Raw genomic sequence first — 72,089 nt, 5'->3', positions numbered from 1 at the left:
ATATCGTATAAGTAATGTATTTAATCACTTTTAAGGACTTAAATACATAAAACAATATAAGTATATTCACAAAAGATAGCTATATTTGAATTCTCATTCCATTTTTCACAAGATTTCTATACGTATATCTAGAGTACATGTACTCGTATCATACCTAACCTCTATATGTATTTACTATTGGTATATACACATCAAATCACCACCAACCAGCCCTTGTTCAATGCCTTATGTATAAGGTAACTACTTTTGTTATCTAGTATGACAATTTCACATGATTAAAAGATTTTTTCACAAAATTACAAACTTATACACCTTTTACACCACCATTTATACTCCATTCCATTTTCATTTTACTACACATTTCCTTTAACTAAAACACACACACTTTTAAGAGCCTTAACCTCCATAACCATTCAGCTAATATCCATGAAGATCTAGCCATAAAAACATCACTTAATCACCATAAGAAAACTCTTACAAAAACACTTCAAGAATCCTTCCAAGAACACAAGTTTACTTCCAATCTTTCATCCAATTCCATCACCCTTTTGGTTCTAGGTTCTTACTCCTCTTTTACAGCAATCTTGTCCAAGTAACTTGAGGTAGTAACTTTGTTCATAACCTTATTCGATTCATATATATATAGCTATCTTATTTTGTGGTATAAAATTTTAACAACAAGAACATAGTTTGAATGTTTTCAAACTTGTTTGCAAACTAAATAGATCCTTCTAACTTAACTTTTAAAATACTTCAAGACCTATAATATAACTTAAATATATGCTAATTTAACAAGGTATAACTTGGTTTTTCAAAGAACATCTTAAAAACTGTTTTTACGACGTCGGAGTGCAACCGGGGGCTGTTTTGGGTTGGATAATTAAAAACCATCTTAAACTTTGAATTGGAGGTTTATTTTCTGGAAAAATGATTTTTACTATGAATATGATAACACATAAAAATTTCATGATTTAACTCAAAGTATAAGTATTTTTAGAAAAATAATCATTTAAGGTTGTTTACATGATGGAAAATGATTAACTTCATAAGTTTCACTAAAGTTTGACCTATGACCTATGATTTTGAATACAAACTAAGGTATTTACAGTTCATAGTCTTAAAGAGGGACTCGATCCAAGGAAGTGTCAAGTTGAACCAACGAAAACGGAGTTGTAACGAAGAAACTACGACCAAAACAAAATCGGATATCCAAGACTAGTTTAGCTACGAAAATAATTGGAGAAAATTAAATAAATCACATCTTTTTAAAATAACATGATATTTTATATATATGTACTCATAATTTAATTTTATATGGTTCAGGATCACCCGTAAACAATACGAGAAGATTAATCATAAGATCCCATGATTGTACGCAACACGTCATTTGACAACACCGGTACTTTATGTACGCAACACGTCATTTGACAACACCGGTACCGTGGGTCAAGATTAATCTCGACCAATACATATACGATGGGGGTTTTATTTATTTCATTGGGGGTTTATTAAACACCTAAAAATGAACCATTAAAATTGAATTACTAACATCGGACTGCTAACTACGGACTAAGAAATTATTAAAAGTATTAAAAGTATAATAAGTATATATATGTGACGATTGTTTTAAAAAGAAAAGGTATTGATATATTATATATGGATAGGTTCGTGATATCAATCGGAGACCAAGTCGAAATTACATATCTTCAAGACAAAAGTGAGTATATAGTCCCACTTTTAAACTCTAAATATTTTGGGATGAGAATACATGTATTTTATGTTTTACATTATGGACACAAGTAACTGAAAAATATATTCTACGTTGAGTTGTACCACTGGCATACTTCCCTGTAGCTTGGTAACTAATATTTACAGTGGTATTGTAAACGCGAATCATGTTGATAGATCTATCGGGCCTGACAACCCCAACCGGACTGGACGACCAGTATTCAACGGTTGCACAGCACTTCGTTTTGTGACTACACTTGGTACGGTGTAGTAAGATTTCATATTAAAGGGAATATGCGACGTGATTAAATGTTAAGTATGGTTACCAAGTGCTCAACCACTTAGAATATTTTTATTAAACTGTTTATATACGAAATCTTGTGGTCTATATATATATATTGCTGCCGGCATTAAACCTATATCTCACCAACTTTATGTTGACCTTTTTAAAACATGTCTATTCTCAGGTGATTACTAAAAGCTTCCGCTGCATCATGTTGAATCTAAGCAGGATCTTGCGTACTCATATTTGTGTCAAAAATAAAACTGCATATCCGAGGATTTCTGTTGTGAAATATGCTAGAAACCGTGTTGTTATCATTATTTGTAAAGTTTGTAAGTCGAAGATTATCGCTAAACGATAATCATCTTTTTATTGTCTAAAGCTTGTAACAAAAATAATGGTTATGGTTTGTAATGTATAATATATGCAGTTTTTCTTTTAAAAATGTCGCATATAGAGGTCAATACCTCGCAATGAAATCATACGTTATCTAACACGTTCTTATGGTTAAGGACGGGTTATGACATGTGGTATCAGAGCGGTGGTCTTAGCGAACCAGGTTTGCATTAGTGTGTCTAACCGAGAAGTCGTTAGGATACATTAGTAAGTCTGGACTTTGACCGGGTCTGATTTTGAAAACCATTGCTTATCACTGTTGGTTAAAATTTATATGTAAATATTATGTTGTACTAATGGGTTAGTTGTTATGTGATAGATGTCGGGCTCGAAACTTATTATCACATTCAGCGACTCCGAATCAGAATCCTCAGATGGTGTTCCAGTCATTAACTTATCCGATGACGAAAGTAGTATCTTTGGGGAAGACTCACAAATTCAGGATGAACCAACTATAGAAAAATCGGAAAGTGAACCCGAGGAAGAAATACTAGAAATTACGAAAGAAAAGTTCGATCAAGGAAAGAAACGAAAAGCTAATGAATTAGAAAATTTAAATCCCGAGTTTAGTGAGGATGTTGTGGCACCAATTCCACTAGACACTACCACCCCTATTCCCGCTATTCCTATTCGTGCTGTCCCGGCATCCAGTTCTTCAGCCCCACCGCCAAAATATAGGCAGACAGCTAGGATAAGCGTTAGGCCATTCATTGGAACTAAACGTCCTAGAAAATAGACCAAACGATGCGCTGCCGTATTAAACCATGGGATCATATAATGTTTTGTATAATATTATTAGTGTGGTTTGCTTAATGTTCGATGTAAGATAAGCATATGTAAAATAGTGAAGTATGAAATGCAATAATTTTCCATGGTTAAGTATTATTTAGATGGTAGTAATTGGTTCTGTACTAAGCTATTAAGTATGAACATTAACGGGTAGGTATTACCCTAGATATAATTATAAAATGCTAATAAGAAGAAAAGGCTTTTATAATAATACCTGGTTCATATTATTAACAAGCTATAATGTACTATAAATATACACTACATCTATAATATTCCATGTGAATAATTATTTTCTTTCATTAGGAAATGGCGCGATTGAATCGAATGACGGAACAAGAAGTCGAGGAATTCATCAACCAGCGAGTGAACGACAGAATGCTATGGGTCGAGGCTGCAAGAGGTGCTGCAGTTAACCCAAATCCTCGTGTGGGGTGCACTTACAAAACTTTTCAAGCTTGCAAGCCCTCATCATTCAGTGGAACAGAAGGACCGATCGGTTTAACCCGGTGGATAGAAAAGATGGAGACTGTGTTCAAAATCAGTGGTTGTGATGAAAAAGACATGACCAAGTATGCATCGTGCACTTTACAAGATAGTGCACTCACGTGGTGGAAAAATTACGTGAAGGCTGTAGGAGGAGATGTAGCTTATGATACTCCATGGGAAGAATTCAAAACGATGTTAATCAACGAGTATTGTCCAAGGAATGAGGTTAGGAAGTTAGAAGATGAGTTATGAAGTTTGAAGGTTGTTGGTACTGAAATCACCAACTACAATCAGCGATTCATGGAATTAGTTTTGCTATGTCCTGAATTGGTTCCAACCGAAGCACGGAAGATTGAAATGTACAAAGATGGGTTGCCCACAAAGGTTAAGGCAAACGTTACAGCATCGAAACCTAAGACAATTCATGAAGCTATAACCATGGCAAACGAGCTAATGGATCAGGTCATCTTGGATAAGAAAGCATTCACTACTGATGTGAAGGTATCGAGTAACAAAAGAAAGTGGAACGGAAATTATGATCGAGGTAACCAACAACAATCTTTTAAGAAACCAGAAACCACGAAAGGTGCGGGTAGTGGTTCAGGCTATGGTTACAAAGGACAAAGTCCTTTATGCAACCGATGTCACAAACATCACTTTGGTTACTGTAGTGTGTTGTGCACCAAATGTAATCGACAGGGTCATCTTGCTGAAGATTGTAAGGCTCTCGTTACAAATGGTACCAAGACTCCTGCCACCAATGCAAATAGAACTGCTTTGGCTACCATTACTTGTTATGGGTGTGGAAAATAAGGTCACTATAAGAGCCAGTGTCCGAATCCAGAGAAGAATAATGGATCTGCACGTGGAAGAGCATTTGTTATTAATGCTAGAGAGGCGTGTGAAGACCCGGAGCTTGTTACGGGTACGTTTACCATTAATAACTTATCCGCATCTATTATATTTGATACTGGTGCCAATAGAAGTTACGTGAGTAGAGGCTTTTACGCTAAATTGAATTGTTCATCATTACCTCTAGATGCTAAGTACATGATTGAGTTAGCTAATGGTAAACTAATTAAAGCCGATAAAATTTGCCGTGATTGTAAAATAAATTTAGCCGGAGAAACATTTAAAATTGACTTAATACCCGTAGAATTAGGAAGTTTTGATGTAATAGTCGGCATGGACTGGATGTCCAAAGTAGGAGCTGAAGTTGTGTGTGCCAAGAAGGCAATTCGCATTCCTTGTAAGGATAAAATGCCGGTGATGATTTATGGAGAGAAGGGTAACTCAAAGCTAAAACTCATTAGCTGTTTGAAAGCCAAGAAGTGTTTAGAAAAGGGATGTTATGCTATTCTAGCACATGTTAATAAAGTCGAAAAGAAAGAAAAAGAGAAGTGCATCAACGACGTGCCTGTGGCAAGAGATTTTCCTGAAGTTTTTCCGGAAGAGTTGCCGGGATTACCTCCATTTAGATCTGTAGAATTTCAAATAGATTTAGTACCAGGAGCTGCACCAGTTGCCCGTGCTCCATATAGACTTACACCGTCCGAGTTAAAAGAACTTCAGAGTCAGTTAAAAGAATTACTGGATCGTGGATTCATACGACCAAGTACTTCACCGTGGGGAGCTCCGATTCTATTTGTTAAAAAGAAAGATGGATCTTTTAGGATGTGTATAGATTATCGTGAATTAAATAAGTTAACTATCAAAAATCGGTATCCACTACCGAGAATTGACGACTTATTTGATCAACTGCAAGGATCATGTGTGTACTCAAAAATTGACCTAAGGTCGGGCTATCATCAATTACGTGTCAAAGAAGAAGATATACCGAAAACTGCTTTTCGGACACGTTACGGTCATTACGAATTTTTGGTCATGCCGTTTGGATTGACGAATGCGCCAGCTGTATTCATGGACCTCATGAATCGAGTTTGTAGTCCATATTTAGATAAGTTTGTAATTGTTTTCATTGATGACATTCTTATCTATTCCAAGAGTGAGCAAGAGCATGAGCAGCATTTAATTTTAATATTAGAGTTGTTGAGAAAAGAACAGCTATACGCTAAATTTTCTAAGTGTGCTTTCTGGTTGGAAGAAGTGCAATTTCTTGGCCACGTTGTTAGTAGCAAAGGAATTCAGGTTGATCCAGCAAAAATTGAAGCCATTGAAAAATGGGAGACTCCTAAGACACCAATGCAGATACGCCAATTTTTGGGTTTAGCCGGTTATTATAGAAGGTTTATTCAAGATTTTTCCCGAATAGCTAAGCCGTTGACAGCGTTAACGCAAAAAGGGAAGAAATATGAATGGACTTCTGAGCAGGAGAGTGCATTTCAATTACTGAAAAAGAAGTTGACTACGGCGCCTATTTTATCGTTACCAGAAGGGAACGATGATTTTGAAATATATTGTGACGCTTCGCGACAAGGTTTTGGTTGTGTTCTTATGCAACGAAAGAAAGTTATTGCATACGCATCCCGACAATTGAAGATTCACGAGCGGAATTATACGACTCATGATCTAGAACTGGGAGCAGTCGTGTTTGCATTGAAGATATGGAGACACTACTTGTATGGGGTTAAATGCACTGTGTTTACTGATCATAAAAGCCTTCAACATATTTTTGATCAGAAACAGCTGAACATGAGGCAACGTAGGTGGGTCGAGTTAATAAACGACTATGATTGTGAAATTCGTTATCATCCCGGGAAAGCGAATGTGGTGGCTGACGCTTTAAGCAGAAAGGAACGAGAACCAATTCGAGTACGAGCAATGAACATAAAAATTCGCATGAATCTCAACTCACAAATCAAAGAGGCTCAACGAGAAGCTCTTACTAAAGAAAACATAGGAAATGAAATAATGAAGAAGTATGGGAAACAACTCATTATGCGGGAAGATGGAATTCGATATTTTGCAAACCGTATTTGGGTACCAAAGTTGGGTGGATTAAGGAAGTTAATATTGAATGAGGCACATAAGACAAGATACTCGATACATCCTGGAGTTGGAAAGATGTATCAAGATCTTAAGACGCATTATTGGTGGCCTAATTTAAAGACAGACGTTGCAACATATGTTGGGGAATGTTTAACTTGTTCCAAAGTCAAAGCAGAACACCAGAAGCCGTCAGGATTACTTCAACAACCAGAAATCCCAGAATGGAAATGGGACGGTATTACCATGGATTTCATCACAAAGTTACCAAAGACTGCCTGGGGATACGACACCATTTGGGTGATTGTTGATCGTCTCACCAAATCTGCACATTTCTTGCCTATAAAGGAAACGGATAGAATGGAGAAACTATTACGATTGTATATAAAGGAAATTGTTTCAAGGCATGGAATACCTATTTCCATTATATCTGATCGTGATAGTAGATTTACCTCAAAGTTCTGGCAATCACTACAGGAGGCACTAGGAACTCGTTTGGATATGAGTACTGCATATCATCCGCAAACCGACGGGCAAAGTGAAAGAACAATTCAGACTCTTGAAGACATGCTCAGGGCATGTGTGATCGATTTTGGAAACGGATGGGATAAATATCTACCGTTAGCAGAATTCTCGTATAATAATAGTTATCATGCGAGCATTAAAGCTGCACCATTCGAAGCACTGTATGGAAGGAAGTGTAGATCTACTATCTGTTGGAATGAAGTAGGAGATCGACAATTAACTGGTCCCGAGATCATACATGAAACTACTGAAAAGATAGTACAAATTAAGGAGAGATTGAAAACAGCCCGTAGTCGCCAAAAGAGCTACGCCGATGTCCGAAGGAAACCATTAGAGTTTTAGATCGGTGACATGGTTATGTTAAAGGTGTCACCATGGAAAGGTGTAATACGCTTCGGAAAAAGGGGTAAACTGAACCCAAGATATGTAGGCCCGTTCAAGATCATCGAACGCATTGGACCGGTAGCTTATCGACTCGAGTTACCGCAACAACTCGCCGGAGTACATAATACCTTTCACGTTTCAAACCTTAAGAAGTGTCTTGCAAAGGAAGACCTCACCATTCCTCTTGAAGAAATCCATGTCGACGAGAAACTACAATTCATCGAAGAACCAATCGAAATCATGGATCGTGAAGTTAAACGGCTCAAGCAGAGCAACATACCGATCGTTAAGGTTCGTTGGAATGCTCGAAGGGGTCCCGAGTTTACTTGGGAACGAGAGGATCAAATGAAACAAAAGTATCCACACTTGTTTCCCGATGACGCAAAATAGGTACAATTTTAAAATTTCGGGACGAAATTTATTTAACGGGTAGGTACTGTAATGACCCGCACTTTTTCGATCATTCTATGCTTATAAGATTAATATTTACATAAATTAAACCTTACCAACATGACAAGCAATCCAAATTGTTGAGACTTATGCCTTCGAAAAGAGTTTTACACAACGTTTGACCGTCTAGTTTGACCGATGATATCACGAACTATATAACATATGATAATTATACGTTTGTGTATATATATGTATATATACATATTTAACATGATTAATGAATGTTTTAATATCTTATTTTGTATCAATAACAATAAGTTATAAGTATATTTTGAAACTACTAACTTAAGTTTTCAAAACGATAACCATACGTAACGTTATTTGACATAAATACTTATGACCTATAATGTTTATACATATATCGTATAAGTAATGTATTTAATCACTTTTAAGGACTTAAATACATAAAACAATATAAGTATATTCACAAAAGATAGCTATATTTGAATTCTCATTCCATTTTTCACAAGATTTATATACGTATATCTAGAGTACATGTACTCGTATCATACCTAACCTCTATACGTATTTACTATTGGTATATACACATCAAATCACCACCAATCAGCCCTTGTTCAATGCCTTATGTATAAGGTAACTACTTTTGTTATCTAGTATGACAATTTCACATGATTAAAAGATTTTTTCACAAAATTACAAACTTATACACCTTTTACACCACCATTTATACTCCATTCCATTTTCATTTTACTACACATTTCCTTTAACTAAAACACACACACTTTTAAGAGCCTTAACCTCCATAACCATTCAGCTAATATCCATGAAGATCTAGCCATAAAAACATCACTTAATCACCATAAGAAAACTCTTACAAAAACACTTCAAGAATCCTTCCAAGAACACAAGTTTACTTCCAATCTTTCATCCAATTCCATCACCCTTTTGGTTCTAGGTTCTTACTCCTCTTTTACAGCAATCTTGTCCAAGTAACTTGAGGTAGTAACTTTGTTCATAACCTTATTCGATTCATATATATATAGCTATCTTATTTTGTGGTATAAAATTTTAACAACAAGAACATAGTTTGGATGTTTTCAAACTTGTTTGCAAACTAAATAGATCCTTCTAACTTAACTTTTAAAATACTTCAAGACCTGTAATATAACTTAAATATATGCTAATTTAACAAGGTATAACTTGGTTTTTCAAAGAACATCTTAAAAACTGTTTTTACGACGTCGGAGTGCAACCGGGGGCTGTTTTGGGTTGGATAATTAAAAACCATCTTAAACTTTGAATTGGAGGTTTATTTTCTGGAAAAATGATTTTTACTATGAATATGATAACACATAAAAATTTCATGATTTAACTCAAAGTATAAGTATTTTTAGAAAAATAATCATTTAAGGTTGTTTACATGATGGAAAATGATTAACTTCATAAGTTTCACTAAAGTTTGACCTATGACCTGTGATTTCGAATACAAACTAAGGTATTTACAGTTCATAGTCTTAAAGAGGGACTCTATCCAAGGAAGTGGCAAGTTGAACCAACGAAAACGGAGTTGTAACGAAGAAACTACGACCAAAACAAAATCGGATATCCAAGACTAGTTTAGCTACGAAAATAATTGGAGAAAATTAAATAAATCACATCTTTTTAAAATAACATGATATTTTATATATATGTACTCATAATTTAATTTTATATGGTTCAGGATCACCCGTAAACAATACGAGAAGATTAATCATAAGATCCCATGATTGTACGCAACACGTCATTTGACAACACCGGTACTTTATGTACGCAACACGTCATTTGACAACACCGGTACCGTGGGTCAAGATTAATCTCGACCAATACATATACGATGGGGGTTTTATTTATTTCATTGAGGGTTTATTAAACACCTAAAAATGAACCATTAAAATTGAATTACTAACATCGGACTACTAACTACGGACTAAGAAATTATTAAAAGTATTAAAAGTATAATAAGTATATATATGTGACGATTGTTTTAAAAAGAAAAGGTATTGATATATTATATATGGATAGGTTCGTGATATCAATCGGAGACCAAGTCGAAATTACATATCTTCAAGATAAAAGTGAGTATATAGTCCCACTTTTAAACTCTAAATATTTTGGGATGAGAATACATGTATTTTATGTTTTACATTATGGACACAAGTAACTGAAAAATATATTCTACGTTGAGTTGTACCACTGGCATACTTCCCTGTAGCTTGGTAACTAATATTTACAGCGGTATTGTAAACGCGAATCCTGTTGATAGATCTATCGGGCCTGACAACCCCAACCGGACTGGACGACCAGTATTCAACGGTTGCACAGTACTTCATTTTGTGACTACACTTGGTACGATGTAGTAAGATTTCATATTAAAGGGAATATGCGACGTGATTAAATGTTAAGTATGGTTATCAAGTGCTCAACCACTTAGAATATTTTTATTAAACTGTTTATATACGAAATCTTGTGGTCTATATATATATATTGCTGCCGGCATTAAACCTATATCTCACCAACTTTATGTTGACCTTTTTAAAACATGTCTATTCTCAGGTGATTACTAAAAGCTTCCGCTGCATCATGTTGAATCTAAGCAGGATCTTGCGTACTCATATTTGTGTCAAAAATAAAACTGCATATCCGAGGATTTGTGTTGTGAAATATGCTAGAAACCGTGTTGTTATCATTATTTGTAAAGTTTGTAAGTCGAAGATTATCGCTAAACGATAATCATCTTTTTATTGTCTAAAGCTTGTAACAAAAATAATGGTTATGGTTTGTAATGTATAATATATGCAGTTTTTCTTTTAAAAATGTCGCATATAGAGGTCAATACCTCGCAATGAAATCATACATTATCTAACACGTTCTTATGGTTAAGGACGGGTTATGACAGTATAGATGAGGAAGCAATGACGAACGCGGCAAGACATAGTATGTATGAGCAGTGGAACTCCGAGCGAGTATACGAGGATTATAGGCGACGCCAACACGATAGCTGGTTAGTTCATCAGCACCAAATCATGAGCCAGCTATCATATCAGGTACCAAATAACTATGTACCTACTCGACCTGCTCATTTTCCGCCACATAGCCCCGATATCCGACCACCCTTTAACCGGTATGACTATAACCAAGCCTATCAGAACACCTATAACCAACAATGGAACCCGCCCGATGAGATGAACTGGAACCCCTATCCAGACTGATTTAGTTCCATTTGGTTATTTTTATGATTATTATATTTTTATCTTTTGACTTTTTCATGTTTAAACTTATGTTATTGGATAAATTTGTGTAATTTTTATTATTTTATTATTATTGTGTACTAATATTTCATATTTAGAATTTGAAAGTGGGATATTAAGTCCCATTTCAAATTGCCATGCATGATTATACTTGTATGTATGTATATTGTCGATTGTTCAAAACAGGGTAAAACAGCGCATTTTCAAAGACTGGCATTAAGTTCAGCAAAAGCTACTAATTTTGACGACAAGATGACAAATAAATGTGATGTAACAACAGACGAAATGAACAAATGCTATGCACCATTTATCATTCAGCAAACAAACGCCAATATATTTGGAAACTTTGGTAAAATTTAATCATTTCTACGCTAATCACCCTCAATAATTTAAATTGTACTGATTTCTTGCAAATGAGGGCATTGCAAGATCTTAAGTGTGGGAAAGGGTTAAATTCTTTCGGATTTTTAAAATTTTTATCTTTATACACTTGGTTACCATTAAAAATACTAGTAAAGCAGTAGTTGTATTAGAATCTAGTGCTCTCTGATAATAAAGAATAGCCCTAGTCTTATATACTGACTACCCAATTCTAGTAAAATTTTTCAAAATTTTCAATTAAATGAACTTAAAATCATGTTTATACATATTTATGAACGATAAAACTAGGTTTTAACACCGAAATTATTGTTACCTCGGAAAGGACATAAATTGAGAAACAAACCAAAATGTTGAAATTCATTTAAAATGGAATAGAGGACGATAAAGAGGAAAATAAAAGCCAAGTGTGGGAAAATTTACCAAGTTATCTTAAACATATGTCACATATATTTGTAACAAATAACTGAAAATACTTTTGCTTTGGACTAAACTAAACCATTTTACCTGATGAAAGAAAAGAAGAGATGGATCTACACGATGAATCAATTCCATCATTAAAAGGAAGTAAAGTCTTCCGAAAAAGACACGCGCTTCTTGATTTAGGTCAAGAAGTTGTCGTCCAGACCAGCTGTAGGTTGACGAAAAATCTAGAAAAGTCATCACTAAAATCAGCAGGAAATCCACGGACCTCAGCATTAAACAGGGTCGCCAAGTGGTCAGATTTATCCTAACCATGAGAAGGATTTATCTCGTACAATGGGGGGGCACCATGCAAATTAGCTGGATAAGACTAATGAATCAGATCCCCAGAAAGGATAATCTCCTTAAAGATTAAAAATCAGCTTTTAAGACTGATATTACTCAATCCTAGAGATTGACCTTAAAGATTGAGAATTACAAACTCATGGAATTCGATAATATCTAAACTCGAGCTTGAACGAGAAAATCTTTTGATCAAATTAAAATCGATTTGTTTTCTGAAAACCCATTTTCGATGCGTTCATTACCATTGAACGTAAAATCCTAGGAATTCACCTGGAATTCATTAGGTCACCTGAACCAAATCGGGTGTCAACCGTAAGAACGGTGGTTGCATAGTGGTCAAAGACAGGACCTTGTGCCAGATCGAAAAATCATAAGGGTGAGCTTTACTATTGCTCCTACCAAGGAGAGTAATTGCATCCGACACGTTATAGACCATAATTAAAAGCATGTCAGGGGACATTGCCTTAACAGTTGCTTGTTCAACGCTTTCCTTTACAACCGGACGGTAGTTTATCGAAAGGTAATATACGGGACAAGTAAACTGGATGTGTTGCTTTCCAAATACAAGGTTAGCAAGTGGGTGACACAAAACCGCAAGTTTTGAGCTAAAATTTTCAAATCTGAAACCCACCAAAACCACAAAAATATTTTGCAAACACCGGTGAAGGGTTATTCTGGAAAACTTATCTAGGGTAAAAGCTAGATTAAATTTTCAAAAGATCAAATATTTTCATAAAGATTCAATTTCCTTAAGGATCTACATTTTCATAGTCATGTGGGACTGTAAACCGCCTTTCAAATGTGCACTTTGCTTTGGAAACCGAAAGTAAATCGGCTATTTGATTACAAGTGTCGTTGACCTAAACCCGAGGCAACTGTGGATGACACACCCACCTTTAACCATGGTTCTATCGTTACTATCATTGTTTATACCACCGTATAGAAATCACTGATGTACAAAGTGTGAAGAATAAAGAAGTGATTCTAGTATTTCAAAACGATATTGCTTGAGGACAAGCAACGCTCAAGTGTGGGAATATTTGATAATGCTAAAAATGAACATATATTTCATAGCATTATTCCTCAAGAAAGACAAGCTTTTAGTTGCAATTGTTCTATTTACAAGTGATATTCGTTTAAATAATAAAAGGTGAAGACAAAAGACAGATTCGACGAATTGAAGACGCAAACGACCAAAAAGCTCAAAAGTACAAAATACAATCAAAGAGGTTCCAATTATTGATAAGAAACGTCTCGAAATTACAAGAGTACAAGATTCAAAACGCAAAGTACAAGATATTAAATTGTACGCAAGGACGTTCGAAAATCCGGAACCGGGACCGGAGTCAACTCTCAACGCTCGACGCAACGGACTAAAAATTACAAGTCAACTATGCACATAAATATAATATAATATTTAAATAATTCTTATAATTATTTAATATATTATATTATTTATAAAACCGTCGGCAGAAGAAAACAACCAAAAATGAGCCTCCCCAGCTGGCCATGCGATCGCATGGCCTGGAAGGCATAAATCCATGCGATCGCATGAGCCCCAGTTCCAGCCCACATGCCTATAAAAATCGAGCTTTGGTGCACCAAAAATCATCCATCTTTCTCTTTTCTCATACGTAAAACCTATATATATATTTATAATTTATATTTTAATTTTAATTATAATTCTAATAATAAGGGTATGTTAGCGAATGTTGTAAGGGTGTAAGTCGAAATTCTGTCCGTGTAACGCTACGCTATTTTTAATCATTGTAAGTTATGTTCAACCTTTTTACATTAATGTCTCGTAGCTAAGTTATTATTATGCTTATTTAATCCGAAGTAATCATGATGTTGGGCTAATTACTAAAATTGGGTAATTGGGCTTTGTACCATAATTGGGGTTTGGACAAAAGAACGACGCTTGTGGAAATTAGACTATGAGCTATTAATGGGCTTTATATTTGTTTAATTAAATGATAGTTTGTTAATGTTAATATAAAGATTTACAATTGGGCGTCCCTATAAATTACCATATACACTCGATCGGACACGATGGGCGGGGTATTTATATGTACGAATAATCGTTCATTTAACCGGACACGGGAATGGATTAATAGCCACTAGAATAATTAAAACAGGGGTGAAATTATGTAAAAGGACACTTGGTATAATTGATAACAAAATATTAAAACCTTGGGTTACACTCAGTCGACATCCTGGTGTAATTATTTAACAAAGTATTAAAATCTTGTTACAGTTTAAGTCCTCAATTAGTTAGAATATTTAACTTCGGGTATAAGGATAATTTGACGAGGACACTCGCACTTTATATTTATGACTGATGGACTGTTATGGACAAAAACCAGACGGACATATTAAATAATCCAGGACAAAGGACAATTAACCCATGGGCATAAAACTAAAATCAACACGTCAAACATCATGATTACGGAAGTTTAAATAAGCATAATTCTTTTATTTCATATTTAATTTCCTTTATTTTATATTTAATTGCACTTCTAATTATCTCATTTTTATTGTTATTGTATTGCACTTTTAATTATCGTACTTTTTAATTATCGCAAGTTTATTTTATCGCACTTTTATTATTCGCAATTTCATTATCGTTATTTACTTTATGCTTTAATTTAAGTCTTGTATTTATTTTTAATATTTTACATTTGGTTTTAACTGCGACTAAAGTTTTAAAATCGACAAACCGGTCATTAAACGGTAAAAACCCCCCCTTTTATAATAATAATATTACTTATATATATATATATTTGTATTTTTATAAAAGTAAACTAATATAGCGTTAAGCTTTGTTTAAAAAGATTCCCCGTGGAACGAACCGGACTTACTAAAAACTACACTACTGTACGATTAGGTACACTGCCTATAAGTGTTGTAGCAAGGTTTAAGTATATCCATTCTATAAATAAATAAATAAATATCTTGTGTAAAATTGTATCGTATTTAATAGTATTTCCTGCAAAAATATAAGCTATTTCGTATACCACGCTGCAGACATCATGTATATATTATTTGGAACAACCATAGACACTCTATATGCAGTAATGTGGGAGTTAGCTATACAGGGTTGAGGTTGATTTCAAAAATATATATACTTTGAGTTGTGATCTAGCCTGAGACGTGTATACACTGGGTCGTGGATTGATTCAAGATAATATATATCAATTTTTTCTGTACATCTAACTTTGGACAACTAGTTGTAGGTTACTAACGAGGACAGCTGACTTAATAAACTTAAAACATCAAAATGTATTAAAAGTGTTGTAAATATATTTTGAAAATACTTTGAAATATATGTACATATTTGTTATAGGTTCGTGAATCGACCAGTGGCCAAGTCTTACTTCCCGACGAAGTAAAAATCTGTGAAAGTGAGTTATAGTCCCACTTTTAAAATCTAATATTTTGGGATGAGAATACATGTAGTTTTATAAATGTTTTACGAAATAGACACAAGTAATTGAAACTACATTATATGGGTGAATGATCGAAGCCGAATATGCCCCTTTTGCTTGGTAGCCTAAGAATTAGTAAACCGATCTACTAATTGACGCGAATCCTAAAGATAGATCTATTGGGCTAACGACCCCATCCAAAGTACCGGATGCTTTAGTACTTCGAATTCATTTTTATCATGTCCGAAGGATTTCCCAGAATGATAGGGGATATTCTTATATGCATCTTGTTAATGTCGGTTACCAGGTGTTCACCATATGAATGATTTTTATCTCTATGTATGGGATGTATATTGAAATATGAAATCTTGTGGTCTATTATTATGATTTGATAATATATAGGTTAAACCTATAACTCACCAACATTTTTGTTGACGTTTTAAGCATGTTTATTTTCAGGTGATTATTAAGAGCTTCCGTTGTTGCATACTAAAATAAGGACAAGATTTGGAGTCCATGCTTGTATGATATTATGTAAAAACTGCATTCAAGAAACTTATTTTTGATGTAATATATTCTTATTGTAAACCATTATGTAATGGTCGTGTGTAAACGGTATATTTTAGATTATCATTATTTGATAATCTACGTAATGCTTTTTAAACCTTTATAGATAAAATAAAGGTTATGGTTGTTTTAAAAATGAATGCAGTCTTTGAAAAACGTCTCATATAGAGGTCAAAACCTCGCGACGAAATCAATTAATATGGAACGTTTATAATTAATATGAACGGGACATTTCAACAAACAACACCGGTGCACCCCACGGCGAAGAACTCGGTCTTATAAACCCTCTTTCTAACAATTCTTTTATCTGAGACATCATCTCTCTGATTTCAGAAGGTGCTAGCCTATAAGGAGCCTTAGCTACTGGAGTTGTTCCAGGAACCAACTCAATCTTATACTCTACTTCCCTTACCAGCGGCAACCCCGGTAATTCGTCAGGAAACACCTCAGAAAATTCCGAAACCACCGGAATATCAGTAACAGATCTCTTCTCTATCTTAGCATCAATAAAATAAGCCATAAAAGACTCACACCCCTTCGAAAGTGACATCTTCGCCTTCATCATAGAAATCAACGGAAAACTGAACCTACTTCGTTCCCCTCGGGCCACAATACGGGTTCCATCGGTCAAACGAAAAGTCACAATCTTCTTATCACACTTAATGTGGGCCTTATGTAGGCTCATCCAGTTCATCCCTAATACTAAATCAAAACTAGGGATAGGCAACACTAAACATGACATAGCAAGCGGTCTACCATCAATTTCTATACTATCTCCAGACACATACATTGTGATTAGAACCGTCTTACCATCAGCTACCTCTACTCTAATAGGCTCAGGCAGCACAGTAGCAGGTAACCCTAACTTAGTACAGAAATCTATAGACATAAACGTCCTATTTGCACCCGAATCAAACAATACTCTAGCAGGTATTGAGTTGATCAAGAACATACTGGTTATGACATCATCATTATTAGTTGTGGCCTCAACTGTCATCTGAAAGGCCCTGGCTTTCGCAGTCGGCGGGTTCTTTCTCTTCTGTCCACTTGAGGCTGTAGAACCCCCGACAGATGTCGAACGCGCCCCTGACCCTGCCCCGGAACTTGCGCCCTTAGACGCCTGACAACTTGCTGAGCGATGACCCGGCTGATGACAACTCCAACACACATTCTCCCTGAAGGAACACCCCTGAGATTCATGACCTACCATTCCACATCTGAAACATCTTCTTGTTGCCTCTGAACACTGACCACTATGTGAAGAATTACAACCTTTACACCATTCTTTCTTTCCAGAACCTGAACCTGAACCACCTTGATTACCCTTACCCTTTTGTCTAAACCCAAAAGATTTCTTGGACTTAGAACCTGACTGACTGGTAGCTTGACTAACCTGCGATGCACTGTTTCCCCAATTCATACCTCTAGCCACTCTAACATCACTTTCAACCATCTTGGCCATCACAAAAGCTTGAGACAATGTCGGTGCTGACCTCATAAAGGTTCTATACTCCGGCAAGATCATATTCACATGCTGGATTCGAGATTGTTCATCCGGCACCCATTGTTGCACAAACTTTAACTTTTCCATGTATTTCTCAATCACTTCATCAATTGACATCTGCGGTGTCATCCGCATTTCAAGAAACTCCATCTTAATTATGTTCATGTCAAACACATTGCAATACTGCTTACATACTTTTGCGTAAAACTGCTCCCAGGTGATCATTCTAACTTGCTCTAGTGGAACACTAGCTATCACATAATCCCACCACACCATTGCTCTATCTTTCAATAACCTGCTTGCATAAGTCACCTTTAGTTCTGGCTCAAAATGACAAGCCTCAAATGCCTTTTCAACCTCCCGTAACCAATTGAGAGTCAAAGTTGGGTCAGGACTTCCCGAAAACGGAGACGGTCCACAATCTCGAATTGTTTAAAAGTGCATCTCTTTGGTGGCTGGTATTGTTGTTGGAATTGCTGTTGTGGAAATGGTTGTTGATATATGGGTGGCTGAACTTGATTCATCATCATGGGATTTTGATATTGGTAGTTAAACTGTGGTGGCATAACATGTTGAGGGAATTGGTTCTGTAATGGGTATTGGTACTGGTTCTGGTGTATTTGTGGTATGGTTTGTGACTGAGCAGTGGCAAAACCTGGTGGTGTATCCTCATTACCCGACTGTCTAGCTAACTAAAGCTCAGTAATCTTTTCCTAAGCTTCCTTAAGCTTACTTTGAAGCTCATACACATAATCATCCTCGTAAATCTCTACCTCATCCTCCACATCTGGAGCACTGAACGTTCCGGGGTGGATCGAGTTTGTAGCGTTCGCATCCCTGTCATCTGCCATCTAAGCTACAAAACACTCGCACAAAAGCTTAGTGGAAAACTGTTAGTTTACTAAACACTAACATGCACCAAATCCTACATTCACTTAGCCCCACTCCACGGACATGTTTGACTTAACTCAGGGTTTAGGAACAAATACGTGCACATACTTGCTGCTAAACTAGGCTCTAATACCAAGTTGTAACACCCTGATTTTATATATATATATATATATATATATATATATATATATATATATATATATATATATATCACAGTGGAAGAGTATTTAATTACCAAAGTAACCTTAGTTAATATTTACAAACCATAGTTAAGAAATCAATCTAGTTATCATCCATTACAACTTCTCAAAACATCGGTGTTACATATTTACAGTACAAAAGAGAAAACATCAGAGTTCAGCGTCTAGTCAAACATGTCTTCATCCCGTCCGTAACACCCTTCTAACCAACAGTACCTAAACTAGCAATGGGTGAAAATGTGAGGGAATTAGCACAACTGCTAAGTGAATGGATACTATCTAACAGACCAAGCATAAGCAACTGAACATGCAAGGGGTCACAACTATGCTAACGTCTTGAACTAGCATACGACAACAACTGACAATCTGAGGATCGGTGGCTTGTACGAGCACACGACTTAGTTGATCAAGCTACAGTCTACCGATAGTCCGCTTTACTGATTCCACTGCATAACCGTCCAGACGCAACATATGCGTCCTTCTATGCTATACCGAATAATTAGTAACATCATGACCCAACCAGGCTACCACGGTCGACCTCACATCAACCCAACTTTTCCGCCTAGGTGGGTTCCCAACCTTGCCGCCTCGGTTGGTGTCCAACTAACAGTGCGCACATAAGATCACAGATAAACAGTCATGCAATCGTCCTAGCTAGCATGGAAATATCTAACTACGCATGGTAATCATACTGAACATAAACATAATATAAGGAGTCTGAACAAGTAGCGTGTCAGCTGCTTAATACTCTATCCGGAGATAAACCCACTCACCGAATACCGGCAACTAGCTTAGATAATCTATCACTGAGCGGCTTCCTTATTCTTATCACCTGAACATAAGGCAAATCAAGTTAGTTTCTGTCTGTTAACACAAAACAGCACAGTACAGTAAATCAGTCACAAAAAGCGCCGCTAAAAGTCCACCTAACACTTATGCATTTTCAGAATTTACATCTTGATCATCATAAGTCACGCGGACAGCATAACGGCTAGGAAACAACACTTAGTAAAATATTCTGCCCACAAAGACACTCGGCCGACTGACTCACACAGTCGGTCGATTGTGTCCACACACACACGGTCGTGTGTCCTCTCACTCGGTCGACTGAGTAAAATAAAGCATCTGGTCAGAACTCGGACATACTCGGTCGAGTGTGTCACTCAACCGGTCAATCGTCTACAAGGTCGGTCGAGTGTCAAGAGACACTCGGCCGAGTGTGTTCATCTGATGAAGAAGATGAACACGGCTACGGGTTTAACCCAAAATTTGCCATTTCTTGCTCTAGTACCCGTTTCTTACCTCAAAACTGACCAAATCGACTACACTAAACATCAATAAACACAAACCCACAAGATTTTGACACTAACAACATCAAAATCAACCATTTTGACTCAATTTGTACTTTTAACAAACTTGACACAAAAACCTCAATTTCTCAAAGATTAGAGCTTGAAATTCTTTGATTCTTACCTCAATAGACTCTGTAAATTGTAAAGAACGAGATGATACAATAGATTCGAGCTCTAGAACACTAATTGGAAATATAGGGTTTGAGAATGAAGAAGAAATGGGTACGGTTTGTTTTAGGAATTTTCTAGAGATATGGAGAATAATGAGAGAAGGGAGCTGCACAATACACTTAATTGTGTTAAAATCCCATACCCCATCACACACGGGTATTTATCAGTTATCTGATAACTTCTGTACTTAATTTGACTGCCCTAACAGAGTCCAAATTAAATAAACGAACCTGTTCTGTGACCCTTGTCACAAACTGGTCTTAACTAATTAATAAAATAATATTACACATATAAATAAAATAAAGGCATAAATAATCGCACAAATATGCTTAAGGGCACAATAGTCATCTTACTTCTAGGCCAGATCTGAGGATGTTACAATCAACACAATAGTTAACGAATTAGGTGCTGATGTATTCTCCTCTATTATCCGACTTCAAGCATTTTACCTTCAAATCAGAAGATAATTCAACATCAAATTTCCATTTCTTAAAAGCTTCAAATACATCAGATTTATTATTAAGAAAGTAAACTCATACCTTACTTGTTGAATCATCGATGAAAGTAACATAATAGCGTGCTCCTCCCAATGAAGAAACAGGATTAGGCCCGAACACATCCGTGTGTACTAGCTCCAACTTCTGAGCCTTTAAAGTTCTGCCTGCTTTTGCAAAGGTGACCTTCTTCTTCTTTCCTAGAACACATGACTCGCAAAAGTCCGATTCAACTCTCTTTAGACCAGAAATTTTACCATTAGACACTAGCATTTTCATTCCTTTGTCACTCATGTGACCTAAACGTTGGTGCCACTGACTGGTTAAGCTTTGATGATTGGAAACTGCATTTACTTCATTAGCTGGAACTTCTACCATATAAAGAGTGCCTCTCTTCTTACCATTGGCTATTACTAAGTTTCCCTTTATTACTTTCCACTGACCTTCACCAAATAGCACACTATATCCATGATCATCAAGCTGTCCAACAGAGATTAGTTTCTTCTTTAGGCCAGGAATAACTCGGACATTTTCCAAGGTCCAATTAGTGCCCAAAGAGGTCTTCAGCTCTAAATCTCCAATCCTTATAATATCAAGACAATGATCATTAGCCAAACGAACTTTACCAAGATTACCTGTTCGTAGATTCTTCATCAAGTGTGGACTTGAAATAGCATAAAATGATGCTCCTGAATCCATAACCCAAGCATCAGTTGTATTCTCAATGCAGCAAACAAGGATGTTATCATAATCATCTGTTGCAGCTGCAACATTAACTTTCCTTGGCTTTGATGATGTTACTGGCTTAGTGTAACACTGGCAAATTTTTTTTTTTAAACACAGCGGAAGACTTTATTAACAAACACACTATAAGTCGCGTCATTACATTAATCTGAGTAATTAAGTTTAAGTTTACACAACTGATAGTGCTCCAAATGAACATATATTTAGTATCAATATCCCTCCGATATGTAAAGATTTCAGTTGCAATTGTTCCATTTTCATGTAATATTCATTTATATTAAATAAGTGCGAAGACAAAAGGCGAAAACAACGAATTGAAGACGCAAAGGTCCAAAAAGCTCAAAAGTACAAGATACAATTAAAAAGGTTCAATTTATTGATAAGGAACGTCTAAAAATGACAAGAGTACAAGTTACGAAACGCAAAGTACAAAATATCTCAGCGTACGCAAGGACGTTCGAAAATCCGGAACCGGTACATGAACCAACTCTCAACGCTCGACGCAACGAAAAAAAAATTACGAGTCTACTATGTATATAAATATAATATAATATATAAATAATTATAAAAATTATTTATATATTATATATATTTAAATAAAAACCGTCGGCAGCCTTGGATCTTGAACTTGTGGGCTGGTTTTGGAACCTCCGCGACTTGCGGAGCTTGAAGGCCAAAATGGCCGCAACTCGCGGAGCAGTGAATTTCAGTTCTGGCTATAAAAGCTCTCGAGTTCTGCATGTAAAAAAATAATAATAATAATACTCCGTGTGTAATAATAATAATAATAAACAAATATATATATATATATATATATTATATATATATATATATTAGTGGTATATTAGATTAGATTGGGTTATGTAAATGTTATTTTTCGGGTTTTAAAGTCGGAACTCTGTCCATGTAACACTACGCGATAAATACTCAATGTAAGCTATGTTTCTCCTTTTTAAATTAATGTCTCGTAGCTAAGTTATTATTATGCTTATTTAAAACGAAGTAATCATGATGTTGGGCTAATTACTAAAATTGGGTAATTGGGCTTTGTACCATAATTGGGGTTTGGACAAAAGAACGACACTTGTGGAAATGAGACTATGGGCTATTAATGGGCTTTATATTTGTTTAACTAAATGATAGTTTGTTAATGTTAATATAAAGATTTACAATTAGGCATCCCTATAAATTACCATATACACTCGATCGGACACGATGGGCGGGGTATTTATATGTACGAATAATCGTTCATTTAACCGGACACGGGAATGGATTAATAGCTACTAGAATAATTAAAACAGGGGTGAAATTATGTACAAAGGACACTTGGTATAATTGATAACAAAATATTAAAACCTTGGGTTACACTCAGTCGACATCCTGGTGTAATTATTAAACAAAGTATTAAAATCTTATTACAGTTTAAATCCCCAATTAGTTGGAATATTTAACTTCGGGTATAAGGATAATTTGACGAGGACACTCGCATTTTATATTTATGACCGATGGACTGTTATGGACAAAAACCAGACGGACATATTAAATAATCCAGGACAAAGGACAATTAACCCATGGGCATAAAACTAAAATCAACACGTCAACCATCATGGTTACGGAAGTTTAAATAAGCATAATATATTTTATTTCATATTTCCTCGTACTTTTATTTATTGTCATTTTAATTATTGTTATTTATTTTATTGTTATTTAAATATCATCATTTACTATACGCTTCGCTTAAAATATAAATCGACAAACCGGTCATTAAACGGTAAACCCCCTTTTATATATTATTATATATAATTATATATATTTTGTACAAATATAGTTGTTTAAAAATATAGTGTGCAATAAGCCCGCTCCCTGTGGAACGAACCGGACTTACTAAAAACTATACTACTCTACGATTAGGTACACTGCCTATAGTGTTGTAGCAAGGTTTAGGTATATCCCATTTGTAAATAAATAATTAAAACTTGTGTAATCTGTATCGCTTTTCGTATCAAAAATATAATACTATTTCGTACCCCCACGCTACATCATCAAGTTTTTGGCGCCGCTGCCGGGGAGTCGGCAAAACTCTATATTTTTAATTCATTTCTGTATAAATATATATTATTTTTAGAAAAACAATATAAAATCCTAAAAAAAAAAAAAAAAAAGTCGAATTTCAAACTGTACCAGAGTTGAATTCTGGAACCCCGCGACTCGCGGGGTTTGCAGCTTCGGGAACCGCGACTCGCTGAGCCGTCTGACACGAACCTGGTCCAGCAATTAATACGATTTAGGTTTTAATTATTTATTATTATTATTATTAAACCTAATTAGGTTTTATATATAATATTATTTAGTTTAAGTTTTTAATTAATTTGTAATATTAAATTTTAATTAGTTTTATTTATATATAAAAATTAATAGTTTTAATAAATAAATAATATAAAAATAATATTTTTATAAAAATTGTACTTTTTACAACTTTTTGTATATTTTTATATTTTGTCCCTTTTTAATCATTTTAGCGTAATATTTGTATTTTTTTGCTCATATTTAGTTTTAAACTTAGTTTTTGCCATAGTTATTTTTACTTCTAGATTTTTAGGCTTTGCCGTAAAATCCCTTAAGTGCTATTTCTTTAGACTAAGATTTAGGTGCTTTAGAATTTTGCGACGATTTTAAAATTTTTAGTGCCTTTTAAGTCACGACGCTCTATTTTCTTATTTTTATTTTTCGACGTTTTTCGACGCGCATTCTTTTTCTTTCTTATTTCTCGACGCTTTAGTTTTTAGGACTTAGAAATTTTCTCTATTTCTTATCTAATATCTCAAACGGAAAGAAAAATTATTTAAGTTGTTAAATTAATGGACGTTGACAATTTTCTGCTTCGTAGTAATAGTTGGATTTGTTAGTGGCTGAGTTGTGAGCTTCCGATTTAAAGGGTTCTGGCTCCCTGCTGCATCTTTTGGCTATTCGAAACGTGGGCAAAAGCAGAAAAGTCTATTAATTGGACAACTTATATAAGTTTTTCTATTTTTATAACTAATAGGATAATTAGTAAATGCACCACATTGTAGCTAAAATTTGGCCATCGCAATAAAATGGAAAATTTTGAAAACAAGGCTATGGAAACTCTTTTTGATATCCAAAATCAATTAAATCAATACTCTCAAACAGGTGTTAATGACAATTCGTTCGGTCAATCTTGGATCACGAATGATGAAACAATAACTGGTTGTGAAATCTGTGGAGATTATCACTCAACATGGGAATGTTATTATTACGTTCCTATGGAAAATTACGCACCCACGGAACCTGAATGGAATGATTATAAAGAATACAATTCAAATTGGGATTATTCCCAAGAATATTTCCAAACTCAACAACCAGTAGGCGAGGAAAATTACGTGTCTAAAAATTTATTAGACAATATGAAAATCAAACTCAAAGAACTCAATTCTCAAAATGAACAAATGAGAGAGTTTGTAAACCGGCAAGCTGAAACTCTATCAGACTACACACCTGTTGATCTGAGGAGTATTGTGCAAGAAAATCTCATATCATCGAATTTTGATGAATTCGAGAGCTCCGAAATCACCAATTATCCCGATGATACTTTTTATTCAGTCTTACCAATTTCACAACATATCGACACATTAGCCTCTACCGACGAAATCATCGATCCATCAATGGATAAAGAAGAAGTAAGGGTGACAAATTGGTACTCTTGGGAATACGATAACGTTGAAAATTTTACCCCCGAGGCCAAACCTAACTTCACCATTCCACAACCTTCCAACCCAATATTCTCAATAGACGAGTCATCTACCAAAGATGAACTACAAGCTGTAATAGATAATGACACCTCGGATTTCACCCAATCGGGTAATAGAGGTAAAAACTTTGATCTCGAGAATAAAAGGAAGGAAATGTTAGGAATTGCCCGCCCTATAATATGTATGTCGATGTATATCGATCCATTTGACCAAGAACCAGAAAAGAGACATATCTATTTACTAAAAGCTACACTTAAAAAAGAATTAAGTAGTGATATTCGGGTGGGTCTAAACTTTAAACCCATTGATATAATATATACCACCCGAGATGTAAATAACTGGCTCACTATTTTAATTCGTGGAACTTATTCTACCGACTTCACATGTCGTCAACTAAGTGTGGGGAAGTCTAACCCCACTTAACGTTAAATTAGGGGTTCGGGTTAGAGCATAACTCGTTAACAAAAATGCATGATAAGTTAGGGTAAAAGACGCATTTTCAAAGATTAGCAAACAGTTCATAAAAGCAGCCATTTTTGAATAAAAACATGTGTGATAAAACAAGAAAGAATAAACGATGAGACGCACCATCTATCATTCGACGAACTTTGTAATTACAAACTGGGTATTTTCAATCACTTTTCTACACTAATCACCCTCATAAATTTATAATTAGAGTCTGATTTCATGCAAATGAGGGCATTGCATGATCTTAAGTGTGGGGAAGGGTTATAAATTCTTTCGGGTTTACACTTGGTTTTATTTGCCAAATTTTGTGAAAATTTGAAAAATTTTCAACTAAATGAATTCAAAATCATGTTTATACATATTTATGAACGGTGAAAACTAGGTGTTAATACCGAAATTATCGTTACCTCGGAAAGGACATAAATTGAGAAACAACTAAAACGCTTGAATTTATTTATTAGGATATAAAAAGACGCATGAAAAAAACCAAGTGTGGGGAGAATATACCAAGTTATTCAATAAAAAATTATCTATCACATGTTTCTGTAAAGTTTATTGCAGGTGCTTTTGTTTTGGACTAAATTAACTATTTTACCCGATTTACTGTAATGAAAGATGGATCTACACGATGAATCAATTCCATCATTAAAAGGAAGTAAAGTCTTCCGAAAAAGACACGCGCTTCTTGATTTAGGTCAAGAAGTTGTCGTCCAGACCAGTTGTAGGTTGACGAAAAATCTAGAAAAGTCATCACTAAAATCAGCAGGAAATCCACGGACCTCAGCATCAAACAGGGTCGCCATGTGGTCAGACTTATCCTAACCTTGAGAGGATCTGTCTCGTAAAATGGGGAGGGCGCCGTGCAAATTAGCTTGATAAGACTAATGAATCAGATCCCCAGAAAGGATAATCTCCTTAAAGATTAAAAATCAGCTCTTAAGCCTGATATTACTCAATCCTTGAGATTGACCTTAAAGATTGAGAATTACAAACTCATGGAATTCAATGATATCTAAACTCGAGCTTGAACGAGAAAATATTTTGATCAAATTATAAACCGATTTGTTTTCTGAAAACCCATTTTCAATGCGTTCATTACCATTGAACGTAAAATCCTAGGAATTCACCTGGAATTCATTAGGTCACCTGAACCAAATCGGGTGTCAACCGTAAGAACGGTGGTTGCATAGCATGGTCGGAGACAGGACCTTTTGCCAAGACCGAAAAACTATAGGGTGATCTTTACTATTGCTCCTACAAAGGATAGTATTGCATCCGACACATTAAAGACCATAATCAAAAGCATGTCACGGGACATTGCCTTAACAGTTGCTTGTTCATCGCTTTCCTTTACAACCGGACGGTAGTTTACCGAAAGGTAATATACGGGACAAGTAAACTGGACGTGTTGCTTTCCTAATACAAGGTTAGCAAGTGGGTGACACAAAACCATAAGTTTTGAGCTAAAATTTTCAAATCTGAAACCCACCAACCCACAAAAATATTTTGCAAACACCGGTGAAGGGTTATTCCGGAAAACCTGTCTAGGGTAAAATCTAGCATGAATTTTCAAAAGATCAAATGTTTTTATAAAGAACCAATTTCCTAACGGATCTAAATTTTCATAGTCATGTGGGACTGTAAACCACAAATGCTACTATCATTGTTTATACCGCCGTATCAAAATCACTGATGTACAAAGTGTGAAGAATAAAGAAGTGATTCTAGTGTGTTTTATTTCAAGACTGTATTGCTTGAGGACAAGCAACGTTCAAGTGTGGGGATATTTGATAGTGCTCCAAATGAACATATATTTAGTATCAATATCCCTCCGATATGTAAAGATTTCAGTTGCAATTGTTCCATTTTCATGTAATATTCATTTATATTAAATAAGTGCGAAGACAAAAGGCGAAAACAACGAATTGAAGACGCAAAGGTCCAAAAAGCTCAAAATTACAAGATACAATTAAAAAGGTTCAATTTATTGATAAGGAACGTCTAAAAATGACAAGAGTACAAGTTACGAAACGCAAAGTACAAAATATCTCAGCGTACGCAAGGACGTTCGAAAATCCGGAACCGGTACATGAACCAACTCTCAACGCTCGACGCAACGGAAAAAAAATTACGAGTCTACTATGTATATAAATATAATATAATATATAAATAATTATAAAAATTATTTATATATTATATATATTTAAATAAAAACCGTCGGCAGCCTTGGATCTTGAACTTGTGGGCTGGTTTTGGAACCTCCGCGACTTGCGGAGCTTGAAGGCCAAAATGGCCGCAACTCGCGGAGCAGTGAATTTCAGTTCTGGCTATAAAAGCTCTCGAGTTCTGCATGTAAAAAAAATAATAATAATAATACTCCGTGTGTAATAATAATAATAATAAACAAATATATATATATATATATATATATATATATATATATATATATATTATATATATATAGATTAGTGGTATATTAGATTAGATTGGGTTATGTAAATGTTATTTTTCGGGTTTTAAAGTCGGAACTCTGTCCATGTAACACTACGCGATAAATACTCAATGTAAGCTATGTTTCTCCTTTTTAAATTAATGTCCATCGTCGTTTTTATCGTCGTTCTAGTTTTATCTTATTATTATCATTATTATTATCTTTATCAATAAAAGGGATTTATCATTAAAACTTGTTATTTTTTTTTATTATTACTATCGTTATTATCGTTAAAGTTATAATTAGTATTATTATTATTATTATCCAATTATTATTATTATTATTATTATTATTATTATTATTATTAGTATTATTATTATTATTATCATTATTAATATATATATCATTATTTAAAAATGGATATTGTCATTGTTATTATTATTATTACTATATTATCATTAAGATAATTATTAGTATTATCGTTAAAAATGTTATAGTAACTATCATTATTAATATTAGTGTAATTAAAACAAATATTTGTAACAACTAATTATTTTGATTACTATTATTATCATTATTATGAACACGATATAAAAGACGATTAAAAGCTATTAAATGAAACGATTAGGAAATAATGAGTAAGAGTATCATGATGAAATTAAAATATTATAAGATATTGATTTAGATAAAATTATCGTTCTTATTATTTTTATCATTACTATTATTATTAAAAATATCGTTAGTATTAAAACTATCATTTTAACAAAAATTATCATTTTAATAGAAATGTCATTGTTACTATAAAATATTATTATTATTATTATTTTAAATAGAATTATTATTTTAAAGATAATATTAAAAATTATCGTAAATATTAAAGTTATCATAATTAGAATTATCGTTTTATCATAATGTCATCTTAGTAATTATAAATATTGATATTTTTATAATAATAATTATTATTACAAAATAATACAACTTTTACTTACTATCATTATAGATATTATTTTATCAAATAAATATGTGATACAAACATATTTTACTATGTGTAATAACTTACTTTAATAATACCTATCATATTATCTTTATGATATTAAATGAACCCTATAAATTTTATTACTTAAAATATATAAAAGTATATTATATTATATAAATTTAATATAAAATTTTATTTATTAATAAATAAATTATATAATTTACTCTAATAAATCTTTTAAAAATATTTAAAAATATAAAACGACGATATTTAAACTATATATTAATCATGTATAGATTTTTGGAAATTATTTTGAGTCAAATTTACTTTTGTTGACTTTTGCATATTAGTCTCGAGCATTAGGATTGTGGTACACTATGACTTGGCCTAATTTGTTAGACAAATATTGACCAACACATAATTATATATAATTAATTTAGGTTCGTGAATCCGAGGCCAACCTTGCACTTGTTCAATGACGTTATATTTATTTTTACTACAAAATACAGTATGGTGAGTTTCATTTGCCTTTTTACCCTTTATATTTTTGGGACTGAGAATACATGCGCTTTTATAAATGTTTGATGAAATAGACACAAGTAATTGAAACTACATTCTATGGTTGAATTATCGAAATCGAATATGCCCCTTTTTATTAAAGTCTGGTAATCTAAGAATTAGGGAACAGACACCCTAATTGACGCGAATCCTAAAGATAGATCTATTGGGCCTAACAAACCCCATCCAAAGTACCGGATGCTTTAGTACTTCGAAATTTATATCATGTCCGAAGGAGGATCCCGGAATGATAGGGGATATTCTTATATGTATCTAGTTAATGTCGGTTACCAGGTGTTCACCATATGAATGATTATTTTTGTCTCTATGCATGGGACGTATATTTATGAGAACTGGAAATGAAATTCTTGTGGTCTATTAAAATGATGGAAATAAATGATTATGATAAACTAATGAACTCACCAACCTTTTGGTTGACACTTTAAAGCATGTTTATTCTCAGGTGTTAAAGAAATCTTCCGCTGTGCATTTGCTCATTTTAAAGATATTACTTGGAGTCTTTCATAGCATATTTCGAAGAAAGTTGCATTCGAGTCATTGAGTTTATCAAAGATTATTATTAAATCAATTTATAGTTGGATAGTGGATATTATGAAATGGTATGCATGCCTGTCAATTTTCGATGTAAAGAAATTTTGTCTTTTAAAAACGAATGCAATGTTTGTAAAATGTATCATATAGAGGTCAAATACCTCACAATGTAATCAACTATTGTGAATCGTTTATAATGTATATGAACGGTTCATTTCACTTTGTAGGAGCAATAGTAAAGCTCACCCTTATAATTTTCCGGTCTGGCACAAGGTCCTGTCTTTGACCATGCTATGCAACCACCGTTCTTACGGTTGACACCCGATTTGGTTTAGGTGACCTAATGAATTCCAGGTGAATTCCTAGGATTTTACGTTCAATGGTAATGAACGCATTGAAAATGGGTTTTTAGAAAACAAATCGTTTTGTAATTTTGATCAAAATATTTTCTTGTTCAAGCTCGAGTTTAGATATCATCGAATTCCATGAGTTTGTAATTCTCAATCTTTAAGGTCAATCTCTAGGATTGAGTAATATCAGTCTTAAAAGCTGATTTTTTTGATCTTTTAAGGAGATTATCCTTTCTGGGGATCTGATTCATTAGTCTTATCCAGCTAATTTGCACGGCGTCCTCCCCATTTTACGAGATAGATCCTCTCATGGTTAGGATAAGTCTGACCACTTGGCGACCCTGTTTGATGCTGAGGTCTGTGGATTTCCTGCTGATTTTAGTGATGACTTTTCTAGATTTTTCGTCAACCTACAGCTGGTTTAGACGACAACTTCATGACCTAAATCAAGAAGCGTGTTTCTTTTTCTGAAGACTTTACTTCCTTTAAGTGATGGAATTGATTCATCGTGTAGATCCATCTTTCTTACAGTAAATCGGGTAAAACTGTTTAGTTTAGTCCAAAGCAAAAGTATCTTCAATTATTTGTTACAGAAATATGTGACATATGTTTAAAATAACTTGGTAAATTTTCCCACACTTGGCTTTTATTTTCTTTTATTTGCCTTTTTATTGTCCTCTATTCCATTTTAAATGAATTCTAACATTTTGGTTTGTTTCTCAATTTATGTCCTTTCCGAGGTAACAATAATTTCGGTGTTAACACCTAGTTTTATCGTTCATAAATATGTATAAACATGATTTTGAGTTCATTTAATTGAAAATTTTGAAAAATTTTACTAGAAGTGGGTAGTCAGTATATAAGACTAGGGCTGTTCTTTGTTATCAGAGAGCACTAGATTCTAATACAACTACTACGTTACAAGTATTTTTAATGGTAACCAAGTGTTTAAGTTAAATATATTAAAAATCCGAAAGAATTTAACCCCTTCCCACACTTAAGATCTTGCAATGCCCTCATTTGCAAGAAATCAGTAACAATTTAAATTATTGAGGGTGATTAGCGTAGAAATGATTAAATTTTACCAAAGTTTCCAAACATATTGGAGTTTTTTTTATTTATAAAAAAGGTTATAATTTCTAAAACATAAATTAATAATATTTTAAAAATTTGTTTCTTTTTAGGAGCGAGGGCGTTTCGGATCGTTGTCATAGTCCGTCCCTCGACAAAATTTTAAAATTCGTCAATTCAAAGCGCGGTTTTTAAAAGTAAATATTTTTGGGTTTTTTAAATGTTTTTGGCATACTTTAATTCAATAAGATTAAAAATAATGATAATAAAAGTTCTCGTCCCTCCCTCGGGTAAAGCAATTTCGGTTCAAAGACCTAGTCTTCAAATTACGACGAATTTTAAAAATCATATTTTTAACTTACGAAATAAAGTAAATTTTTTTGTTTTTAAATTCACACCAAACTTAAATTTAAAATGCATAAAATTAAAAATTCATATTATAAATTCACAACATATTTAAATTATATTTTTGTTTTTATACATACAAACTTATATTAAAAATATTAATTTTTCAAATATTTACAATTTTAAAGAAGTTTACAATATTAATTTAATATTAATTTTAAAAACAAAGTAAAAATAAAATCAAAAATCTTTTTGGTCTTTTATCCCACTTTAATCAATCAAATATTATCAAAAATATACGCCCCTCTTTTCGGTAAAGTAATTTCGGTTCAACGACCTAATTTAACTCATGACGAATTTTTGAAATATTTTGGTTGATTGATTAAAGATATTTATACCTTAAGAATAAACGGTAAATTTTGCAGTGATGTAATAAATTTTTGTATGATATCAATAATTTCGGTCGCAAGACCTAATTTTATCGAATACCAATTTAATACTTTATAGCGAACAATTTAGCGTTTATTATCAAAAGGTTAAAAATAAAAATAAAAATAAAAACTGTACAAACTTACCTGTGAAATATATTTCTTAGTGATATGCTCTAGCCCATTCATATGATAGTCGGACTAATTGATTTTCCATGGCTACATAGGCGTAACCTCGAGCATTTATCGATTTTTCTTCTAAACATATGAACGGTCCGTCTCTGCATAAAGTAACAAATTCGGTGTTTGAATAGGTTTGATTATTTGAACATTTACCTTCGTGTGACCATTTTCCGCATTTGTGACATCTTTCAAGGTGTCGTGCTCTTCTTTTCGCTGCGGATTTTCATTTTCCTTTACCAAATTGTAACTTATTATTTTCGCATCTGGATTCTTTTCTTACTCTGTCCAATTTACCTCTGACTAATGAAACTATTTCACTTGGAAGGGTGTCATTATTACGTTTAGTAATCAAAGCGTGTAGCATTAGACCATGGTTTAATTCACAGGAAGTCTTTATTTCGAAAAACCTAAAAAAAATAAAAATTCAGAATGGGGGGAGAAGACTAGTTCTTTAGGGTCTGCTAGGGAAAGACCATTCGGGTTCCATTTTCGAGAACTACACGAAAACAGAAAATCTAACTCTAACATAAATACATATTATCCTTTAAAAGACTTGATTCTCCCCACACTTAGTTAGCTGTGGTGTCGAAATTGTGATTAACTTCGTTGTCAACTTCCATCGGACTATCTATGTAATGTTTAACTCTGTGACCATTAACCTTAAATTCAATCCCATTTGAATTTATCAATTCTACTGATCCGTATGGGAAAACTCTTTTGACTATGAATGGTCCAGACCATCTTGATTTCAATTTTCCAGGAAATAGCTTGAATCGTGAATTGAAAAGAAGAACTCTGTCTCCTTCTTTAAATTCTTTTGAACTTCTGATTCTTTTATCATGCCATTTCTTCGTTCTTTCTTTATAGATTAACGAATTTTCGTATGCTTCTTGTCTTAATTCTTCTAATTCTTTTAGTTGACTTAATCGTAGACGTCCAGCTTCATGTAAATCAAGATTACATGTCTTCAAAGCCCAAAATGCTTTGTGTTCAATTTCTACTGGAAGATGACATGCTTTTCCGTAAACGAGTTTAAAAGGTGTGGTTCCAATTGGAGTTTTGTAGGCTGTTCTAAAATCCCAGAGTGCATCCTCCAATTTAATGGACCATTCCTTCGGATTTGATCCTACGGTTTTCTCTAGAATACGTTTTAAAGCTCGGTTGGTATTTTCAACTTGTCCACTTGTCTGTGGATGATAAGCAGTGGAGATTTTATGAGTTACTCCATATCTTTTGAGAACTTTCTCATACCCCGATCACTTATTAAAGCTTTCGGTGTTCCAAACCTTGCAAAAAGACGTTTTAAAAAGTTGACTACAACTCTTGCATCGTTAGTTGGGAGAGCTTGTGCTTCCGCCCATTTAGATACATAATCAATGGCTACGAGAATATAGAGATTATTATGAGATTTTGGAAATGGACCCATAAAGTCAATACCCCAAATGTCAAATACTTCACATTCTTGAATGACATTTTGTGGCATTTCATCATGTTGACTTATTTTTCCGGCCCTTTGACAAGCATCACAGGATTTGCAAAGAAGGTGTGCGTCTTTGTAAATTGTAGGCCAATAGAATCCAGCATCGTAAACTTTTCTTGCTGTTAGTTGAGGCCCATAATGCCCTCCTGTTGGTCCTGTGTGACAATGGTTTAAAATTTTACTAGCTTCATCTTCGAATATACATCGACGTATTATTCCATCGGGACAACTTTTAAACAAATGTGGATCTTCCCAAAAAATAGTGTTTTATATCACTAAAGAATTTCCTTCGTTTTTGGTACGATAATCCTTTTTCAATGAATCCACATACTAAGTAGTTTGCATAGTCTGCAAACCATGGAATTTCATTATAATCTATCTTCAATAGATATTCATTAGGAAAGTTGTCTTGTATGGCCGATTCATTTAGAACTTCTAATTCTGGATTTTCAAGACGAGAAAGATGATCAGCGGCGAGATTTTCTGCTCCTCTTTTATCTCGGATTTCAATATCAAACTCTTGTAAAAGTAAGATCCAACGGATTAATCGTGGTTTGGCATCTTGTTTCGAAAATAGGTATCTAAGAGCAGAATGGTCGGTATAGACTACCGTTTTAGCTAGAACGAGATATGATCGAAATTTGTCAAAAGCAAAGACAATAGTAAGGAGTTCTTTTTCAGTAGTTGTGTAATTTATTTGTGCTCCTTGTAACATCTTACTAGCATAATATATAGGTTGAAATCGTTTTTCAATCCTTTATCCTAAAACGGCTCCCATTGCAAAATCACTTGCATCGCACATTAGTTCAAACGGTAGATTCCAATTTGGAGTTATCATGATCGGCGCATTAGTGAGTTTTTCTTTAAGAATATTAAAAGATTTGATACATTCATCTGAAAAGATGAATGGAACATCCTTTTCTAGGTGTTTATTCATAGGAGTGGCAATTTTAGAAAAATCTTTTATAAAACGTCGGTAAAAACCGGCATGCCCTAGAAAACTTCTAACTCCTCTAACATTAGTGGGATGTTGAAGTTTAGCAATTACATCTACTTTAGCTCTATCCACTTCAATTCCTTCCTTTGAAATTTTATGTCCAAGAACGATGCCTTCTTTAACCATGAAATGGCATTTTTCCCAATTAAGTACTAGATTTGATTGTTCGCATCTAATAAGCATTCGTTCAAAATTAAGTAGACATGATTCAAATGTATCACCGAAGACTGAAAAGTCATCCATGAAAACTTCCATGCATTCTTCTATCATGTCATGAAAAATTGCGATCATGCACCTTTGAAAGGTTGCAGGGGCGTTGCAAAGTCCAAATGGCATGTGTTTGTAAGCAAAAGTACCATAAGGGAACGTGAATGTGCTTTTCTCTTGGTCTTCGGGTGCTATTGGAATTTGAAAGTATCCGGAAAAACCATCAAGAAAACAATAGTAACTATTTTCGGCTAATCTTTCCAACATTTGATCAATGAAAGGTAAGGGAAAGTGATCTTTTCTGGTGGCGTCATTTAATTTTCTATAATCAATACATACACACCATCCTGTTATAGTCCTAGTAGGAATAAGCTCATTTTTCTCATTTGTGATGACAGTCATGCCACCCTTCTTAGGCACGCATTGAACTGGGCTTACCCATGGACTATCAGAAATTAGATAAATTAAACATGCATCTAGCAGTTTAATAATTTCTTTCTTAACAACATCTTGCATATTAGGATTTAGTCTTCGTTGGCGTTGCACATACGTTTTATGACCTTCTTCCATAAGGATTTTATGTGTGCAATACGAAGGACTTATTCCTTAAATATCATGAATCTTCCATGCAATAGCTGGTTTATGAGCTTTTAGCACAGAAATGAGTTGAGATTTTTCATTTTCAGTAAGAGAAGACGATATTATTACATGTAATTCAGATTTACCATGTAAATAAGCATATTCCAAATGGTTTGGAAGTGGCTTTAACTCTAATTTCGGTGGTTCTTCTATCGATGATTTATATTGATATCTGTCTTCTTCTTTTAGCATTTGAGTTTCTTCTGTTGTTGGTTCATATCCATTAGCCATAAGTGTAGCTAACATTTCAGTTTCATCAATTGGTTCAGTACCTTCTCCTAAAGAACATTCTCCTGTTCCTTGTAATTCTGGAAATTCTTCTAACAATTCTGCATGTGATTCTATAGTTTGAATATAATAACATGTATCATCTGCAGATTGCGGTTGTTGCATTGCTCTATCAACAGAAAAGGTAACACTCTCGTCCTCTATACTTAGGGTCAATTTCTTACCAAACACGTCTATCATTGCTTTAGCCGTGTTTAAGAATGGTCTTCCTAATATGTGAGGAAATTGAGAATCTTCTTCCATGTCCAGAACAACAAAATCTACTGGAAATACTAAAGTATCAACTTTAACTAGCATGTTCTCCGTTATCCCTCTAGGATATTTTATTGATCTATCGGCTAGTTGTATGCTTATTCGTGTTGGTTTCAATTCTTCAAGGTCTAGTTTAGTGTATAATGAATACGGCATTAAATTTATACTAGCACCTAAGTCTGTCAATGCTTCTATTGAACTAAGACTACCCAGAAAACATGGAATTGTGAAACTTCCTGGAACAGATAGTTTTTCTGGTATCTTATTCAACAGCACTGCTGAACAATTAGCATTCATAGTAACAGCCGAGAGTTCTTCCATTTTCTTTCTATTTGAGATTAGATCTTTCAAAAATTTAGCATATCTAGGCATTCCTGAAATCACATCAATGAAAGGAAGATTTACATTTATCTGTTTAAATATCTAAGAATTTGGATTGCTCGGCTTCGAGTCTCTCTTTTCTCATTTTACTCGGGTAAGGAAGTGGTGGTTGGTATGGTTTAACATAAGGTTTAGCCTTAACTGTGTTATCTTCATTAACCTTTTCAACTACCGGTTCTTTTTCCTTATCTTGTTCAGGTTGTGGTTCTTGTAGAGTAGGAATAGCTTCATCAGAAATTACAGGTATTTCAGGTGGTTTAAGTGTAATACCACTTCTTGTGGTAATGGCTTTAGCTGTTTCATTCCGGGGGTTAGCATTTGTATCACTAGGTAGACTTCCCAGTTTTCTTTCACCTATTAACCTTGCTAGGTTACTTACTTCTTGTTCCAGATTTTGAATAGAAGCTTGTTGATTTCTAAATGCTTGGGCATTTTGTTCATTCGTTTGTTTCTGAGATGTGAAAAACTGTGTTTGAGATTCAACTAGCTTCGTCATCATATCTTCTAAATTCGGCTTTTTATCATCGGTTTGTGGTGGTTTGTTTTGAAAATTAGGTCTTTGCTGATTGTAAGTATTGTTGGATACTTGTTGATTGTTAGGACCTTGTTGGTTGTTGTATGGAACATTGCAATTATAATTCTGGTTTTGATTGTAAATCGGTCTTGGCGATTGATAATTATTCTGATAATTATTTCCAGGCCTTTGGTTTAGATATGAAACATTCTCTCTTTGTTCCATTGTTAGTTCAATACTGAGACAATCTTTTGTCAAATGTGGTCCTCCACACTGCTCACAACTAATTCGTATTGAGTGTATATCCTTAGTCATCTTTTCCATTCGTCTCTCGACAGCATCTATCTTTGCGGAAATGGAATCTAAGTCATGGCTAGAATCGGCTCTAGCTGCTTTAGATGATCTAACGATATCTTTTTCTTGGTGCCACTCATGTGAGTGGGAAGCAGTGTTATCAATAAATTTATAAGCATCAGTTTCGGTTTTCTTCATAATGGAACCACCAGCTGCTATATCTATGTCTTTTCTTGTAGTGATGTCGCATCCTTGGTAGAATATTTGTACTATTTGACAGGTGTCTAAACCATGTTGCGGACATCCTCTCAATAACTTTCCAAATCTGGTCCATGCCTCATATAGAGTTTCATTTGGTTTCTGTGTGAACGTAACAATTTCTCCTTGAAGTCTTACGGCTTTAGATGCCGGAAAGAATTGTTTAAGAAATTTTTCAACTAAAACGTCCCATGTATCAATCGCCCCTTCAGGTAATGATTCCAACCAGTCTTTGGCTTCTCCCTTTAAAGTCCAGGGAAATAACATGAGATATATCTGTTCATCCTCAACTTCTCGGATTTTAAATAGTGTGCAGATCCTATTAAAGGTACGAAGATGTTCATTTGGATCTTCCTTCGGCGCACCACTAAATTGGCATTGATTAGTCACCATATGTAGAATTTGTCCTTTGATTTCATAATCTGGCGCATTAATGTCTAGTTGAGTAATTGCGTGACCTTGGCCAGTGCGTTTAGCTCTCATTCGGTCTTCCATACTTAGAGGTTCCAGATTCTCCATGATTGAATTTGTTGAATCTGAATCACTAGAGGATTCTGATTTAATGGTTGGTTCCTCAACAATCTCTGTTTGAATGATTGGTGGTTCCGGAGGAAAAATTAATGGTTCAGGATCTATGAATTGTCCCTGAATATTCTCCGGATTCTCAATTGTGAGGTCGGGTTCAAAAAATGGATTATCGGAAATTTGAATTGGAGTACTTGGTCGACTGGATGACGATTCTAAAGAAAAATCAACGGCGATAATATTAGCTAGATGTCTTGATCGAGTTACAGGTGGTGAATGTACAAAAGGTGGTGAACGTTTTGCTCGGTGCATTCACTGAATATCCTATTAGTTTTTAAAAAGAAAAGAAAAATTATATAAGTTATCCAATTAATAGACTTTTCTGATTTTGCCCACGTTTCGAATAGCCAAAAGATGCAGCAGAGGGGCAGGATTCGTTTGGTCTCAATATAATTGAGTACTGTTTGGCTCCAATAACCCGGTCCACGTGCAAATCCAACTATTACTACGAATCAGAAAATTTTGATGTCTATCAATTTAACCGCTTAAAATAATTTTTCGTAATTTAAAGAAATTTAGAGAAGAAGTAGAAAATTCTATGTCCTAAAAACTAGATTGGAGAGAAATAAGAAAGAAAAAGAGCGCGTCGATATTAAAATTGGAGAAATAAGAAAGAAAAAGAGTGACTTATAAAACTTTAAAACACTCGACAAACCCAACCTTATTATTATCACTACCTTAAAATTAAAATTGCAAATTGAGATTACTAATTGGAGTGATAATTGATACATAGGTAAAAGGCATCGAAAAATAAAAATAAGAAAGTAGCGCGTTGAAACTTAAAAAGGAACTAAAAACTAAGAATTAAAAGTTGCGTCTAAAAATATTAAAGCTTACAAGTAAAACTATATCCCAAATGGCAATAACTTAAAAAGGTACTAAAAACTTAGAACAACGTCGCAAAATTCTAAAGCACCTAAATCTTAGTCTAAAGAAAAAGCACTTAAGGGATTTTACGGCAAAGCCTAAAAATCTAGAAATAAAAATAATTATGGCAAATACTATGATTTAAAACTAAATACGAGCGAAAAATACAAATATTACGCTAAAACAATTAAAAAGGGACAAAATATAAAAATATACTAAAAGTTGTAAAAAGTACAATTTTTATAAAAATATTATTTTTATATTATTTATTTTATAAAACTATTAATTTTATATAAATTAATTAAACTAATTAAAACTAAATAATACAAAATAATAAAATTAAAACTAAATATTATAATAATAATAACCTAGTTAGGGTTTAATTAATAATAATAATAATAATAATAATAACCCGTAATTAATGTTGTTTAGGGTTTAACTGTGGCGTGTCAGGTGACCTCCGCGAGTGCGGATAGTCCCAGTTCAAAACCTCCGCGAGTCGCGGAGGGTTCAATTTCAGCTCAAAAGGGGTCGATTTTTACAGGTTCAGTTTTTTTTTTATATTATACATAAAATATAAATATAACTTAAATAAAAATTTAATTTTAAAACTAAAATAAAAATACTTATAAATATTATAAACTCTTAAAAATGTATTTTTCTTTCTTTTTGAATTTTTATATTTTTATATATTTTTTTTAAAAAAAACTTATATTTTTATACGAAGGACTTAATAAAAACTTTTACAAAATTATATTATTATTATATTTTTTTTATCATTAGCGTTGCGCTTTCGGCGTTTAAGTTCCCTGGTAGCAGCGCCAAAAATACTTGATGTTATGCGAGGTGTATATGAAATAGCTTTATTTTTACTAAGAAATACTATTAAATACCATACAATTTTACACAAGATATTTATTTATTTATAGAATGGATATACCTAAACCTTGCTACAACACTTATAGACAGTGTACCTAATCGTACAGTAGTGTAGTTTTTAGTAAGTCCGGTTCGTTCCACAGGGAATCTTTTAAACAAAGCTTAACGCTATATTAGTTTTAATTTATAAAAATACAAAAATATATAAGTAATATTATTATTATAAAAGGGGGTTTTTACCGTTTAATGACCGGTTTGTCGATTTTAAAACTTTAGTCGCAGTTAAAACCTAATGTAAAATATTAAATAAATAAAAGAGTTAATTTAAAGCGTAATGTAAATAACGATAATGAAATTGCAATAAATAAAAGTGCGATGAAATAAAATTGCGATAATTAAAAAGTGCGATAATAAAAAGTGCAATTAAATATAATGACAATAAATAAAAGTGAGATAATTAGAAGTGCAATTAAATATGAAAATAAAGGAATTATGCTTATTTAAACTTCCGTAATCATGATGTTTGACGTGTTGATTTTAGTTTATTCCCATGGGTTAATTGTCCTTTGTCCTGGATTATTTAATATGTCCGTCTGGTTTTTGTCATAACAGTCCATCAGTCATAAATATAAAGTGCGAGTGTCCTCTTCAAATTATACCCGAAGTTAAATATTCCAACTAATTGGGGACTTAAACTGTAACAAGGTCTTAAAACTTTGTTTAATAATTACACCAGGATATCGATTGCGTGTAACCCAAGGTTTTAATACTTTGTAATCAATTATGCCAAGTGTCCTTGTACATAATTTCACTCCTGTTTTAATAATTCCATAGACTATTAATCCATTCCCGTGTCCGGTTAAATGAATGATTATTCGTACATATAAATATCCCGCCCATCGTGTCTGATCGAGTGTATGTGGTTATTTATAGGCACGTCCAATTGTAAATCTTCATATTAAATTAACAAACTATCATTTAATTAAACAAATATAAAGCCCATTAATAGCCCATAGTCTAATTTCCACAAGTGTCATTCTTTTGTTCAAACCCCAATTATGGTACAAAGCCCAATTACCCAATTTTAGTAATTAGCCCAACATCATGATTACTTCGTTTTAAATAAGCATAATAATAACTTAGCTACGAGACATTAAATTAAAAAAGTTGAACATAACTTACAATGATTAAAAATAGCGTAGCGTTACACGGACAGAATTTCGACTTACACCCTTACAACATTCGTTAACATACCCTTATTATTAGGATTAAAATTAAAATTAAAATTAAAATTAAAATTAAAATTATAATATATATATATATATATATATATATATATATATATATATATATATATATATATATATATATATATATATATATATATTTTACGTATGATGAAAATGAAAAAGGTGTGTAAAAATCGGCCAAATGCTCGGCCTTTTATAGGCCCACGTTTACTGTTTGACCTCCGCGAGTGCGGTGGTTTTTGCCTTTATAAGCTCTGCAAGTGTGGAGCTGTGGATTCCAGCTCACACAAGCTTGGCTCCTAGCTTGTCGACGGTTTTATAATATAATAATATATATATATATATATATATATATATATATATATATATATATTAATTTTAAGAATTAATTATATATTATATTATATTATATTCATGTGCATAGTTTACTTGTAATTTTTAGTCCGTTGCGTCGAGCGTTGAGAGTTGACTCTGGTCCCGGTTTCGGATTTTCGAACGTCCTTTCGTAATTTAATATCTTGTACTTTGCATTTTGCGGCTTGTACTCTTGTAATTTTGAGACGTTTCTCATCAATAATTGGAACTACTTTGATTGTACTTTGTACTTTTGAGCTTTTTGGTCGTTTGCGTCTTCAATTCGTCGAGTCTGTCTATTGTCTTCACCTTTTATTATTTAAACGAATATTACTTGTAAATAGAACAATTGCAACTAAAAGCTTGTCTTTCTTGAGGGATAATGCTTTGAAATATATGTTCGTTTTTAGCATTATCAGTCTCCCACGTAAAGTTAGAACCCAAACTGTGTTTCCACTCAATCAACACCATCGGAATCTCTTTCTTTCTCAGCTTAGTCACCTTTTGGTCAACCACACGAACCGGCTCTTCCACCAATTTCTTATTCAAATCGACCCTTAAATCTTCTAAAGGAAGAATTTGTGTTTCATCGTCGACTTTACACTTACAAAGATAACATACGTTGAATGTATTATGAATACCAGCTAACTCTGGCGGAAGATCTAACACCACAGTCTGATCTTTCAACACTTCACTGATCGGAAACGGACCAATAAATCTCGGTGCTAACTTACCACGTTTACCGAATCTGATAACCCCTTTCCACGGCGAAACTTTCAGATACACTCGTTCACCGACATTAAAGGTTACCGGACGTCTACGCAGATCAGCATATATTTTCTGCCTATCTCTAGCGGCTTTCAACTTTTCTCTCGCAATTGCAACTTTTTCGGCTGTCATTTGAACAATTTCGGGACCTGCAAACTGTTTCTCCCCGGCTTCTAACCAACAAGTCGGAGTTCTGCAACGACGACCGTAAAACATTTCATAGGGCGGCATCCCTATACTCGAATGATATGAATTATTATACGCGAATTCGACCAACAGCAAATGTGTATCCCACGAACCACCATATTCTAACACACAAGCCCTTAACATATCCTCCAAAGTTTGTATCGTTCTTTCACTCTGTCCGTCTGTCTGAGGATGATAAGCTGTACTTAAATTCACACGTGTACCCAGATTCTGTTGAAGACTATTACAAAAATTTGACACAAATCTGGAATCTTTGTCTGAAACGATCGATAACGGCACACCATGACGACTAACTATTTCTTTCACATACAATTCGGCTAACTCACTTAACGAAGCTGTCTCACGAGTAGCAAGAAAATGAGCACTTTTAGTTAGACGATCCACTATTACCCAAATCATATCATGTCTTTTCTGAGTTCGAGGTAATTTGGTCACAAAATCCATCGTTATATGTTCCCATTTCCACTCTGAAATCTGTAAATGACGTAATGAACCATAAGGTTTCTGATGTTCTGCCTTCACTTGAGCACATATATGACACTTTTTGACATAACGGGCGATATCTGATTTCATTGTTGGCCACAAATACACTGTTTTCAAATCATGATACATCTTATTACTACCCGGATGTACTGTCAATTTGGATTTGTGAGCTTCCGTCATGATTAAATCCCTCAAATCTCCAAGCTTAGGCACCCAAACACGATTGTTTAAGGTCTTTAGTCCACGTGAGTCATCAATTAAGTCCACTTTTCGCTTGGTCATTTGTTCAAATTTAATATGTTCATCCTCTAAAGCACATGCCTGAATGGTTTTTAAGCTGTTAATCAAATCTGTAGTTATATTCAAACGAAGAAATTTCACATTTTCACTTGACTTTTTACGACTTAGCGCATCTGCAACCACATTTGCCTTACCCGGATGGTATTTAATTTCACAATCGTAATCTTTGATCAACTCTTGCCATCGTCTCTGACGCATATTCAATTCTTTCTGTGAGAAGATATACTGCAAACTCTTGTGATCTGTACATATAACATAATGGGTTCCATACAAATAGTGTCTCCACAGTTTCAAAGCAAACACTACTGCAGCCATTTCAAGATCATGCACTGGATAATTCTGTAGTGACCCGAACTTTTCCATGTTTATAGATATATATTAAATGAAATTGTTATTTACATGATTAAGTGTTTCCAACATGTTAAGCAATCAAACTTGTTAAGACTTGATTAATTGAAATAGGTTTCATATAGACAATTGACCACCCAAGTTGACCGGTGATTCACGAACGTTAAAACTTGTAAAAACTATATGATGACATATATATGGTTATATATATAGTTAACATGATATTATGATAAGTAAACATATCATTAAGTATATTTACAATGAACTACATATGTAAAAGCAAGACTACTAACTTAATGATTTTGAAACGAGACATATATGTAACGATTATCGTTGTAACGACATTTAATGTATATATATCATATTAAGAGATATTCATACATCATAATATCATGATAATATAATAATTTAAAATCTCATTTGATATTATAAACAATTTAACAATATTTAACAAGATCGTTAACCTAAAGGTTTCAAAACAACACTTACATGTAACGACTAACGATGACTTAACGACTCAGTTAAAATGTATATACATGTAGTGTTTTAATATGTATTCATACACTTTTGAAAGACTTCAAGACACTTATCAAAATACTTCAACTTAACAAAAATGCTTACAATTACATCCTCGTTCAGTTTCATCAACAATTCTACTCGTATGCACCCGTATTCGTACTCGTACAATACATAGCTTTTAGATGTATGTACTATTGGTATATACACTCCAATGATCAGCTCTTAGCAGCCCATGTGAGTCACCTAACACATGTGGGAACCATCATTTGGCAACTAGCATGAAATATCTCATAAAATTACAAAAATATGAGTAATCATTCATGACTTATTTACATGAAAACAAAATTACATATCCTTTATATCTAATCCATACACCAACGACCAAAAACACCTACAAACACTTTCATTATTCAATTTTCTTCATCTAATTGATCTCTCTCAAGTTCTATCTTCAAGTTCTAAGTTGTCTTCATAAATTCTACAAGTTCTAGTTTCATAAAATCAAGAATACTTCCAAGTTTGCTAGCTTACTTCCAATCTTGCAGAGTGATCATCCAACCTCAAGAAATCTTTCTTATTTAAAGTAATATATCTTTCTAATATAAGGTAATACTCATATTCAAACTTTGGTTCAATTTCTATAACTATAACAATCTTATTTCGAGTGATGATCTTACTTGAACTTGTTTTCGTGTCACGATTCTGCTTCAAGAATTTCGAGCCATCCAAGGATCCGTTGAAGCTAGATCCATTTTTCTCTTTTCCAGTAGGTTTATCCAAGGAACTTAAGGTAGTAATGATGTTCATAACATCATTCGATTCATACATGAAAAGCTATCATATTCGAAGTGGTAAACTTGTAATCACTAGAACATAGTTTAGTTAATTCTAAACTTGTTCGCAAATAAAGTTAATCCTTCTAACTACACTTTTAAAATAAAATATACACATGTTCTATATCTATATGATATGCTAACTTAATGATTTAAAACCCGGAAACACGATAAACACCATAAAACCGGATTTACGCCGTCGTAGCTACAACCGGGGGCTGTTTTGGTTTGGATAATTAAAAACTATGAAAAACTTTGATTTAAAAGCTATACTTCTGGGAAAATGAGTTTTCTTATGAACATAAAACCATATCCAAAAATCAAGGTTAAACTCAAAGTGAAAGTATGTTTTTCAAAACAGTCATCAAGATGTCGTTCTTTCGACGGAAATGACTACCTCTTTCAAAAACGACTTGTAACTTGTATTTCTGACTATAAACCTATACCTTTTCTGTTTAGTTTCATAAAGTCAAGTTCAATACGAAACCGTGGCCACTTAAATCACTCAAAACGGATTAGAAACAAAGAAATGGCGAGCAAAACAAAATTGGTAAAAACTACTCATTTTAGCTACGTGAAAATTGGTAACAAATCTATTCCAACCATAACTTAATCAACTTGTATTGTATATTATGTAATATTGAGATACCATAGACACGTATACAATGTTTTGACCTATCATGTCGACACATCTATATATATTTCGGAACAACCATAGACACTCTATATGTGAATGTTGGAGTTAGCTATACAGGGTTAAGGTTGATTCCAAAATATATATAGTTTGAGTTGTGATCAATACTGAGATATGTATACACTGGGTCGTGGATTGATTCAAGATATATATATTAATTTATTCATGTACGATCAATTGTGGACTTCTAACATCGGACCGCTAACTGGACAACTAAAAATCATCAACACGTAATAAAGAAAATATTGTGAATATATTTCGATTATATTTTGATATATGTATATATTGTTATAGGTTCGTGAATCAACCCGTGGCCAAGTCAAATTCTCGACGAAGTGATATTTGGTGAAAGTGAGTTATAGTTCCACTTTTAAAATCTAATATTTTTGGGATGAGAATACATGCTGGTTTTATAAATGATTTACAAAATAGACACAAGTACGTGAAACTACATTCTATGGTTGAATTATCGAAATCGAATATGCCCCTTTTTATTAAGTCTGGTAATCTAAGAATTAGGGAACAGACACCCTAATTGACGAGAATCCTAAAGATAGATCTATTGGGCCTAACAAACCCCATCCAAAGTACCGGATGCTTTAGTACTTCGAAATTTATATCATATCCGAAGGGTGTCCCGGAATGATGGGGATATTCTTATATATGCATCTTGTTAATTTCGGTTACCAGGTGTTCACCATATGAATGATTTTTATCTCTATGTATGGGATGTATATTGAAATATGAAATCTTGTGGTCTATTGTTACGAATTGATATATATAGGTTAAACCTATAACTCACCAACATTTTTGTTGACGTTTAAAGCATGTTTATTCTCAGGTGAATATTAAGAGCTTCCACTATCGCATACTTAAATAAGGACAAGATTTGGAGTCCATGCTTGTATGATATTGTGTAAAAACTGCATTCAAGAAACTTCTTTCGTTGTAACATATTTGTATTGTAAACCATTATGTAATAGTCGTGTGTAAACAGGATATTTTAGATTATCATTATGTGATAATCTACGTAAAGCTTTTTAACCTTTATTGATGAAATAAAGGTTATGGTTTGTTTTAAAATGAATACAATCTTTGAAAAACGTCTCATATAGAGGTCAAAACCTCGCAACGAAATCAATTAATATGGAACGTTTTTAATCAATAAGAACGGGACATTTCAGTTGGTATCCGAGCGTTGGTCTTAGAGAACCAGAATTTTGCATTAGTGTGTCTTATCGAGTTTGTTAGGATACATTAGTGAGTCTGGACTTCGACCGTGTTTACTTGAAAAAAATGATTGCTTAACAAATTTTGTTGGAAACTATATATTTTTAACATGTGAATATTATGTGATATATTAATCTCTTAACGCGTTTGATATTATGTGATAGATGTCTACCTCTAGAACAAGTCCCATTGACTCACCTAATAATAATGAAGAGTCAAATGTAAATTGGAATGATTCGTGGACTGATTCACAAGTTCCCGAAGAGGAACCGGAAGAAGAGTCGGAACCGGAAGAAGAATCGGAACCGGAAGAAGAATCGGAACCGGAAGAAGAAATAGAACCCGTGGGGGAAATAATAAAACGGTTAAGTAGAAGAAAATCCTCAACCAACCGACCAAAGTTAATTATGGTCAATGGTGTTTCGGCCAAGGAAGCAAAGTATTGGGAAGATTACCAATTCTCCGATGAATCGGATCCCGACAAGGATTCCGATGATGTTATAGAAATTACCCCGACACAATTTAATAAGGCAAAAGAGAACAATAAGGGGAAGGGCATAAAAATAGATAAATTTGATTCCAAACCCGATGAACTTTATATGTATCATCAACACCCGTATTTCTTAAGTTGTGACAATAACCCGGGAACCACTAAACCACCAGGTTTTTCTAAACCAATGTGGAAAACGACGGCTCGTATTAGGGGAACATCATATATCCCTAGAAACTTGGCAAAACGAACCAAAACCGAAGAAGAAGAAACGAGCGAGTCGGAATAAGATAGTTGTATTCGTGTGGTGTAATATATGTAATATAGTGTGCTTATGCTTTATGATATATGTAAAAATTGCTTGTATTAATAAGTATTTTATTTTATTTTGTGAATCTAACTCTTGTCTATTTTACAGTATAAAAACACAAAATGGATAGACAACCCAATATTTTAAGAGACCTACCCGGAGACATGATTGATGAAATCTTGTCTAGAGTCGGTCATAATTCCTCGGCACAACTATTTAAGGCGAGATCAGTTTGTAAGACATTCGAAGAACGTTCCAAGAATGCCTTGATTTATAAAAGGCTTTCGTTCGAAAGATGGGGGATATCACATTGGGAAATCCATAAGTTATGATGTGTTTACTTTGACGCATATATTGCGGGAAACCCAAATGCTATTTTACGCAACGGGTTAAGAAATTATTTTGACTCAATATATCCGAATATAGGACTTCATGATTTAGAAAAAGCGGCTAACATGCAACATAAAGAAGCATGTTATGCTTACGGGTTAGTAATGTTCGCTTCTCACCAAAGTGAGAACAAGAACATCGGGCTACAACTATTAAACAAAACGTTCCCACAAGTGACGGAGTCGGTAATTGGGGTAAGAAATGAGGTTTTTAGGTTATTAAGAGACTGTTGGTCATTACGTAACCTTCATCCTTTTGACGACGTTACAACACATTGTCTTACTATCGGTCACAACGGTTATGTTCTACAAAACCAAGGATGGGAAGTGGTATTAGTAAAACCAGAATGCATGACTTGTTTCTGGACGTATGAATTACGTGTCTTTATTGCCTTTGCTGAACGCCTTATTTATTAACTAGAATTATCTTCGCAACTACTTTGTATCAAAGTTTTATGTGCTATACTTCATGCTATATGTAAAAAAAAGCGGTATTGTAAGTTTGCAAGTTATTGTATAACGGTTTGAATATGATATTTTTTTTTTTTTTGTGATTAGTTTTTCATATAGAATTGTAGTAGTTGAAATGGTATGTTAGCTACTAAGTATGAACTTAACGGGTAGGTACTACCCGAATTAAAGAGTATAAAACGCTAATATGAAGAAAGAACTTTTATAAATAAGTTCATATTATGCTACGAAATACTATTGACTACTCTTGATATTCTATATGATTAACTCATTTCATTTTACAATTTTAAAGGAAATGGCACCGACTACTCGACACACCTTGAATATGAGTGAAGAGGAATTTCGTGCCTTTCTTGCTTCAAACATAGCCGCAATACAGGATGCGCTACATACCAACAATAACCTTGGATCTAGCAGTACAGGAAATCGTGTAGGATGCACCTACAAAGAATTCGCTGCCTGCAAACCTTTGGAATTTGATGGAACCGAAGGACCGATCGGATTGAAATGGTGGACTGAGAAGATCGAATCGGTGTTTGCCATAAGTAAGTGTACTGAAGAGGACAAAGTGAAGTACGCTACGCATACCTTCACAGGTTCTGCGTTAACATGGTGGAATACCTATCTAGAGTAAGTGGGACAAGATGATGCTTACGCACTACCGTGGTCAGCATTCAAGCAATTGATGAACGAGAAGTACCGTCCCAGAACCGAGGTCAATAAGCTCAAGATAGAACTTAGAGGGTTACGAACCCAAGGATTTGATATTACCACGTACGAAAGACGATTCACAGAATTATGCCTATTGTGTCCGGGAGCGTTCGAAGATGAGGAAGAGAAGATCGACGCGTTTATGAAAGGATTACTGGAAGGAATCCAAGAAGATATAAGTTCACACGAGCCCGCCTCCATACAACAGGCATGTAGAATGACTCACAAACTAGTGAACCAGATTGAAGAAAGAATTAAAGAACAGACTGCTGAAAAGGCCAATGTGAAGCAAGTCAAAAGAAAGTGGGAGGAAAACAGTGATAAGAATCACCAATACAACAACAACAGCAATTACAACAATAATCGCAACAACTATCCCAACAATCGCAACATCAATCGCAACTACAACAAATGGCCCAACAACAACAACAACAACAATAACAACAGCAACTACAATAATCATCCCAACAACAATAATAACCGCAACAACAACAACAATCAGAAGTAGCTATGCCAAAGGTGTGAAAAGTATCACTCGGGATTCTGCACCAAATTTTGCAACAAGTGTAAAAGAAATGGTCATAGCGCAGTGAAGTGTGAGGTCTACGGACCAGGGGTTAATAGAACGAAAGGAACAAATGGTGTCGGAACGAGTAATGGCGGAGCAAGTAGTGTCGGAGCAAGTTATGCCAATGTAGTTTGTTATAAATGTGGAAAACCAGGCCACATTATTAGAAATTTCCCGAACCAGGAGAACACGAATGGACAAGGCTGCGGAAGAGTTTTCAATATTAATGCGGCAGAGGCACAGGAAGACCCGGAGCTTATTACGGGTACGTTTCTTATTGACAATAAATCTGCTTACGTTTTATTTGATTCGGGTGCGGATAGAAGCTATATGAGTAGAGATTTTTGTGCTAAATTAAGTTGTCCATTGATGCCTTTGGATAGTAAATTTTTACTCGAATTAGCAAATGGTAAATTAATTTCAGCAGATAATATATGTCAGAAACAAGAAATTAAACTGGTTAGCGAAACATTTAAGATTGACTTGATACCAGTAGAGTTAGGGAGTTTTGATGTGATAATCGGTATGGACTGGTTGAAAGAAGTGAAAGCAGAGATCGTTTGTTACAAAAATGCAATTCGCATTATACAAGAAAAAGGAAAACCCTTAATGGTGTACGGAGAAAAGGGCAACACGAAGTTACATCTTATTAGTAATTTGAAGGCACAAAAACTAATAAGAAAAGGTTGCTATGCTGTTCTAGCACACGTCGAGAAAGTACAAACTGAAGAAAAGAGCATCAATGATGTTCCCGTCGCAAAAGAATTTCCCGATGTATTTCTAAAAGAATTACCGGGATTACCCCCACATCGATCCGTTGAATTTCAAATAGATCTTGTACCAGGAGCTGCACCAATAGCTCGTGCTCCTTACAGACTCGCACCCAGCGAGATGAAAGAACTGCAAAGCCAATTACAAGAACTTTTAGAGCGAGGTTTCATTCGACCAAGCACATTACCGTGGGGAGCTCCTGTTTTGTTTGTCAAGAAGAAAGATGGTACATTCAGGTTGTGTATCGACTACCGAGAGTTGAACAAACTTACCATCAAGAACGCTACCCACTACCAAGAATCGACGACTTATTTGATCAACTACAAGGCTCGTCTGTTTATTCAAAGATTGACTTACGTTCCGGGTATCATCAAATGCGGGTGAAAGAAGATGATATTCCAAAGACTGCTTTCAGAACATGTTACGGTCATTACGAGTTTATGGTCATGCTGTTTGGTTTAACTAATGCACCACCTGTGTTCATGGACCTTATGAACCGAGTGTGTGGACCATACCTTGACAAGTTTGTCATTGTTTTCATTGATGACATACTTATTTACTCAAAGAATGACCAAGAACACGGTGAACATTTGAGAAAGGTGTTAGAAGTATTGAGGAAGGAAGAATTGTACGCTAAGTTTTCAAAGTGTGCATTCTGGTTGGAAGAAGTTCAATTCCTCGGTCACATAGTGAACAAAGAAGGTATTAAGGTGGATCCGGCAAAGATAGAAACTGTTGAAAAGTGGGAAACCCCGAAAACTCCTAAAGACATACGCCAGTTTTTAGGACTAGCTGGTTACTACAGAAGGTTCATCCAAGACTTTTCTAGAATAGCAAAACCCTTGACTGCATTAACGCATAAAGGGAAGAAATTTGAATGGAAGGATGAACAAGAGAAAGCGTTTCAGTTATTGAAGAAAAAGCTAACTACGGTACCTATATTGTCATTGCCTGAAGGGAATGATGATTTTGTGATTTATTGTGACGCATCAAAGCAAGGTCTCGGTTGTGTATTAATGCAACGAACGAAGGTGATTGCTTATGCGTCTAGACAATTGAAGATTCACGAACAAAATTATACGATGCATGATTTGGAATTAGGCGCGGTTGTTTTTGCATTAAAGACTTGGAGGCACTATTTATATGGGGTCAAAAGTATTATATATACCGACCACAAAAGTCTTCAACACATATTTAATCAGAAACAACTGAATATGAGGCAGCGTAGGTGGATTGAATTGTTGAATGATTACGACATTGAGATTCGTTACCACCCAAGGAAGGCAAATGTGGTAGCCGACGCCTTGAGCAGGAAGGACAGAGAACCCATTCGAGTAAAATCTATGAATATAATGATTCACAATAACCTTACTACTCAAATAAAGGAGGAGCAACAAGGAGTTTTAAAAGAGGAAAATTTAAAGGATGAAATACCCAAAGGATCGAAGAAGCATCTTAATATTCGGGAAGACGGAACCCGGTATAGGGCTGAAAGGATTTGGGTACCAAAATTTGGAGATATGAGAGAAATGGTACTTAGAGAAGCTCATAAAACCAGATACTCAATACATCCTGGAACGGGGAAGATGTACAAGGATCTCAAGAAACATTTTTGGTGGCCGGGTATGAAAGCCGATGTTGCTAAATACGTAGGAGAATGTTTGACGTGTTCTAAGGTCAAAGCTGAGCATCAGAAACCATCAGGTCTACTTCAACAACCCGAAATCCCGGAATGGAAATGGGAAAACATTACCATGGATTTCATCATTAAATTGCCAAGGACTGCAAGTGGTTTTGATACTATTTGGGTAATAGTTGATCGTCTCACCAAATCAGCACACTTCCTGCCAATAAGAGAAAATGACAAGATAGAGAAGTTAGCACGACTGTATTTGAAGGAAGTCGTCTCCATACATGGAATACCAATCTCTATTATCTCTGATAGGGATGGTAGATTTATTTCAAGATTCTGGCAGACATTACAACAAGCATTAGGAACTCGTCTAGACATAAGTACTATCTATCATCCACAAACTTATGGGCAGAGCGAAAGGACGATACAAACGCTTGAAGACATGCTACGAGCATGTGTTATTGATTTCGGAAACAGTTGGGATCGATATCTACCGTTAGTAGAATTTTCCTACAACAACAGCTACCATTCAAGCATTGAGATGGCGCCGTTTGAAGCACTTTATGGTAGAAAGTGCAGGTCTCCGATTTATTGGAGTGAAGTGGGGGATAGACAGATTACGGGTCCGGAGATAATACAAGAAACTACCGAGAAGATCATTCAAATTCAACAACGGTTGAAAACCGCCCAAAGTCGACAAAAGAGCTACGCTGACATTAAAAGAAAAGATATAGAATTTGAAATTGGAGAGATGGTCATGCTTAAAGTTGCACCTTGGAAAGGTGTTGTTCGATTTGGTAAACGAGGGAAATTAAATCCAAGGTATATCGGACCATTCAAGATTATTCATCGTGTCGGACCAGTAGCTTACCGACTTGAGTTACCTCAACAACTCGCGACTGTACATAACACTTTCCATGTCTCGAATTTGAAGAAATGTTTTGCTAAAGAAGATCTCACTATTCCATTAGATGAAATCTAAATCAACGAAAAACTTCAATTCATCGAAGAACCCGTCGAAATAATGGATCGTGAGGTTAAAAGACTTAAGCAAAACAAGATACCAATTGTTAAGGTTCGATGGAATGCTCGTAGAGGACCCGAGTTCACCTGGGAATGAGAAGATCAGATGAAGAAGAAATACCCGCATTTATTTCCAGAAGATACGTCAACACCTCCAAATGCTTAAAATTTCGGGACGAAATTTATTTAACGGGTAGGTACTGTAGTGACCCGAACTTTTCCATGTTTATAGATATATATTAAATGAAATTTTTATTTACATGATTAAGTGTTTCCAACATGTTAAGCAATCAAACTTGTTATGACTTGATTAATTGAAATAGGTTTCATATAGACAATTGACCACCCAAGTTGATCGGTGATTCACGAACGTTAAAACTTGTAAAAACTATATGATGACATATATATGGTTATATATATAGTTAAAATGATATTATGATAAGTAAACATATCATTAAGTATATTAACAATGAACTACATATGTAAAAGCAAGACTACTAACTTAATGATTTTGAAACGAGACATATATGTAACGATTATCGTTGTAAGGAAATTTAATGTATATATATCATATTAAGAGATATTCATACATCATAATATCATGATAATATAATAATTTAAAATCTCATTTGATATTATAAACATTGGGTTAACAACATTTAACAAGATCGTTAACCTAAAGGTTTCAAAACAACACTTACATGTAACGACTAACGATGACTTAACGACTCAGTTAAAATGTATATACATGTAGTGTTTTAATATGTATTCATACACTTTTGAAAGACTTCAAGACACTTATCAAAATACTTCTACTTAACAAAAATGCTTACAATTACATCCTCGTTCAGTTTCATCAACAATTCTACTCGTATGCACCCGTATTCGTACTCGTACAATACATAGCTTTTAGATGTATGTACTATTGGTATATACACTCCAATGATCAGCTCTTAGCAGCCCATGTGAGTTACCTAACACATGTGGGAACCATCATTTGGCAACTAGCATGAAATATCTCATAAAATTACAAAAATATGAGTAATCATTCATGACTTATTTACATGAAAACAAAATTACATATCCTTTATATCTAATCCATACACCAACGACCAAAAACACCTACAAACACTTTCATTCTTCAATTTTCTTCATCTAATTGATCTCTCTCAAGTTCTATCTTCAAGTTCTAAGTGTTCTTCATAAATTCTACAAGTTCTAGTTTCATAAAATCAAGAATACTTCCAAGTTTGCTAGCTTACTTCCAATCTTGTAGAGTGATCATCCAACCTCAAGAAATCTTTCTTATTTACAGTAATATATCTTTCTAATATAAGGTAATACTCATATTCAAACTTTGGTTCAATTTCTATAACTATAACAATCTTATTTCGAGTGATGATCTTACTTGAACTTGTTTTCGTGTCACGATTCTGCTTCAAGAATTTCGAGCCATCCAAGGATCCGTTGAAGCTAGATCCATTTTTCTATTTTCCAGTAGGTTTATCCAAGGAACTTAAGGTAGTAATGATGTTCATAACATCATTCGATTCATACATGAAAAGCTATCATATTCGAAGTGGTAAACTTGTAATCACTAGAACATAGTTTAGTTAATTCTAAACTTGTTCGCAAATAAAGTTAATCCTTCTAAATACACTTTTAAAATAAACTATACACATGTTCTATATCTATATGATACGCTAACTTAATGATTTAAAACCCAGAAACACGATAAACACCATAAAACCGGATTTACGCCGTCGTAGCTACAACCGGGGGCTGTTTTGGTTTGGATAATTAAAAACTATGAAAAACTTTGATTTAAAAGCTATACTTCTGGGAAAATGATTTTTATTATGAACATGAAACCATATCCAAAAATCATGGTTAAACTCAAAGTGAAAGTATGTTTTTCAAAATAGTCATCAAGATGTCGTTCTTTCGATGGAAATGACTACCTCTTTCAAAAACGACTTGTAACTTGTATTTCTGACTATAAACCTATACCTTTTCTGTTTAGTTTCATAAATTCAAGTTCAATACGAATCCGTGGCCGCTTAAATCACTCAAAACGGATTAGAAACAAAGAAATGGCGAGCAAAACAAAATTGGTAAAAACTACTCATTTTAGCTATGTGAAAATTGGTAACAAATCTATTCCAACCATAACTTAATCAACTTGTATTGTATATTATGTAATCTTGAGATACCATAGACACGTATACAATGTTTCGACCTATCATGTCGACACATCTATATATATTTCGGAACAACCATAGACACTCTATATGTGAATGTTGGAGTTAGCTATACAGGGTTGAGGTTGATTCCAAAATATATATAGTTTGAGTTGTGATCAATACTGAGATATGTATACACTGGGTTGTGGATTGATTCAATATATATATATATTAATTTATTCATGTACGATCAATTGTGGACTTCTAACATCGGACCGCTAACTGGACAACTAAAAATCATCAACACGTAATAAAGAAAATATTGTGAATATATTTTGATATATGTATATATTGTTATAGGTTCGTGAATCAACCCGTGGCCAAGTCAAATTCTCGACGAAGTGATATTTGGTGAAAGTGAGTTATAGTCCCACTTTTAAAATCTAATATTTTTGGGATGAGAATGCATGCAGGTTTTATAAATGATTTACAAAATAGACACAAGTACGTGAAACTACATTCTATGGTTGAATTATTGAAATCGAATATGCCCCTTTTTATTAAGTCTGGTAATCTAAGAATTAGGGAACAGACACCCTAATTGACGCGAATCCTAAAGATAGATCTATTGGGCTAACAAACCCCATCCAAAGTACCGGATGCTTTAGTACTTCGAAATTTATATCATATCCGAAGGGTGTCCCGAAATGATGGGGATATTCTTATATATGCATCTTGTTAATGTCGGTTACCAGGTGTTCACCATATGAATGATTTTTATCTCTATGTATGGGATGTATATTGAAATATGAAATCTTGTGGTCTATTGTTACGATTTGATATATATAGGTTAAACCTATAAATCACCAACATTTTTGTTGACGTTTAAAGCATGTTTATTCTCAGGTGAATATTAAGAGCATCCGCTATCGCATATTTAAATAAGGACAAGATTTGGAGTCCATGCTTGTATGATATTGTGTAAAAACTGCATTCAAGAAACTTCATTCGTTGTAACATATTTGTATTGTAAACCATTATGTAATAGTCGTGTGTAAACAGGATATTTTAGATTATCATTATGTGATAATCTACGTAAAGCTTTTTAAACCTTTATTGATGAAATAAAGGTTATGGTTTGTTTTAAAATGAATGTAGTCTTTGAAAAACGTCTCATATAGAGGTCAAAACCTTGCAACGAAATCAATTAATATGGAACGTTTTTAATCAATAAGAACGGGACATTTCAAATTCTTCTCATGAACTTTCAACTGTCGCGAGGCGTAAGCGATTACTTTATCTCTTTGCATTAATACACAACCCAACCCAGCAAATGACGCATCACAGTATACCACGAAGTCGTCTGAACCTTCTGGTAAAGCTAATACTGGTGCCTGATACAGTAGTTGTTTCAAAATCTGAAAAGTCTTTTCCTGTTCATCAGTCCATCTAAAGGCTACATCTTTACGAGTCAACTTAGTCAACGGACCCGCTATTTTCGAGAAATCCTTGATAAATCTGCGATAATAACCGGCTAATCCCAGCAAACTCTTAATCTCAGTCGGAGTCTTCAGAGAATTCCAATTCATTACCGCTTCTATCTTTGTCGGATCAACTTTTATACCCTCGGCACAAATCACATGACCCAAAAACTGCACTTCACGTAACCAAAATTTACACTTTGAAAATTTTGCAAATAGTTGTTCACATTTCAACAAGTTCAAAACCTGTCTCAGATGTTCAGCATGTTCACTTTCGGTCTTTTAATACACTAGTATATCGTCTATAAACACAATCACAAACTTATCTAAGAACGGACGACACACTCTATTCATTAGATCCATGAAGATTGCTGGCGCATTCGTCAACCCAAACGGCATGACAAGAAATTCATAATGACCATACCTTGTTCTGAACGATGTTTTCGGTATATCTGATTCAGCAACACGAACCTGATGTTATTCGGATCGTAAGTCTATATTAGAAAAGAATGAAGCACCCTGTAACTGATCGAACAAATCGTCTATTCGAGGTAACGGATACTTATTATTCACTGTTCTTTTGTTCAATTCACGATAATCAATACACATACGCATTGACCCATCTTTCTTTTTAACAAACAATACCGGAGCACCCCACGGTGAAGAACTCGGTCGGATAAACCCACGATCTAATAGTTCTTGAATCTGTGACATCATTTCATGGATTTCAGACGGCGCTAATCGGTATGGAGCTTTTGCAACCGGAGTTGTTCCAGGAACCAACTCAATCTTATATTCGACTTCCCTTACCGGCGGCAGACCTGGTAACTCATCTGGGAACACTTCGAAAAATTCTGATACTATCGGAATATCAGCCACTGTTTTCTTTTCTTTCTTCGCATCAATTACATATGCAAGAAATGATTCACAACCCTTTCCCATCGACTTTTTCGCTTTCATCATGGTTATCAATGGAAGATTATACCCGCTCCGCTCCCCTCGGGCCACAACACGGGTTCCATCGGTCGAACGAAAGGTAATCATTTTCGTATTGCACTTAATATTAGCCCTAAGCGAGCTCAACCAATCCATTTCTAGTATTACATCAAAGCTAGGAATAGGTAACACTAAACAAGTCACCGGGAAAGACTTCCCTTCGATCTCTATACAAACCCCACACACATAGGTTGTGACGGGTGTGGTCTTACCATCGGCTACTTCTACACTAACTGGCTTGGGTAACACAGTAGCTGGTAAATTCAACTTAGCACAGAAATCTAGGGACATAAAACACCTATTGGCACCACAATCAAACAATACGCGAGCATGTATTGAGTTGATTAGAAACATACCGGTGATCACTTCGTCGGTTGCCATATCATTCTCAACCGACATCTAAAAAGCTCTAGCCTCTGCTGTTAGAGGGTTCTTCCTCTTCTGCCCACTCGAGGCAGTTGACCCTCCAGCTGATGCTGAACGCGCCCCTGACCCTGCCCCGGAACTACCACTCTTCGACGGACAACTAACTGCATGATGCCCTAGTTTGTGACAAGTCCAACACACACTATTCAGATACGGACATGCTGAAGACTCATGCCCAACAACACCACACTTTAAGCATCTTCTTGTAGCCTCAGAACACTGACCACTATGAGAAGATCGACACGTGTGACACCAATTCCCTTTACCTGATCCAGATCCAGTACTACTCTGACCACTTTTACCCTTCGATTTAAACCCACTAGACTTCTTGGATTTAGATCCTGATTGACCAGATACTTGCCCACCTTGTTGTAGCACGTTACCAAACATTCTGTTTCTGGCGGCCTGAACATCACTTTCTACCATCTTAGCCATCACAACAGCTTGAGACAACGATGTAGTTGTTCTAACAAAAGTTCGGTACTCTGGCAGAATAATATTAACAAAATGTTGAATACGAGATGCTTCGTCTGGCACCCATTGTTGTACAAACCTCAGTTTATCCATAAACTTCTTTACTACCTCATCGTTCGTCATTTGAGGTGTCATCTTCATTTCAAGAAACTCAGTCTTGATTCGGTTCATATCAAACGGATTACAATACTGTTCACACACCTTCCCATAAAACTGCTCCCATGTGATCATACTCACTTGCTCTTTCGGTATACTGGAAATCAAAGAATCCCACCAAATCATAGCCCTACCTTTCAACAGTATACTAGCATATGTTACCTTCAGCTCGGGTTCACACTGACACGCTTCAAATACCCTTTCAACTTCTCGCAACCAATTGAGAGTTATAGTCAGATCAGTACTTCCAGAGAACTTGGAGGGTTTGCAATCACGAAAATTTTTATAAGTACACCTTTTGGATGGTTGCATGTAAGGTTGTTGGAACATTTGCATTTGGTATGGATTCATCATCATGGGATTTTGGTAAGTAAAGGTGTTTTGTGGTGTCATATAATATTGGTTAGGTATTTGATTCTGAAACTGGTTCTGGGGCACATTAAGTATCGTTTGGGATTGCGCGGTTGGGAATCCAGGTGGTGTATCATCATTTCCAGAATGCCTCGCCAATTCAAGCTCATTAATTTTGTCCTCATCCTCTTTTAGCTTGCTTTCTAATTGAAGGATGTAACTACTCTGATCATCATCCGACTCAACACCCTCTTCTGGTGCTCTGAATGTTCCGGGGTTGGAGGGGCCAGTTGCGTTTCTATCAGCCATACCTGTGCTACAAAACATCTCACGCAAAAGCTTAGTGGATAACAGTTAGTTCAATCACAACTAACACACGTATATCCTATTTTCACTTAGCCCCCACTCCCACAGACATGTTTGACTTGCCTCAGGGTTTGGGAACAAAATACGCACACGTATTTGCTGCCAAACCATGCTCTGATACCAACTTGTAACACCGGCAAAAAAAAAAATTTAAACACAGCGGAAGACTTTATTAACAAACACACTATAAGGCGCGTCATTACATTAATCTGAGTAATTAAGTTTAAATTTACACAACGGTGTTACGTTATTACAAAACATGATTTAAACAAAAGTTCACATCATAGTAGGGTTGTCAAACATGTCTTCTGCATCAGCACTCATACCGACTAGCAGTACCTAAACCTGCAAGGGGTAATTATGTGGGGGATTAGCGCACCGCTAAGTGAATGGAATCTATCTAACAGATATAGCTTAAGTCACACACAAGCTATATACTAATAACAACACATGCTAACTACCAACTAGCATACAATAAGACAATACGAGGATCGGCGACTTGTACGAGCACACGACTCCTAGCTGATCGGACTTGAGTCTACCGATAGTCTCTGCTACTCAATTCGCAGTATAGTTATCCAGATGCAGGTATGCATCGTTCACACTATACTCCACAATTAGTAGCCTATGGACCCAACCTCCCCTAAGCATGATTGACCTCATACGGACTATAACCTCTTCTAGGCACAGTTTCGAGTCCCCAGTCTCCCTAGGCCCGACTGGTGCCATTCACACAGTGTACACATAAATCACATACAACATCAGGCATACTATATTATTCTAACATGGCAATTTCTACACTATGCATGGTAAAAGAGTCAACCACAGTAGCATGATATGCTATTTAAACTCTATCCGGAGATAGACCCACTCACCAATTACCAGCAACTGCTCAGTTATTATTTCTGAGCTTCCTCCTTGTCCTTATAACCTGAGAACAACACAAACAAAGTTAATATACATATCCAATAAATAGTATAATCATTTCATACAAATAACTAGGTCATAACACCATATATTCATAATTTTATGAGTCTACATCATGACTCCATTCAATAATGGCATACAGGTGCGTGCAAAACACGACATACACACTAAAACTCCTTTTTCGACCCAAAAACAGTTTGATCTAGTTTCTTAAAAGTTCACCATTGAAAAGTATTCTTTATTACGATTCTAACGATAGTTTATTCATCAAAAACGGTGTTACGTTTTGAAAGTTACGCCCGTTTCAATTTCATAAAAGGTACTGTAGCAAATAGTGGTTTCCGAACACTGTAGCAAAATAGTGTCACTGTAGCAATTCGGTAATGTAGCAAATAGTGACACTGTAGCAAATAGGGTACTGTAGCAAATAGTGACACTATAGCAAATAGTGACAATGTAGCAAATAGTGACAATGTAGCAATTCGGTACTGTAGCAAATAGTGACACTGTAGCAAATAGTGACACTGTAGCAAATAGTGGCACTGTAGCAATTCGGTACTTTAGCAAATAGTGACACTGTAGCAAAAACTGTAGCAAACTGGGTTTCGAACAAGTTCGCTGATTTTGTGATTTTTTCCCCAAAAACTCGATTTCTAAGTGTTTTGACCAAATTTTAAGCACAAGAAAGTTACTAAACATATATGCAACCTATTTCTAACATCAATTGATGTTTTTAAACATCAAACAACTAGATTTGAGCTAATTTCTATCAAAAACCCATTTAACACAAAAACCCAATTAGAGCAAGAATCAAAGCATGAATCTATGAAACACTTACCTTGTGAGGATCACGAAATCACACAGAACAAGTTACTAGCTTCATTTAATCCAAAGGCTCACAAAATCAAATTAGGGTTTATGTGTGTGTTTATGTATGCGTTCGTGTGTGTGTTTGATGAAATGAGAAATGGATATAAATATCCAGAAACATATACTTAAATGAGTTACAAACTCATACCCCATATCACACAGGTATTTACCAGTTATCTTATCTGATAACCTTTCGTATCTCCTTAGGCGGTCCTAACGGAGTCCAAATTAAATAAACCAACCTGTTCTGGGACCCTTGTCACAAACTGGTCACAACACAATTATAATAAAACACTAATAAAATAATTAAAATAAAAGCACTTAAGACTAAGCACAAACCCTAAGGGCAAAATAGGCAACTTACAACTAGCCTGGGTTTCAGTCTGTTACACTTAGTGCACTGGTTTCGAAAGTGCCCAGTCTCATGACAATTCCAACATTTAATATCATTCCTTGTTCTCGACACACTCCTTCTTCTTGACTTTGACCTGCCCCTAATGTTACTTCTACTTTTTATCCTACCCCTCTCTTCTTTGCTCAGCAAGTTTGCTGATGGTTCTCCTGAGATATTTCTTCTTATATCTTCTCCAAGAATAAAATCACGAATGCCCTCAAACTTAAGCATTGAGGACTCTGTGGATCCACTGATAGCTGTGACTGAACCTGACCAGCTTTCAGGTAACGAAGATAATAATAGAAGAGCTGTAACTTCGTCATCGAACTTGATATCAACTGACAGTAACCGAGATATAATATTGTTGAAGTTATTAACATGATTTGTTACTGAAGCACCTTCTTTCAACCTGGTGTTTACCAACTGTCTGATCAAAAACACCTTGTTAGAAGCAGACAGCTTCTCATACATATTTGCTAAGGTCTTCATCAAACCATGTGTCGTGGTTTCGTTCACAAAATTAAAGGCAACACTTTTTGTCAGCGTGAGCCTGACAACAGCTAGGGCTTTCCTGTCAAGCATCTTCCATTCGTCGTCTTTCAATTTTTCTATTTTATTCTCACTTAAAGCATCTATCAGATCTCTCTGACATAGCAAATCTTTAACCTGCATCTTCCACCACCCAAAATCTTGCCCATCAAACTTATCAATTTTAATCCTCCCTTCTCCAGCCATTGAACTAGCTTAGATCTGAGGAATAGCAGTAGCTGTGGTGAACCTGATATGTAACAGCACAACAGCAACAGCCTGATATGAAATTTTAATTGTACAAGCAGCAACAGCACGTGTTTGGTGGCGGCTACTGAAATGCCCCGTCCTAATCCATCCGGACGAAGTCCAAATTGATTATAAATGATTCATAATAGTTGATTACATCGCGAGGTACTTGACCTCTAAATGATACATTTTACAAACATTGCATTCGTTTTTAAAAGACAAACTTTCATTACATCGAAACTTGACAGGTATGCATACCATTTCATAATATTCAACTATAAATGACCTAATCCGTCATTTACTTAATAATCTCTAATGAACTTCAATGATTCGAATGCAACATCTTTTGAAATATGTCATGAATGACTCCAATTAATATCCTTAAAATGAGCTAATGCACAGTGGAAGGTTTCGTTCAAACCTGAGAATAAACATGCTTTCAAGTGTCAACCAAAAGGTTGGTGAGTTCATTAGTTTATAGTAATCATTTCATTTCCATCATTTTAATAGACCACAAGATTTTTATTTCTCATAAATATACGTCCCATGCATAGAGATAAAATATCATTCATATGGATTGAACACCTGGTAACCGACATTCATAATATGCATATAAGAATATCCCCATCATTCCGGGATCCTCCATCGGACATGATATAAATTCGAAGTACTAAAGCATCCGGTACTTTGGATGGGGCTTGTTGGGCCCGATAGATCTATCTTTAGAGTTCGCGTCAATTAGGGTGTCTGTTTCCTAATTCTTAGATTACCAGACTTAATAAAAAGGGGCATATTCGATTTCGATAATTCAACCATATAATGTAGTTTCGATTACTTGCGTCTATTTCGTAAAACATTTATAAAAATTGCGCATGTATTCTCAGCCCAAAAATATAAAGGGTAAAAAGGCAAATGAAACTCACGCATATAATTATTGTAAAACAGTTAATAAAGCATTTGCATGCATTCTCAGTCCCAAAAAGGTAAAGAGTAAAAGGGATTCAAATGAACTCACCTAATGTATTTTGTAGTAAAAATACATAGAACGACATTGAATAAGTATAGGGTTGGCCTCAGATTCACGAACCTATATCATTTGTATATTCATTAATACATATAATCGTAATCGATTAAATATATATATATATATATATATATATATATATATATATATATATATATATATATATATATATATATATATATATATATATATATATATATATATATATATATATATATATATATATAATTGTTGATAGATTTAAGTTAAATATATTTTTATATGGGGATTACTTGTTCGTAATTAATAATTATGATAATACTAATATTAGTAATAATATTGATACTTTATAATAATGATAGAGTGATAATAATAATGTTAATAATGATATTAGTAATGATAATAATATTAAATTGTATTAAAGTACTATGATAATATCTATTATAATAATTCTTTTAAAACATACTTTAAATAAGATCTTAATAATCTTTATAATAATATTTATATCAAAAAATTTCTATATTTTTAATCTTAACAATATTATTAAACTTGTATATCCATAGTTATAATAATCATAACTTACATGTTTAATTTATAAACTAATGACTATAGTTTCTTTTAATATTACATTATATTCATAATCATAATTTACATGTGTTCATATAATTAAAATCAATCTCCTAATTTTTATCATAACACTTTTTATCATAAATTAACCTGTTTAGTATTTTCAAAATCCCAATATTATTACTAGTAAAAAATAACACAAATATTACTATAAATAATAATATTAGTGATGATATTACTAAATGATGGTAGTAATATAGTTAATAAATATAACTAACTTAATAATACTAATGATATAACATGTATTAATGTTAATAATAATAACAATTTACTTGTGATAATAAATACATAATAATAATAATAATAATAATAATAATAATAATAATAATTAGTATTAGCAATAATAAGGATAATAATAATAATAATAATAATAATAATAATAATAATAATAATAATAATAATAATAATAATAATAATAATAATAATAATAATAATAATAATAATAATAATAATGGATACTTAATAATACTTATATTGTTAATCCTAATATTAATAATAATACTAATAATAATAATACTTAGGTAATAATAATATTAATAATTAATAACAATAATAATAACAATACTAATAATAAGAGGATTTGAAAAAAAAAATTAAACTACCTTTCAATGAAAAAGGACTTAAGAAAAGAAACTGCTCCAGCAGGGACTCGAACCCCCGACCCCTTGAATATTCATCACTTCACTAAACCAGTTGGGTTGTGCCCATTTTCTGTTAAATATCACGATCTAATTAAATATAACCTGTTCCTGTTTACCTCTTCTTCTTCTTCTCCATTTACAACCCATTCGACTAATTGAGTTTAAGAATCAACTCCAGCACGTATCGATTTACTTTAAGATGTTATATTAAATTTAGAAACGATTACAATTTATTGTTTACTGGATTAACAAATATTAAAAAAATAAAACATAAATCTGCTTCTGCAGACTATCGCTGTTGGAACAAAGAAAGAAAAAAAAATCAAGAATTCGAGAACGTTTCAGTTAAAGATTTATACACGAAAAAGATTTCAAATAATTCCTAGACACCATAAAAATTATCAATTTAACTCCAATTGAAATAGACACTTCGAATATTTCTGAAGAACAACCGTTGACTTTTAAAATTCATAACTTTGACTCGAAAATTTGTAATCGATATAAAGAATTGAGTCATGAGACTTTGCAGATAGTTTTAGTTCATAATTCCTAACAAAACCTCATTGTTACATTTTTAAAACTCGTTTGAAAAAGGATTATGGTGAAAAGTAAGAGGAACAGAGGTAGCGACGTGTTCTTGGTATTTTTCTGCCTAAATTTAATAATTAAAAGCTGTTAATTGTATTGTGTAATTGATAAATGATACCGTGAGGTTGGTTCCCATCCAATTCCACTGAATGCTTTTGATTTATGTAACAATTGGGTCGACAAGTTTAAATTCCCAATACATAATCAAATATAAAAAAAACAAAAGTGATGTTGATTGCAAACAGATTTTGGATGCTACTGAAATGGAGATCGTCTAGTACAGATTTAAAAACAGAAACAGAAAGCAAACACTGTATGATTAAGACTTGAAACTGATTGTGATTCCCTTAAGCAATTATACACATTTATCTATATATATATACACATTTATCTATATATATATATATATATATATATATATATATATATATATATATATATATATATATATATATATATATATATATATATATATATAATCATTAATATATATCACTAAAGGTAATTAAATATATATTAGGATTATGTATATATATATATATATGTAATTTTTATATACACCTGTATATATATAACTGATTCTTAAATTTTTATAAAATAAATATATATATTACACTATTAATAATTAATATATAATAATTATATTAATAATAATAATATTATTGATAAGAATAAATAATAATAACATGATAATATAATACTAATGAAAATTTTAATAGATTTAAATATTGATATAGGTAATAATGATAATAAAAATCTTATAACAATAATGATATTAATAATAATAATTTTGATAAGAATAATAATAACAATACATAGTCATTAATAATAACTAAAATTGTAGTCTTACTTCCAATTACGATATGATTAATGATATCAACAATACTACTGACACTACTATTAATAGTAATTATATAACAAATCGATTGTCTCGATTTCGTATTTATGTATTATACATAATAATGATAATACCACTGATATTAATATTAAATATTTATTCTTGTATTAGTAATGAAAGTAGTATAATAACTATAGTTTAACTCATAATTAAATTTAATATAATTATATTTCATTAATTATGTAATACCTATTATAACACATTTGAATATTTTAAATTTATATATATTAGATATATTACAACATACATATAATATTAATTGTGTACTTAATTTATATGTATATTTATTTACTTTAATAATATCTTATTTATTTTGTAACTTACCTTACATGTTTTAAATCAAATGATTAAGTGGTATTATATTAATACGAATCAATATATACACACACACACACACACACACACACACACACACACACACACACACACACACACATATATATATATATATATATATATATATATATATATATATATATATATATATGTATGTATATATATGTATGTATATATTTATTTATTTACATATTTATTTACACACCTTTGTTCGTGAATCGTCGAGCATAGTCAAAAGGGTAATTGATTACATAAATATAGATTGCAAACTTTTCGAGACTCAACATTACAGACTTTGCTTATCGTGTCGGAAACATATAAAGATCAAAGTTTAAATTTGGTCGGAAATTCCCGGGTCATCACAGCTAGGGTTGATCCTGCAATTTACAGCAGCTGTAAACAATAAGAGAAGGGTGACGACTGCACCTTTGATTGAAAACCGCAGCAGATCTGTTCCAAAAAAAACAGCAGCAACAGCAGCGGTATATCTAATCCGATCTATAACAACAGCAACAGACTTGATCTTGTTGTCTGTAATCAGCTAGGGTTAGAACCTGAGCTCTAGATACGAGTTGTTATGCTATAACCTGCACTTGATCAGAGCAATCACAAGCACACAATAACCGAGATAATAAACACAGACAAAATAAAGAACAATCGACACGAGAATTATAGTGGTTCAGTTTCGATGTGAAACCTACATCCACTTTGGAACTAGAGAGTATATTATTAATTCTGGAGGTGATACATTACAAGTACATATGAGGGAGTATTTATAGACAAGGATTAAGCATAACCCTAATCTATGTAAACCCTAAACCGGCCCATTTAAATTAGGGTTGGCCAAACCCTAACTTAACCACCAAGTTAACTGTTGGCCGATTAAAGAAGCCTACATACATTAACATGTTGGAATCCGCCGGTTGCGCTTAGCGAAATTCAAGTTAAAAGTTTTGAATGGATTGCGAAGAGAAACAAAAGTTTGAAGATCGATTGGCTTGATTGGTTAGCTAATCCGAAAAAATTCCTTATGTGAGACGTCGAGCATTGTCGTCGGATGCGATCTTAGCATCCTCCGGTTTTTTGTTTGTTCGTTGTGTTTTGTTTCTTGCGCGGAGGGTTTTCCCCCTTATTTTTTTTGTAGTTGTTAATTCTTTTTTTTTTTTAATTCTTGCCTTTCAAAAAAAAAAAGATATATAAATAGGTAAATAATTATTATAATTTTTTTTTAAATCCAATGGTCATAGAAATTCGGACAAATTTGGTTTGTGACACATGGCACGAACGCGTGTTTCTTCAGCCGTTGGAATCGAACGGGAGCACCAGAAACGCCGGAAAGTGACGCGCTGCTACGGTCGTTTCTGGGGTTTATTGAGCTCCACATCGGCATTGGGTGGCGTTTCTGAGTCCGTCCTGATACAAATGGTCTTAAACGGCAGTGTGCAATCTTTGGTGGAATTGGATTGTTTGGTGATAAAAGTCATGTTGTGAACTTTCATTTGTCAGTTGTGACAATCGCATATAAAGTCGTAGTCGAGGTTGTATAATTCTTAGCATGGTTTCTGATTGTTTTTTTTCTGGTTTTTGGTCGTTTTGTGACGCATTTGATGTCCAGTTTTTTGTGTGTAAATTACTAATTATGTAGTCTAATGCTCTTACAAAAATTAGCTAGTGTAATCTGAGGCACCTTTTGAATTTGGTTACATAAAGTTGTTTGACTTTGACTATCACCTTGATTATTATTTTTTTCTTATTCCAAAAAGAGTCTTTCGGTTAACTTTTAACTAAAAAGTTATATGACATCATATAAATTGTTAATCTAATTGAGTGATTGTTATTTGTTTGTCAAATGTTGATATTATAAAATAAAATAAACTTAGCTACTTAAGAATATGGTCCATCAAGCATTAAGCTACCTACCTTGACAACTTATGTATTCACGTAGTGGTTAGTTTCCGTTACGTTTTCTTATAAGGCTACATTTATGTTTTTTTTTGGTAAAGGGCTATCCCGGTGAATATTATTAAAAAAATAATAAAAAATTGATACAAACAAAATTCAGTGTTACTAGCGTATCTACCAACCCACAACACAACCAAACTAGACTACATGTTACAGTCTAGAATCAAACTAAAAAACACATAGACTTCACGGAACTTTCCATTTGTCCTTTAACACACGGACCTGGTGCGACTCCTTGAATCTTAGAGATAAAATCTTCATCCTTACCGTCGAAAAAATGATTTGCCATAATTGATCAACTGACCTTGGAGCTTTACCAAAGAGCCTTGAATTTCTCTCTTGCCAAATATAATATACCATCGCTCCGAATACAATTTTTGTGACAATGATTCTAGCCAAGTTTCTTGAAGCCAATGGGATAAGAACATCTGTAATTGCTTTCCAATCCAACCCCCAATTAGGCATGCCCACAATCTGAGCTCCTTTCCTGCATATCCTCGCTGAATATGAGCACGAGAAAAAAAGGTGAGTATGAGAGTCCTCTTGTTGTTTACATAACGAGCAAGTGATAGAACTATTTGAATTAAACTTTCTTTCCCATATTTTGAGTTTATCTTGAGTCTTCAATCTCTCCCCCATAAGTAACCAAACCATAAAAGCATGTCTCGGAACGCATTGAGAAAACCAAACAAGATTAACCCATAACACTTGGTCGGCATGCGGACGAATGGTGTGCCAAACTACATTAACAGAAAATTCTGCAACCTTACCATCAATCATTCTCCACTTAACCACATCATTACCAGCTTGAGGATTTGGGTGAGAAACAGTAGCAAGAGATGGAATAACTTCAACCCATGCACTAAGCCAAACCCATGACCCATTTTGGTACAAGTCACATACCTTTTCTCTACCACTAAATCCTGCCCGAACGATCTCCCTTCGCGACAACATATCTTTTAGACGAGAATGACTCGCCCATATATCAGTCCATGCCGATGTATTTCTCCCATTCTGGATCACGTGTATAAAATGATTACCTATTATATCACGAATTTGTAATATCTTTCTCCAACTCCAACTTGCGTCCGGAGCGATTGCAACTTCCCAAAAATTTTGATCCATAATACGGTAGGAGTGAATCCATCTAACCCATAAGGATTGTTTATTTGACAATATACGCTAAACATGAGACGCCATCAATGCCACATTACACCCTTTAAGCCTTTTTATACCAAGACCACCTTCATTTTTAGGACGACAAACATCATCCCATTTGACTTTCGCCTTACCTCTTTTCATATCTCCTTGGCACCAAAGAAAACCCCTCATCATCTTCTCAATATCTTTTATAACATTATCCGGAACAATAAATACCTAATACCAATATATTTGCATAGACACCAGAACGGATGAGATTAATTGAACTCTACCTGTAAAAGATAAGAACTTATTTTTCCAATCCTGAATACGGTTCTTCACCATCTCAATTAGAGGCTTGCAATCACTACTTAGAAGACGAGAAGAGATAAGTGGAACCCCTAAATATCGCACCGGTAAAGTTCCCTCTTCAAAAGGCATTAAGTCGAGAATCTGATTCTTCACATTAGACGATACATTAGCAAAGAATCCCGTACTCTTTAGAATACTAGGCGTGAGACCAGAGCACTCTTTGAATTCATCAAGTGCATCAAAGATCACCTTAACAGACGTAATATCCGCATGCAAAAACAAGAACAAGTCATCGGCAAAACATACATTAATAAGATTTAAGTTATCGCACCTGGGATGGAATCTAAATCCATCTACTTGTTGAGCATTCCTTTGGAGCATAAGAGAAAGAACTTCTGTCACATCCTCCAGATAGGGCCTGGAAGAATAACGTGACTTAATATATCAAATCACAGTTGTATAAACGAGAACGACTCTATATGAGACGTTTTATTGAGTTTTGCAGCGGAAGATAAATAGATTACATTGTATTTAGAACATTAAATGTCTTTAATTGATATGATATGTAATGAAGACTCCAAGTATAGCAAGCAATCATCATCAAAGTAGCAGATATACAGCGGAAGCAATACTTAAGTACCTAAGAATAAACATGCTTAAAAAGTTAACACGAGGTTGAGTGAGTTCATAGGTTTGTCATAAATAATGATTTCAGTAATAGTGTTAGACCACAAGATTTAGTTTGTAAAGTAGATCTCGCAAGATCCAAAAGTTGATCTCCCGCAGGATCAAAAAGTTATGCCAGTGCGTGATATTTAGACTAAACGTTGTTTGCCCCGTGACAAGTTGTTCTGTCCTTGTCGTTTTAATTTCATTATCAAGTAATACAAAGACTTAGTCAAATGTATCGGGGACGTTACTCCCGATAGGCCTGTCCCCAATAATTAAGAATGCCGCAGCAATTAAAAATATCACTGTAGGGACTTAGTCGGACATAGCCGGGTATAGCATAGTTTAACAGTTGGTACTGATATTTAGACTAGACTTTCAAGTTTACCCCGTACAAGTTATCGTTTATACTTGTCGGTTGGGGACTTGCTGGTCATAGCCCAACATATCACAGTTTAATAGTTGGTACTGATATTTAGACTAGACTTTCAAGTTTTCCCCGTACAAGTTATCGTTTATACTTGTCGGTTGGGGACTTGCTGGTCATAGCCCAACATATCACAGATTAATAGTTGATACGTGTAAAACAGTTATAAAAGTTGCGCATGTATTCTCAGCCCAAAAATATATAAAAAGGGAGCAGATGAACTCACGA

The 72,089-nt window shown here is 34.0% G+C and overlaps 1 protein-coding gene across 1 annotated transcript; it reads right to left on the bottom strand.

The window, feature by feature from the left end:
• Positions 1–63,225: 63,225 nt before the first annotated feature.
• On the bottom strand, positions 63,226–70,438 carry LOC139900703 (uncharacterized). The gene is made up of 2 exons (XM_071883461.1): positions 69,618–70,438; positions 63,226–63,259 (listed from the first exon to the last, which is right to left on the bottom strand). The coding sequence occupies exons 1-2, from the start codon at positions 70,436–70,438 to the stop codon at positions 63,226–63,228; spliced, it is 855 nt and encodes a 284-aa protein (XP_071739562.1).
• Between the last annotated feature and the right edge of the window lie 1,651 nt (positions 70,439–72,089).

Source organism: Rutidosis leptorrhynchoides, chromosome 3 (genome assembly GCF_046630445.1).
Source record: "Rutidosis leptorrhynchoides isolate AG116_Rl617_1_P2 chromosome 3, CSIRO_AGI_Rlap_v1, whole genome shotgun sequence".
NCBI classification, from domain to species: Eukaryota; Viridiplantae; Streptophyta; class Magnoliopsida; order Asterales; family Asteraceae; genus Rutidosis; species Rutidosis leptorrhynchoides.
Note: the sequence above shows the minus strand (reverse complement) of the source record. Positions and strands in the feature narration are given on the sequence as shown.

Excerpts from the sequence above, each read along its gene's own strand:
- LOC139900703 (XM_071883461.1), bottom strand. The coding sequence starts at position 70,438 with ATGGATCAAAATTTTTGGGAAGTTGCAATCGCTCCGGACGCAAGTTGG. Across the intron at positions 63,260-69,617 it reads CTCTTTGGTAAAGCTCCAAG|GTTCACCACAGCTACTGCTA; the intron begins GTCAGTTGATCA and ends GTTACATATCAG.